A 72,089-nucleotide genomic window follows, 5' to 3' on the forward strand; every position below is an offset into this window, starting at 1 on the left:
TAAGAATCTTAAAACCTATGTATTGATATCTCTCTGGAAGTGAGTCAAGTGGGTGTAAAGCGGCAGAAACACAGCCGTGAAAAGCAGCTAAACCCCATTATAAAAATAAATTACTTTTAAAAACCCGTGAAACAAAGACAGTGAAAGAGAGAGAATTTCTTACAAAATTCGTTCAGGGGCTGTGATGCAACCTGGATTGACCATATCTAGACCCACAGCTGGATGAGACATAAGGGTGGACACTCTCGGGGCTGAGAGGTTTGGTGAGGTTGGGGGAGCAAACGCAGAGCCTTTAAAGTAATACTGCCTGTTACCCATCCCATGGGTCCCAAATCTCCAGGTTCAAGGGCATCTTCCTACCTCGAAAACATGCATGAGAAACCCAGAAGGTGGTACACCGTGTGATCGGGAAAGGTTTCTAAAACGCACCTCATTTCTCATCTCCTTGTGCTCGGGTTCGCCATTCCAGCCGCTTTACTAGCAATCTCCCTCCTTGGAGAATCATCACCTTTAACATCCCGTTCCGTACAGCTTGCAATTTGTCCTGAGGATGAACGGGAAGAGGGGGAGCCAATGAGAGACTAGCTCTAGGTGTTGGGACAGGCACAGGTGACTCTATTTTCCCATCAGGAAGAAGAATTAACCACAGGCTCAGCCTGCCGCCCGGAAGCAGAATAGGGCCTGAGGCAATCCTGCGCTTTTGTGGCCAGCTCCCAAAAAAGCGAGTTGAAAAATGGAGCTCAGGGGCACTGCAATTCACAAACCTGCAGAGTTATAAATGATAACTCTCGTCCACAAATATATTGAGGGAAGGCAACGAAGAGGATCTGAAAGCAAGGCAGAATTGCAGGAAACAGATTTCAGGAGGTCGATTCGAATCGCCTTTAAAGCACATGAAAAGCGGCAAAACGTCGACAATGATGCCCTTGGCCAAAAAGGGCGTATGCGTTTTTTCCTGAATATATTCAGGAAAAAACGCATACGCCCTTTTTGGCCAACCAAGCAACCTGGAAAGGCAAATCAGCGCTACAAAGAAGTCTCGCTTCCCATCGGTCAAAAGGGCCATGCGGAAAAAAGTGTCAAAACCAGAAATGCAGAATAGGCCATGGAGAAATGGGAGCCTTGCTACGCTGATGGGCGGGATGTAAATTGCCAACAGCCACTCTGGAGAAGTGTACGGTGTGTCCTGAAACATCGAAAAAACACAGCTTAGAGCGCATAGGGCACTTCCACTCATGGGCGTATAAATTGGGAAAACTAAAAATCAGCAAGACACAGGCACCCCAAAGTTTGGGGCTGCTCTGTTGACAAGAAGCTCCACTTCGTGACACCTTAAATATCCCAGGAAAGAGAAAAATGGATAAAGAAGTGGTGGTCCTTATGTACAATGGAATATCACTCAGCCATGAAATCAATGTCATAAGGCTAGTAGCAGCATGATGAGTGGCTTTAGCTTCGACGATTCTAAGTGAAATAAGTCACACAGAAAAACACACTTATTATAAGCTATCACTTATAGAGGGAATGTAAAAACCGCTACACTTGAACTGAATTACAAAACAGAACAGAGTCACACGTTTACAAAACACACTATGGCTGCTTAACGGGAAAGGTGGGGTGGGGTGATGCATAAAACAAGGGTTTCAAATGAGCTCAGATACCGTTCCATAAACCCAATATGTAATAGAAAGACCTACTCCTTGCTCAGTGAACTGGACTCAACACCCCCTATTCACCGCACAAGAATATATCTGACTAGTAAGAATCTTAAAACCTATGTATTGATATCTCTCTGGAAGTGAGTCAAGTGGGTGTAAAGCGGCAGAAACACAGCCGTGAAAAGCAGCTAAACCCCATTATAAAAATAAATTACTTTTAAAAACCCGTGAAACAAAGACAGTGAAAGAGAGAGAAATTCTTACAAAATTCGTTCAGGGGCTGTGATGCAACCTGGATTGACCATATCTAGACCCACAGCTGGAGGAGACATAAGGGTGGACATTCTCGGGGCTGAGAGGTTTGGTGAGGTTGCGGGAGCAAACGCAGAGCCTTTAAAGTAATACTGCCTGTTACCCATCCCATGGGTCCCAAATCTCCAGGTTCAAGGGCATCTTCCTACCTCGAAAACATGCATGAGAAACCCAGAAGGTGGTACACCGTGTGATCGGGAAAGGTTTCTAAAACGCACCTCATTTCTCATCTCCTTGTGCTCGGGTTCGCCATTCCAGCCGCTTTACTAGCAATCTCCCTCCTTGGAGAATCAGCACCTTTAACCTCCCGTTCCGTACAGCTTGCAATTTGTCCTGAGGATGAACGGGAAGAGGGGGAGCCAATGAGAGACTAGCTCTAGGTGTTGGGACAGGCACAGGTCACTCTATTTTCCCATCAGGAAGAAGAATTAACCACAGGCTCAGCCTGCCGCCCGGAAGCAGAATAGGGCCTGAGGCAATCCTGCGCTTTTGCGGCCAGCTCCCAAAAAAGCGAGTTGAAAAATGGAGCTCAGGGGCACTGCAATTCACAAACCTGCAGAGTTATAAATGATAACTCTCGTCCACAAATATATTGAGGGAAGGCAACGAAGAGGATCTGAAAGCAAGGCAGAATTGCAGGAAACAGATTTCAGGAGGTCGATTCGAATCGCCTTTAAAGCACATGAAAAGCGGCAAAACGTCGACAATGATGCCCTTGGCCAAAAAGGGCGTATGCGTTTTTTCCTGAATGTATTCAGTAAAAAACGCATACGCCCTTTTCGGCCAACCAAGCAACCTGGAAAGGCAAATCAGCGCTACAAAGAAGTCTCGCTTCCCATCGGTCAAAAGGGCCATGCGGAAAAAAGTGTCAAAACCAGAAATGCAGAACAGGCCATGGAGAAATGGGAGCCTTGCTACGCTGATGGGCGGGATGTAAATTGCCAACAGCCACTCTGGAGAAGTGTACGGTGTGTCCTGAAACGTCGAAAAAACACAGCTTAGAGCGCATAGGGCACTTCCACTCATGGGCGTATAAATTGGGAAAACTAAAAATCAGCAAGACACAGGCACCCCAAAGTTTGGGGCTGCTCTGTTGACAAAAACCTCCACTTCGTGACACCTTAAATATCCCAGGAAAGAGAAAAATGGATAAAGAAGTGGTGGTCCTTATGTACAATGGAATATCACTCAGCCATGAAATCAATGTCATAAGGCTAGTAGCAGCATGATGAGTGGCTTTAGCTACGACGATTCTATGTGAAATAAGTCATACAGAAAAACACACTTATTATAAGCTATCACTTATAGAGGGAATGTAAAAACCGCTACACTTGAACTGAATTACAAAACAGAACAGAGTCACACGTTTACAAAACACACTATGGCTGCTTAACGGGAAAGGTGGGGTGGGGTGATGCATAAAACAAGGGTTTCAAATGAGCTCAGATACCGTTCCATAAACCCAATATGTAATAGAAAGACCTACTCCTTGCTCAGTGAACTGGACTCAACACCCCCTATTCACCGCACAAGAATATATCTGACTAGTAAGAATCTTAAAACCTATGTATTGATATCTCTCTGGAAGTGAGTCAAGTGGCTGTAAAGCGGCAGAAACACAGCCGTGAAAAGCAGCTAAACCCCATTATAAAAATAAATTCCTTTTAAAAACCCGTGAAACAAAGACAGTGAAAGAGAGAGAAATTCTTACAAAATTCGTTCAGGGGCTGTGATGCAACCTGGATTGACCATATCTAGACCCACAGCTGGAGGAGACATAAGGGTGGACACTCTCGGGGCTGAGAGGTTTGGTGAGGTTGGGGGAGCAAACGCAGAGCCTTTAAAGTAATACTGCCTGTTACCCATCCCATGGGTCCCAAATCTCCAGGTTCAAGGGCATCTTCCTACCTCGAAAACATGCATGAGAAACCCAGAAGGTGGTACACCGTGTGATCGGGAAAGGTTTCTAAAACGCACCTCATTTCTCATCTCCTTGTGCTCGGGTTCGCCATTCCAGCCGCTTTACTAGCAATCTCCCTCCTTGGAGAATCAGCACCTTTAACCTCCCGTTCCGTACAGCTTGCAATTTGTCCTGAGGATGAACGGGAAGAGGGGGAGCCAATGAGAGACTAGCTCTAGGTGTTGGGACAGGCACAGGTCACTCTATTTTCCCATCAGGAGGAAGAATTAACCACAGGCTCAGCCTGCCGCCCGGAAGCAGAATAGGGCCTGAGGCAATCCTGTTCTTTTGTGGCCAGCTCCCAAAAAAGCGAGTTGAAAAATGGAGCTCAGGGGCACTGCAATTCACAAACCTGCAGAGTTATAAATGATAACTCTCGTCCACAAATATATTGAGGGAAGGCAACGAAGAGGATCTGAAAGCAAGGCAGAATTGCAGGAAACAGATTTCAGGAGGTCGATTCGAATCGCCTTTAAAGCACATGAAAAGCGGCAAAACGTCGACAATGATGCCCTTGGCCAAAAAGGGCGTATGCGTTTTTTCCTGAATATATTCAGGAAAAAACGCATACGCCCTTTTTGGCCAACCAAGCAACCTGGAAAGGCAAATCAGCGCTACAAAGAAGTCTCGCTTCCCATCGGTCAAAAGGGCCATGCGGAAAAAAGTGTCAAAACCAGAAATGCAGAACAGGCCATGGAGAAATGGGAGCCTTGCTACGCTGATGGGCGGGATGTAAATTGCCAACAGCCACTCTGGAGAAGTGTACGGTGTGTCCTGAAACATCGAAAAAACACAGCTTCGAGCGCATAGGGCACTTCCACTCATGGGCGTATAAATTGGGAAAACTAAAAACCAGCAAGACACAGGCACCCGAAAGTTTAGGGCTGCTCTGTTGACAAGAACCTCCACTTCATGACACCTTAAATATCCCAGGAAAGAGAAAAATGGATAAAGAAGTGGTGGTCCTTATGTACAATGGAATATCACTCAGCCATGAAATCAATGTCATAAGGCTAGTAGCAGCATGATGAGTGGCTTTAGCTACGACGATTCTAAGTGAAATAGTTCACACAGAAAAAGACACTTATCATAAGCTATCACTTATAGAGGGAATGTAAAAACCGCTACACTTGAACTGAATTACAAAACAGAACAGAGTCACACGTTTACAAAACAGAACAGAGTAACAAGTTTACAAAACACACTATGGCTGCTTAACGGGAAAGGTCGGGTGGGGTGATGCATAAAACAAGGGTTTCAAATGAGCTCAGATACCGTTCCATAAACCCAATATGTAATAGAAAGACCTACTCCTTGCTCAGTGAACTGGACTCAACACCCCCTATTCACCGCACAAGAATATATCTGACTAGTAAGAATCTTAAAACCTATGTATTGATATCTCTCTGGAAGTGAGTCAAGTGGGTGTAAAGCGGCAGAAACACAGCCGTGAAAAGCAGCTAAACCCCATTATAAAAATAAATTACTTTTAAAAACCCGTGAAACAAAGACAGTGAAAGAGAGAGAAATTCTTACAAAATTCGTTCAGGGGCTGTGATGCAACCTGGATTGACCATATCTAGACCCACAGCTGGAGGAGACATAAGGGTGGACACTCTCGGGGCTGAGAGGTTTGGTGAGGTTGGGGGAGCAAACGCAGAGCCTTTAAAGTAATACTGCCTGTTACCCATCCCATGGGTCCCAAATCTCCAGGTTCAAGGGCATCTTCCTACCTCGAAAACATGCATGAGAAACCCAGAAGGTGGTACACCGTGTGATCGGGAAAGGTTTCTAAAACGCACCTCATTTCTCATCTCCTTGTGCTCGGGTTCGCCATTCCAGCCGCTTTACTAGCAATCTCCCTCCTTGGAGAATCAGCACCTTTAACCTCCCGTTCAGTACAGCTTGCAATTTGTCCTGAGGATGAACGGGAAGAGGGGGAGCCAATGAGAGACTAGCTCTAGGTGTTGGGACAGGCACAGGTCACTCTATTTTCCCATCAGGAAGAAGAATTAACCACAGGCTCAGCCTGCCGCCCGGAAGCAGAATAGGGCCTGAGGCGATCCTGCGCTTTTGTGGCCAGCTCCCAAAAAAGCGAGTTGAAAAATGGAGCTCAGGGGCACTGCAATTCACAAACCTGCAGAGTTATAAATGATAACTCTCGTCCACAAATATATTGAGGGAAGGCAACGAAGAGGATCTGAAAGCAAGGCAGAATTGCAGGAAACAGATTTCAGGAGGTCGATTCGAATCGCCTTTAAAGCACATGAAAAGCGGCAAAACGTCGACAATGATGCCCTTGGCCAAAAAGGGCGTATGCGTTTTTTCCTGAATATATTCAGGAAAAAACGCATACGCCCTTTTTGGCCAACCAAGCAACCTGGAAAGGCAAATCAGCGCTACAAAGAAGTCTCGCTTCCCATCGGTCAAAAGGGCCATGCGGAAAAAAGTGTCAAAACCAGAAATGCAGAACAGGCCATGGAGAAATGGGAGCCTTGCTACGCTGATGGGCGGGATGTAAATTGCCAACAGCCACTCTGGAGAAGTGTACGGTGTGTCCTGAAACATCAAAAAAACACAGCTTAGAGCGCATAGGGCACTTCCACTCATGGGCGTATAAATTGGGAAAACTAAAAATCAGCAAGACACAGGCACCCCAAAGTTTGGGGCTGCTCTGTTGACAAGAAGCTCCACTTCGTGACACCTTAAATATCCCAGGAAAGAGAAAAATGGATAAAGAAGTGGTGGTCCTTATGTACAATGGAATATCACTCAGCCATGAAATCAATGTCATAAGGCTAGTAGCAGCATGATGAGTGGCTTTAGCTACGACGATTCTAACTGAAATAAGTCACACAGAAAAAGACACTTATCATAAGCTATCACTTATAGAGGGAATGTAAAAACCGCTACACTTGAACTGAATTACAAAACAGAACAGAGTCACACGTTTACAAAACACACTATGGCTGCTTAACGGGAAAGGTGGGGTGCGGTGATGCATAAAACAAGGGTTTCAAATGAGCTCAGATACCGTTCCATAAACCCAATATGTAATAGAAAGACCTACTCCTTGCTCAGTGAACTGGACTCAACACCCCCTATTCACCGCACAAGAATATATCTGACTAGTAAGAATCTTAAAACCTATGTATTGATATCTCTCTGGAAGTGAGTCAAGTGGGTGTAAAGCGGCAGAAACACAGCCGTGAAAAGCAGCTAAACCCCATTATAAAAATAAATTACTTTTAAAAACCCGTGAAACAAAGACAGTGAAAGAGAGAGAATTTCTTACAAAATTCGTTCAGGGGCTGTGATGCAACCTGGATTGACCATATCTAGACCCACAGCTGGATGAGACATAAGGGTGGACACTCTCGGGGCTGAGAGGTTTGGTGAGGTTGGGGGAGCAAACGCAGAGCCTTTAAAGTAATACTGCCTGTTACCCATCCCATGGGTCCCAAATCTCCAGGTTCAAGGGCATCTTCCTACCTCGAAAACATGCATGAGAAACCCAGAAGGTGGTACACCGTGTGATCGGGAAAGGTTTCTAAAACGCACCTCATTTCTCATCTCCTTGTGCTCGGGTTCGCCATTCCAGCCGCTTTACTAGCAATCTCCCTCCTTGGAGAATCATCACCTTTAACATCCCGTTCCGTACAGCTTGCAATTTGTTCTGAGGATGAACGGGAAGAGGGGGAGCCAATGAGAGACTAGCTCTAGGTGTTGGGACAGGCACAGGTGACTCTATTTTCCCATCAGGAAGAAGAATTAACCACAGGCTCAGCCTGCCGCCCGGAAGCAGAATAGGGCCTGAGGCAATCCTGCGCTTTTGTGGCCAGCTCCCAAAAAAGCGAGTTGAAAAATGGAGCTCAGGGGCACTGCAATTCACAAACCTGCAGAGTTATAAATGATAACTCTCGTCCACAAATATATTGAGGGAAGGCAACGAAGAGGATCTGAAAGCAAGGCAGAATTGCAGGAAACAGATTTCAGGAGGTCGATTCGAATCGCCTTTAAAGCACATGAAAAGCGGCAAAACGTCGACAATGATGCCCTTGGCCAAAAAGGGCGTATGCGTTTTTTCCTGAATATATTCAGGAAAAAACGCATACGCCCTTTTTGGCCAACCAAGCAACCTGGAAAGGCAAATCAGCGCTACAAAGAAGTCTCGCTTCCCATCGGTCAAAAGGGCCATGCGGAAAAAAGTGTCAAAACCAGAAATGCAGAATAGGCCATGGAGAAATGGGAGCCTTGCTACGCTGATGGGCGGGATGTAAATTGCCAACAGCCACTCTGGAGAAGTGTACGGTGTGTCCTGAAACATCGAAAAAACACAGCTTAGAGCGCATAGGGCACTTCCACTCATGGGCGTATAAATTGGGAAAACTAAAAATCAGCAAGACACAGGCACCCCAAAGTTTGGGGCTGCTCTGTTGACAAGAAGCTCCACTTCGTGACACCTTAAATATCCCAGGAAAGAGAAAAATGGATAAAGAAGTGGTGGTCCTTATGTACAATGGAATATCACTCAGCCATGAAATCAATGTCATAAGGCTAGTAGCAGCATGATGAGTGGCTTTAGCTTCGACGATTCTAAGTGAAATAAGTCACACAGAAAAACACACTTATTATAAGCTATCACTTATAGAGGGAATGTAAAAACCGCTACACTTGAACTGAATTACAAAACAGAACAGAGTCACACGTTTACAAAACACACTATGGCTGCTTAACGGGAAAGGTGGGGTGGGGTGATGCATAAAACAAGGGTTTCAAATGAGCTCAGATACCGTTCCATAAACCCAATATGTAATAGAAAGACCTACTCCTTGCTCAGTGAACTGGACTCAACACCCCCTATTCACCGCACAAGAATATATCTGACTAGTAAGAATCTTAAAACCTATGTATTGATATCTCTCTGGAAGTGAGTCAAGTGGGTGTAAAGCGGCAGAAACACAGCCGTGAAAAGCAGCTAAACCCCATTATAAAAATAAATTACTTTTAAAAACCCGTGAAACAAAGACAGTGAAAGAGAGAGAAATTCTTACAAAATTCGTTCAGGGGCTGTGATGCAACCTGGATTGACCATATCTAGACCCACAGCTGGAGGAGACATAAGGGTGGACATTCTCGGGGCTGAGAGGTTTGGTGAGGTTGCGGGAGCAAACGCAGAGCCTTTAAAGTAATACTGCCTGTTACCCATCCCATGGGTCCCAAATCTCCAGGTTCAAGGGCATCTTCCTACCTCGAAAACATGCATGAGAAACCCAGAAGGTGGTACACCGTGTGATCGGGAAAGGTTTCTAAAACGCACCTCATTTCTCATCTCCTTGTGCTCGGGTTCGCCATTCCAGCCGCTTTACTAGCAATCTCCCTCCTTGGAGAATCAGCACCTTTAACCTCCCGTTCCGTACAGCTTGCAATTTGTCCTGAGGATGAACGGGAAGAGGGGGAGCCAATGAGAGACTAGCTCTAGGTGTTGGGACAGGCACAGGTCACTCTATTTTCCCATCAGGAAGAAGAATTAACCACAGGCTCAGCCTGCCGCCCGGAAGCAGAATAGGGCCTGAGGCAATCCTGCGCTTTTGCGGCCAGCTCCCAAAAAAGCGAGTTGAAAAATGGAGCTCAGGGGCACTGCAATTCACAAACCTGCAGAGTTATAAATGATAACTCTCGTCCACAAATATATTGAGGGAAGGCAACGAAGAGGATCTGAAAGCAAGGCAGAATTGCAGGAAACAGATTTCAGGAGGTCGATTCGAATCGCCTTTAAAGCACATGAAAAGCGGCAAAACGTCGACAATGATGCCCTTGGCCAAAAAGGGCGTATGCGTTTTTTCCTGAATGTATTCAGTAAAAAACGCATACGCCCTTTTCGGCCAACCAAGCAACCTGGAAAGGCAAATCAGCGCTACAAAGAAGTCTCGCTTCCCATCGGTCAAAAGGGCCATGCGGAAAAAAGTGTCAAAACCAGAAATGCAGAACAGGCCATGGAGAAATGGGAGCCTTGCTACGCTGATGGGCGGGATGTAAATTGCCAACAGCCACTCTGGAGAAGTGTACGGTGTGTCCTGAAACGTCGAAAAAACACAGCTTAGAGCGCATAGGGCACTTCCACTCATGGGCGTATAAATTGGGAAAACTAAAAATCAGCAAGACACAGGCACCCCAAAGTTTGGGGCTGCTCTGTTGACAAAAACCTCCACTTCGTGACACCTTAAATATCCCAGGAAAGAGAAAAATGGATAAAGAAGTGGTGGTCCTTATGTACAATGGAATATCACTCAGCCATGAAATCAATGTCATAAGGCTAGTAGCAGCATGATGAGTGGCTTTAGCTACGACGATTCTATGTGAAATAAGTCATACAGAAAAACACACTTATTATAAGCTATCACTTATAGAGGGAATGTAAAAACCGCTACACTTGAACTGAATTACAAAACAGAACAGAGTCACACGTTTACAAAACACACTATGGCTGCTTAACGGGAAAGGTGGGGTGGGGTGATGCATAAAACAAGGGTTTCAAATGAGCTCAGATACCGTTCCATAAACCCAATATGTAATAGAAAGACCTACTCCTTGCTCAGTGAACTGGACTCAACACCCCCTATTCACCGCACAAGAATATATCTGACTAGTAAGAATCTTAAAACCTATGTATTGATATCTCTCTGGAAGTGAGTCAAGTGGCTGTAAAGCGGCAGAAACACAGCCGTGAAAAGCAGCTAAACCCCATTATAAAAATAAATTCCTTTTAAAAACCCGTGAAACAAAGACAGTGAAAGAGAGAGAAATTCTTACAAAATTCGTTCAGGGGCTGTGATGCAACCTGGATTGACCATATCTAGACCCACAGCTGGAGGAGACATAAGGGTGGACACTCTCGGGGCTGAGAGGTTTGGTGAGGTTGGGGGAGCAAACGCAGAGCCTTTAAAGTAATACTGCCTGTTACCCATCCCATGGGTCCCAAATCTCCAGGTTCAAGGGCATCTTCCTACCTCGAAAACATGCATGAGAAACCCAGAAGGTGGTACACCGTGTGATCGGGAAAGGTTTCTAAAACGCACCTCATTTCTCATCTCCTTGTGCTCGGGTTCGCCATTCCAGCCGCTTTACTAGCAATCTCCCTCCTTGGAGAATCAGCACCTTTAACCTCCCGTTCCGTACAGCTTGCAATTTGTCCTGAGGATGAACGGGAAGAGGGGGAGCCAATGAGAGACTAGCTCTAGGTGTTGGGACAGGCACAGGTCACTCTATTTTCCCATCAGGAGGAAGAATTAACCACAGGCTCAGCCTGCCGCCCGGAAGCAGAATAGGGCCTGAGGCAATCCTGTTCTTTTGTGGCCAGCTCCCAAAAAAGCGAGTTGAAAAATGGAGCTCAGGGGCACTGCAATTCACAAACCTGCAGAGTTATAAATGATAACTCTCGTCCACAAATATATTGAGGGAAGGCAACGAAGAGGATCTGAAAGCAAGGCAGAATTGCAGGAAACAGATTTCAGGAGGTCGATTCGAATCGCCTTTAAAGCACATGAAAAGCGGCAAAACGTCGACAATGATGCCCTTGGCCAAAAAGGGCGTATGCGTTTTTTCCTGAATATATTCAGGAAAAAACGCATACGCCCTTTTTGGCCAACCAAGCAACCTGGAAAGGCAAATCAGCGCTACAAAGAAGTCTCGCTTCCCATCGGTCAAAAGGGCCATGCGGAAAAAAGTGTCAAAACCAGAAATGCAGAACAGGCCATGGAGAAATGGGAGCCTTGCTACGCTGATGGGCGGGATGTAAATTGCCAACAGCCACTCTGGAGAAGTGTACGGTGTGTCCTGAAACATCGAAAAAACACAGCTTCGAGCGCATAGGGCACTTCCACTCATGGGCGTATAAATTGGGAAAACTAAAAACCAGCAAGACACAGGCACCCGAAAGTTTAGGGCTGCTCTGTTGACAAGAACCTCCACTTCATGACACCTTAAATATCCCAGGAAAGAGAAAAATGGATAAAGAAGTGGTGGTCCTTATGTACAATGGAATATCACTCAGCCATGAAATCAATGTCATAAGGCTAGTAGCAGCATGATGAGTGGCTTTAGCTACGACGATTCTAAGTGAAATAGTTCACACAGAAAAAGACACTTATCATAAGCTATCACTTATAGAGGGAATGTAAAAACCGCTACACTTGAACTGAATTACAAAACAGAACAGAGTCACACGTTTACAAAACAGAACAGAGTAACAAGTTTACAAAACACACTATGGCTGCTTAACGGGAAAGGTCGGGTGGGGTGATGCATAAAACAAGGGTTTCAAATGAGCTCAGATACCGTTCCATAAACCCAATATGTAATAGAAAGACCTACTCCTTGCTCAGTGAACTGGACTCAACACCCCCTATTCACCGCACAAGAATATATCTGACTAGTAAGAATCTTAAAACCTATGTATTGATATCTCTCTGGAAGTGAGTCAAGTGGGTGTAAAGCGGCAGAAACACAGCCGTGAAAAGCAGCTAAACCCCATTATAAAAATAAATTACTTTTAAAAACCCGTGAAACAAAGACAGTGAAAGAGAGAGAAATTCTTACAAAATTCGTTCAGGGGCTGTGATGCAACCTGGATTGACCATATCTAGACCCACAGCTGGAGGAGACATAAGGGTGGACACTCTCGGGGCTGAGAGGTTTGGTGAGGTTGGGGGAGCAAACGCAGAGCCTTTAAAGTAATACTGCCTGTTACCCATCCCATGGGTCCCAAATCTCCAGGTTCAAGGGCATCTTCCTACCTCGAAAACATGCATGAGAAACCCAGAAGGTGGTACACCGTGTGATCGGGAAAGGTTTCTAAAACGCACCTCATTTCTCATCTCCTTGTGCTCGGGTTCGCCATTCCAGCCGCTTTACTAGCAATCTCCCTCCTTGGAGAATCAGCACCTTTAACCTCCCGTTCAGTACAGCTTGCAATTTGTCCTGAGGATGAACGGGAAGAGGGGGAGCCAATGAGAGACTAGCTCTAGGTGTTGGGACAGGCACAGGTCACTCTATTTTCCCATCAGGAAGAAGAATTAACCACAGGCTCAGCCTGCCGCCCGGAAGCAGAATAGGGCCTGAGGCGATCCTGCGCTTTTGTGGCCAGCTCCCAAAAAAGCGAGTTGAAAAATGGAGCTCAGGGGCACTGCAATTCACAAACCTGCAGAGTTATAAATGATAACTCTCGTCCACAAATATATTGAGGGAAGGCAACGAAGAGGATCTGAAAGCAAGGCAGAATTGCAGGAAACAGATTTCAGGAGGTCGATTCGAATCGCCTTTAAAGCACATGAAAAGCGGCAAAACGTCGACAATGATGCCCTTGGCCAAAAAGGGCGTATGCGTTTTTTCCTGAATATATTCAGGAAAAAACGCATACGCCCTTTTTGGCCAACCAAGCAACCTGGAAAGGCAAATCAGCGCTACAAAGAAGTCTCGCTTCCCATCGGTCAAAAGGGCCATGCGGAAAAAAGTGTCAAAACCAGAAATGCAGAACAGGCCATGGAGAAATGGGAGCCTTGCTACGCTGATGGGCGGGATGTAAATTGCCAACAGCCACTCTGGAGAAGTGTACGGTGTGTCCTGAAACATCAAAAAAACACAGCTTAGAGCGCATAGGGCACTTCCACTCATGGGCGTATAAATTGGGAAAACTAAAAATCAGCAAGACACAGGCACCCCAAAGTTTGGGGCTGCTCTGTTGACAAGAAGCTCCACTTCGTGACACCTTAAATATCCCAGGAAAGAGAAAAATGGATAAAGAAGTGGTGGTCCTTATGTACAATGGAATATCACTCAGCCATGAAATCAATGTCATAAGGCTAGTAGCAGCATGATGAGTGGCTTTAGCTACGACGATTCTAACTGAAATAAGTCACACAGAAAAAGACACTTATCATAAGCTATCACTTATAGAGGGAATGTAAAAACCGCTACACTTGAACTGAATTACAAAACAGAACAGAGTCACACGTTTACAAAACACACTATGGCTGCTTAACGGGAAAGGTGGGGTGCGGTGATGCATAAAACAAGGGTTTCAAATGAGCTCAGATACCGTTCCATAAACCCAATATGTAATAGAAAGACCTACTCCTTGCTCAGTGAACTGGACTCAACACCCCCTATTCACCGCACAAGAATATATCTGACTAGTAAGAATCTTAAAACCTATGTATTGATATCTCTCTGGAAGTGAGTCAAGTGGGTGTAAAGCGGCAGAAACACAGCCGTGAAAAGCAGCTAAACCCCATTATAAAAATAAATTACTTTTAAAAACCCGTGAAACAAAGACAGTGAAAGAGAGAGAATTTCTTACAAAATTCGTTCAGGGGCTGTGATGCAACCTGGATTGACCATATCTAGACCCACAGCTGGATGAGACATAAGGGTGGACACTCTCGGGGCTGAGAGGTTTGGTGAGGTTGGGGGAGCAAACGCAGAGCCTTTAAAGTAATACTGCCTGTTACCCATCCCATGGGTCCCAAATCTCCAGGTTCAAGGGCATCTTCCTACCTCGAAAACATGCATGAGAAACCCAGAAGGTGGTACACCGTGTGATCGGGAAAGGTTTCTAAAACGCACCTCATTTCTCATCTCCTTGTGCTCGGGTTCGCCATTCCAGCCGCTTTACTAGCAATCTCCCTCCTTGGAGAATCAGCACCTTTAACCTCCCGTTCCGTACAGCTTGCAATTTGTCCTGAGGATGAACGGGAAGAGGGGGAGCCAATGAGAGACTAGCTCTAGGTGTTGGGACAGGCACAGGTCACTCTATTTTCCCATCAGGAAGAAGAATTAACCACAGGCTCAGCCTGCCGCCCGGAAGCAGAATAGGGCCTGAGGCAATCCTGCGCTTTTGCGGCCAGCTCCCAAAAAAGCGAGTTGAAAAATGGAGCTCAGGGGCACTGCAATTCACAGACCTGCAGAGTTATAAATGATAACTCTCGTCCACAAATATATTGAGGGAAGGCAACGAAGAGGATCTGAAAGCAAGGCAGAATTGCAGGAAACAGATTTCAGGAGGTCGATTCGAATCGCCTTTAAAGCACATGAAAAGCGGCAAAACGTCGACAATGATGCCCTTGGCCAAAAAGGGCGTATGCGTTTTTTCCTGAATATATTCAGGAAAAAACGCATACGCCCTTTTTGGCCAACCAAGCAACCTGGAAAGGCAAATCAGCGCTACAAAGAAGTCTCGCTTCCCATCGGTCAAAAGGGCCATGCGGAAAAAAGTGTCAAAACCAGAAATGCAGAACAGGCCATGGAGAAATGGGAGCCTTGCTACGCTGATGGGCGGGATGTAAATTGCCAACAGCCACTCTGGAGAAGTGTACGGTGTGTCCTGAAACATCGAAAAAACACAGCTTAGAGCGCATAGGGCACTTCCACTCATGGGCGTATAAATTGGGAAAACTAAAAATCAGCAAGACACAGGCACCCCAAAGTTTGGGGCTGCTCTGTTGACAAAAACCTCCACTTCGTGACACCTTAAATATCCCAGGAAAGAGAAAAATGGATAAAGAAGTGGTGGTCCTTATGTACAATGGAATATCACTCAGCCATGAAATCAATGTCATAAGGCTAGTAGCAGCATGATGAGTGGCTTTAGCTACGACGATTCTATGTGAAATAAGTCATACAGAAAAACACACTTATTATAAGCTATCACTTATAGAGGGAATGTAAAAACCGCTACACTTGAACTGAATTACAAAACAGAACAGAGTCACACGTTTACAAAACACACTATGGCTGCTTAACGGGAAAGGTGGGGTGGGGTGATGCATAAAACAAGGGTTTCAAATGAGCTCAGATACCGTTCCATAAACCCAATATGTAATAGAAAGACCTACTCCTTGCTCAGTGAACTGGACTCAACACCCCCTATTCACCGCACAAGAATATATCTGACTAGTAAGAATCTTAAAACCTATGTATTGATATCTCTCTGGAAGTGAGTCAAGTGGGTGTAAAGCGGCAGAAACACAGCCGTGAAAAGCAGCTAAACCCCATTATAAAAATAAATTCCTTTTAAAAACCCGTGAAACAAAGACAGTGAAAGAGAGAGAAATTCTTACAAAATTCGTTCAGGGGCTGTGATGCAACCTGGATTGACCATATCTAGACCCACAGCTGGAGGAGACATAAGGGTGGACACTCTCGGGGCTGAGAGGTTTGGTGAGGTTGGGGGAGCAAACGCAGAGCCTTTAAAGTAATACTGCCTGTTACCCATCCCATGGGTCCCAAATCTCCAGGTTCAAGGGCATCTTCCTACCTCGAAAACATGCATGAGAAACCCAGAAGGTGGTACACCGTGTGATCGGGAAAGGTTTCTAAAACGCACCTCATTTCTCATCTCCTTGTGCTCGGGTTCGCCATTCCAGCCGCTTTACTAGCAATCTCCCTCCTTGGAGAATCAGCACCTTTAACCTCCCGTTCCGTACAGCTTGCAATTTGTCCTGAGGATGAACGGGAAGAGGGGGAGCCAATGAGAGACTAGCTCTAGGTGTTGGGACAGGCACAGGTCACTCTATTTTCCCATCAGGAGGAAGAATTAACCACAGGCTCAGCCTGCCGCCCGGAAGCAGAATAGGGCCTGAGGCAATCCTGTTCTTTTGTGGCCAGCTCCCAAAAAAGCGAGTTGAAAAATGGAGCTCAGGGGCACTGCAATTCACAAACCTGCAGAGTTATAAATGATAACTCTCGTCCACAAATATAATGAGGGAAGGCAACGAAGAGGATCTGAAAGCAAGGCAGAATTGCAGGAAACAGATTTCAGGAGGTCGATTCGAATCGCCTTTAAAGCACATGAAAAGCGGCAAAACGTCGACAATGATGCCCTTGGCCAAAAAGGGCGTATGCGTTTTTTCCTGAATATATTCAGGAAAAAACGCATACGCCCTTTTTGGCCAACCAAGCAACCTGGAAAGGCAAATCAGCGCTACAAAGAAGTCTCGCTTCCCATCGGTCAAAAGGGCCATGCGGAAAAAAGTGTCAAAACCAGAAATGCAGAACAGGCCATGGAGAAATGGGAGCCTTGCTACGCTGATGGGCGGGATGTAAATTGCCAACAGCCACTCTGGAGAAGTGTACGGTGTGTCCTGAAACATCGAAAAAACACAGCTTCGAGCGCATAGAGCACTTCCACTCATGGGCGTATAAATTGGGAAAACTAAAAACCAGCAAGACACAGGCACCCGAAAGTTTAGGGCTGCTCTGTTGACAAGAACCTCCACTTCATGACACCTTAAATATCCCAGGAAAGAGAAAAATGGATAAAGAAGTGGTGGTCCTTATGTACAATGGAATATCACTCAGCCATGAAATCAATGTCATAAGGCTAGTAGCAGCATGATGAGTGGCTTTAGCTACGACGATTCTAAGTGAAATAGTTCACACAGAAAAAGACACTTATCATAAGCTATCACTTATAGAGGGAATGTAAAAACCGCTACACTTGAACTGAATTACAAAACAGAACAGAGTCACACGTTTACAAAACAGAACAGAGTAACAAGTTTACAAAACACACTATGGCTGCTTAACGGGAAAGGTCGGGTGGGGTGATGCATAAAACAAGGGTTTCAAATGAGCTCAGATACCGTTCCATAAACCCAATATGTAATAGAAAGACCTACTCCTTGCTCAGTGAACTGGACTCAACACCCCCTATTCACCGCACAAGAATATATCTGACTAGTAAGAATCTTAAAACCTATGTATTGATATCTCTCTGGAAGTGAGTCAAGTGGGTGTAAAGCGGCAGAAACACAGCCGTGAAAAGCAGCTAAACCCCATTATAAAAATAAATTACTTTTAAAAACCCGTGAAACAAAGACAGTGAAAGAGAGAGAAATTCTTACAAAATTCGTTCAGGGGCTGTGATGCAACCTGGATTGACCATATCTAGACCCACAGCTGGAGGAGACATAAGGGTGGACACTCTCGGGGCTGAGAGGTTTGGTGAGGTTGGGGGAGCAAACGCAGAGCCTTTAAAGTAATACTGCCTGTTACCCATCCCATGGGTCCCAAATCTCCAGGTTCAAGGGCATCTTCCTACCTCGAAAACATGCATGAGAAACCCAGAAGGTGGTACACCGTGTGATCGGGAAAGGTTTCTAAAACGCACCTCATTTCTCATCTCCTTGTGCTCGGGTTCGCCATTCCAGCCGCTTTACTAGCAATCTCCCTCCTTGGAGAATCAGCACCTTTAACCTCCCGTTCAGTACAGCTTGCAATTTGTCCTGAGGATGAACGGGAAGAGGGGGAGCCAATGAGAGACTAGCTCTAGGTGTTGGGACAGGCACAGGTCACTCTATTTTCCCATCAGGAAGAAGAATTAACCACAGGCTCAGCCTGCCGCCCGGAACCAGAATAGGGCCTGAGGCGATCCTGCGCTTTTGTGGCCAGCTCCCAAAAAAGCGAGTTGAAAAATGGAGCTCAGGGGCACTGCAATTCACAAACCTGCAGAGTTATAAATGATAACTCTCGTCCACAAATATATTGAGGGAAGGCAACGAAGAGGATCTGAAAGCAAGGCAGAATTGCAGGAAACAGATTTCAGGAGGTCGATTCGAATCGCCTTTAAAGCACATGAAAAGCGGCAAAACGTCGACAATGATGCCCTTGGCCAAAAAGGGCGTATGCGTTTTTTCCTGAATATATTCAGGAAAAAACGCATACGCCCTTTTTGGCCAACCAAGCAACCTGGAAAGGCAAATCAGCGCTACAAAGAAGTCTCGCTTCCCATCGGTCAAAAGGGCCATGCGGAAAAAAGTGTCAAAACCAGAAATGCAGAACAGGCCATGGAGAAATGGGAGCCTTGCTACGCTGATGGGCGGGATGTAAATTGCCAACAGCCACTCTGGAGAAGTGTACGGTGTGTCCTGAAACATCAAAAAAACACAGCTTAGAGCGCATAGGGCACTTCCACTCATGGGCGTATAAATTGGGAAAACTAAAAATCAGCAAGACACAGGCACCCCAAAGTTTGGGGCTGCTCTGTTGACAAGAAGCTCCACTTCGTGACACCTTAAATATCCCAGGAAAGAGAAAAATGGATAAAGAAGTGGTGGTCCTTATGTACAATGGAATATCACTCAGCCATGAAATCAATGTCATAAGGCTAGTAGCAGCATGATGAGTGGCTTTAGCTACGACGATTCTAACTGAAATAAGTCACACAGAAAAAGACACTTATCATAAGCTATCACTTATAGAGGGAATGTAAAAACCGCTACACTTGAACTGAATTACAAAACAGAACAGAGTCACACGTTTACAAAACACACTATGGCTGCTTAACGGGAAAGGTGGGGTGCGGTGATGCATAAAACAAGGGTTTCAAATGAGCTCAGATACCGTTCCATAAACCCAATATGTAATAGAAAGACCTACTCCTTGCTCAGTGAACTGGACTCAACACCCCCTATTCACCGCACAAGAATATATCTGACTAGTAAGAATCTTAAAACCTATGTATTGATATCTCTCTGGAAGTGAGTCAAGTGGGTGTAAAGCGGCAGAAACACAGCCGTGAAAAGCAGCTAAACCCCATTATAAAAATAAATTACTTTTAAAAACCCGTGAAACAAAGACAGTGAAAGAGAGAGAATTTCTTACAAAATTCGTTCAGGGGCTGTGATGCAACCTGGATTGACCATATCTAGACCCACAGCTGGATGAGACATAAGGGTGGACACTCTCGGGGCTGAGAGGTTTGGTGAGGTTGGGGGAGCAAACGCAGAGCCTTTAAAGTAATACTGCCTGTTACCCATCCCATGGGTCCCAAATCTCCAGGTTCAAGGGCATCTTCCTACCTCGAAAACATGCATGAGAAACCCAGAAGGTGGTACACCGTGTGATCGGGAAAGGTTTCTAAAACGCACCTCATTTCTCATCTCCTTGTGCTCGGGTTCGCCATTCCAGCCGCTTTACTAGCAATCTCCCTCCTTGGAGAATCAGCACCTTTAACCTCCCGTTCCGTACAGCTTGCAATTTGTCCTGAGGATGAACGGGAAGAGGGGGAGCCAATGAGAGACTAGCTCTAGGTGTTGGGACAGGCACAGGTCACTCTATTTTCCCATCAGGAAGAAGAATTAACCACAGGCTCAGCCTGCCGCCCGGAAGCAGAATAGGGCCTGAGGCAATCCTGCGCTTTTGCGGCCAGCTCCCAAAAAAGCGAGTTGAAAAATGGAGCTCAGGGGCACTGCAATTCACAGACCTGCAGAGTTATAAATGATAACTCTCGTCCACAAATATATTGAGGGAAGGCAACGAAGAGGATCTGAAAGCAAGGCAGAATTGCAGGAAACAGATTTCAGGAGGTCGATTCGAATCGCCTTTAAAGCACATGAAAAGCGGCAAAACGTCGACAATGATGCCCTTGGCCAAAAAGGGCGTATGCGTTTTTTCCTGAATATATTCAGGAAAAAACGCATACGCCCTTTTTGGCCAACCAAGCAACCTGGAAAGGCAAATCAGCGCTACAAAGAAGTCTCGCTTCCCATCGGTCAAAAGGGCCATGCGGAAAAAAGTGTCAAAACCAGAAATGCAGAACAGGCCATGGAGAAATGGGAGCCTTGCTACGCTGATGGGCGGGATGTAAATTGCCAACAGCCACTCTGGAGAAGTGTACGGTGTGTCCTGAAACATCGAAAAAACACAGCTTAGAGCGCATAGGGCACTTCCACTCATGGGCGTATAAATTGGGAAAACTAAAAATCAGCAAGACACAGGCACCCGAAAGTTTAGGGCTGCTCTGTTGACAAGAACCTCCACTTCATGACACCTTAAATATCCCAGGAAAGAGAAAAATGGATAAAGAAGTGGTGGTCCTTATGTACAATGGAATATCACTCAGCCATGAAATCAATGTCATAAGGCTAGTAGCAGCATGATGAGTGGCTTTAGCTACGACGATTCTAAGTGAAATAAGTCACACAGAAAAAGACACTTATCATAAGCTATCACTTATAGAGGGAATGTAAAAACCGCTACACTTGAACTGAATTACAAAACAGAACAGAGTCACACGTTTACAAAACACACTATGGCTGCTTAACGGGAAAGGTGGGGTGGGGTGATGCATAAAACAAGGGTTTCAAATGAGCTCAGATACCGTTCCATAAACCCAATATGTAATAGAAAGACCTACTCCTTGCTCAGTGAACTGGACTCAACACCCCCTATTCACCGCACAAGAATATATCTGACTAGTAAGAATCTTAAAACCTATGTATTGATATCTCTCTGGAAGTGAGTCAAGTGGCTGTAAAGCGGCAGAAACACAGCCGTGAAAAGCAGCTAAACCCCATTATAAAAATAAATTCCTTTTAAAAACCCGTGAAACAAAGACAGTGAAAGAGAGAGAATTTCTTACAAAATTCATTCAGGGGCTGTGATGCAACCTGGATTGACCATATCTAGACCCACAGCTGGATGAGACATAAGGGTGGACACTCTCGGGGCTGAGAGGTTTGGTGAGGTTGGGGGAGCAAACGCAGAGCCTTTAAAGTAATACTGCCTGTTACCCATCCCATGGGTCCCAAATCTCCAGGTTCAAGGGCATCTTCCTACCTCGAAAACATGCATGAGAAACCCAGAAGGTGGTACACCGTGTGATCGGGAAAGGTTTCTAAAACGCACCTCATTTCTCATCTCCTTGTGCTCGGGTTCGCCATTCCAGCCGCTTTACTAGCAATCTCCCTCCTTGGAGAATCAGCACCTTTAACCTCCCGTTCCGTACAGCTTGCAATTTGTCCTGAGGATGAACGGGAAGAGGGGGAGCCAATGAGAGACTAGCTCTAGGTGTTGGGACAGGCACAGGTCACTCTATTTTCCCATCAGGAAGAAGAATTAACCACAGGCTCAGCCTGCCGCCCGGAAGCAGAATAGGGCCTGAGGCAATCCTGCGCTTTTGCGGCCAGCTCCCAAAAAAGCGAGTTGAAAAATGGAGCTCAGGGGCACTGCAATTCACAAACCTGCAGAGTTATAAATGATAACTCTCGTCCACAAATATATTGAGGGAAGGCAACGAAGAGGATCTGAAAGCAAGGCAGAATTGCAGGAAACAGATTTCAGGAGGTCGATTCGAATCGCCTTTAAAGCACATGAAAAGCGGCAAAACGTCGACAATGATGCCCTTGGCCAAAAAGGGCGTATGCGTTTTTTCCTGAATATATTCAGGAAAAAACGCATACGCCCTTTTTGGCCAACCAAGCAACCTGGAAAGGCAAATCAGCGCTACAAAGAAGTCTCGCTTCCCATCGGTCAAAAGGGCCATGCGGAAAAAAGTGTCAAAACCAGAAATGCAGAACAGGCCATGGAGAAATGGGAGCCTTGCTACGCTGATGGGCGGGATGTAAATTGCCAACAGCCACTCTGGAGAAGTGTACGGTGTGTCCTGAAACATCGAAAAAACACAGCTTAGAGCGCATAGGGCACTTCCACTCATGGGCGTATAAATTGGGAAAACTAAAAATCAGCAAGACACAGGCACCCCAAAGTTTGGGGCTGCTCTGATGACAAGAAGCTCCACTTCGTAACACCTTAAATATCCCAGGAAAGAGAAAAATGGATAAAGAAGTGGTGGTCCTTATGTACAATGGAATATCACTCAGCCATGAAATCAATGTCATAAGGCTAGTAGCAGCATGATGAGTGGCTTTAGCTTCGACGATTCTAAGTGAAATAAGTCACACAGAAAAACACACTTATTATAAGCTATCACTTATAGAGGGAATGTAAAAACCGCTACACTTGAACTGAATTACAAAACAGAACAGAGTCACACGTTTACAAAACACACTATGGCTGCTTAACGGGAAAGGGGGGGTGGGGTGATGCATAAAACAAGGGTTTCAAATGAGCTCAGATACCGTTCCATAAACCCAATATGTAATAGAAAGACCTACTCCTTGCTCAGTGAACTGGACTCAACACCCCCTATTCACCGCACAAGAATATATCTGACTAGTAAGAATCTTAAAACCTATGTATTGATATCTCTCTGGAAGTGAGTCAAGTGGGTGTAAAGCGGCAGAAACACAGCCGTGAAAAGCAGCTAAACCCCATTATAAAAATAAATTACTTTTAAAAACCCGTGAAACAAAGACAGTGAAAGAGAGAGAAATTCTTACAAAATTCGTTCAGGGGCTGTGATGCAACCTGGATTGACCATATCTAGACCCACAGCTGGAGGAGACATAAGGGTGGACATTCTCGGGGCTGAGAGGTTTGGTGAGGTTGGGGGAGCAAACGCAGAGCCTTTAAAGTAATACTGCCTGTTACCCATCCCATGGGTCCCAAATCTCCAGGTTCAAGGGCATCTTCCTACCTCGAAAACAGGCATGAGAAACCCAGAAGGTGGTACACCGTGTGATCGGGAAAGGTTTCTAAAACGCACCTCATTTCTCATCTCCTTGTGCTCGGGTTCGCCATTCCAGCCGCTTTACTAGCAATCTCCCTCCTTGGAGAATCAGCACCTTTAACCTCCCGTTCCGTACAGCTTGCAATTTGTCCTGAGGATGAACGGGAAGAGGGGGAGCCAATGAGAGACTAGCTCTAGGTGTTGGGACAGGCACAGGTCACTCTATTTTCCCATCAGGAAGAAGAATTAACCACAGGCTCAGCCTGCCGCCCGGAACCAGAATAGGGCCTGAGGCAATCCTGCGCTTTTGCGGCCAGCTCCCAAAAAAGCGAGTTGAAAAATGGAGCTCAGGGGCACTGCAATTCACAAACCTGCAGAGTTATAAATGATAACTCTCGTCCACAAATATATTGAGGGAAGGCAACGAAGAGGATCTGAAAGCAAGGCAGAATTGCAGGAAACAGATTTCAGGAGGTCGATTCGAATCGCCTTTAAAGCACATGAAAAGCGGCAAAACGTCGACAATGATGCCCTTGGCCAAAAAGGGCGTATGCGTTTTTTCCTGAATATATTCAGGAAAAAACGCATACGCCCTTTTTGGCCAACCAAGCAACCTGGAAAGGCAAATCAGCGCTACAAAGAAGTCTCGCTTCCCATCGGTCAAAAGGGCCATGCGGAAAAAAGTGTCAAAACCAGAAATGCAGAATAGGCCATGGAGAAATGGGAGCCTTGCTACGCTGATGGGCGGGATGTAAATTGCCAACAGCCACTCTGGAGAAGTGTACGGTGTGTCCTGAAACATCGAAAAAACACAGCTTAGAGCGCATAGGGCACTTCCACTCATGGGCGTATAAATTGGGAAAACTAAAAATCAGCAAGACACAGGCACCCGAAAGTTTAGGGCTGCTCTGTTGACAAGAACCTCCACTTCATGACACCTTAAATATCCCAGGAAAGAGAAAAATGGATAAAGAAGTGGTGGTCCTTATGTACAATGGAATATCACTCAGCCATGAAATCAATGTCATAAGGCTAGTAGCAGCATGATGAGTGGCTTTAGCTACGACGATTCTAAGTGAAATAAGTCACACAGAAAAAGACACTTATCATAAGCTATCACTTATAGAGGGAATGTAAAAACCGCTACACTTGAACTGAATTACAAAACAGAACAGAGTCACACGTTTACAAAACACACTATGGCTGCTTAACGGGAAAGGTGGGGTGGGGTGATGCATAAAACAAGGGTTTCAAATGAGCTCAGATACCGTTCCATAAACCCAATATGTAATAGAAAGACCTACTCCTTGCTCAGTGAACTGGACTCAACACCCCCTATTCACCGCACAAGAATATATCTGACTAGTAAGAATCTTAAAACCTATGTATTGATATCTCTCTGGAAGTGAGTCAAGTGGCTGTAAAGCCGCATAAACACAGCCGTGAAAAACAGCTAAACCCCATTATAAAAATAAATTACTTTTAAAAACCCGTGAAACAAAGACAGTGAAAGAGAGAGAATTTCTTACAAAATTCGTTCAGGGGCTGTGATGCAACCTGGATTGACCATATCTAGACCCACAGCTGGAGGAGACATAAGGGTGGACACTCTCGGGGCTGAGAGGTTTGGTGAGGTTGGGGGAGCAAACGCAGAGCCTTTAAAGTAATACTGCCTGTTACCCATCCCATGGGTCCCAAATCTCCAGGTTCAAGGGCATCTTCCTACCTCGAAAACATGCATGAGAAACCCAGAAGGTGGTACACCGTGTGATCGGGAAAGGTTTCTAAAACGCACCTCATTTCTCATCTCCTTGTGCTCGGGTTCGCCATTCCAGCCGCTTTACTAGCAATCTCCCTCCTTGGAGAATCAGCACCTTTAACCTCCCGTTCCGTACAGCTTGCAATTTGTCCTGAGGATGAACGGGAAGAGGGGGAGCCAATGAGAGACTAGCTCTAGGTGTTGGGACAGGCACAGGTCACTCTATTTTCCCATCAGGAAGAAGAATTAACCACAGGCTCAGCCTGCCGCCCGGAACCAGAATAGGGCCTGAGGCAATCCTGCGCTTTTGCGGCCAGCTCCCAAAAAAGCGAGTTGAAAAATGGAGCTCAGGGGCACTGCAATTCACAAACCTGCAGAGTTATAAATGATAACTCTCGTCCACAAATATATTGAGGGAAGGCAACGAAGAGGATCTGAAAGCAAGGCAGAATTGCAGGAAACAGATTTCAGGAGGTCGATTCGAATCGCCTTTAAAGCACATGAAAAGCGGCAAAACGTCGACAATGATGCCCTTGGCCAAAAAGGGCGTATGCGTTTTTTCCTGAATGTATTCAGTAAAAAACGCATACGCCCTTTTCGGCCAACCAAGCAACCTGGAAAGGCAAATCAGCGCTACAAAGAAGTCTCGCTTCCCATCGGTCAAAAGGGCCATGCGGAAAAAACTGTCAAAACCAGAAATGCAGAACAGGCCATGGAGAAATGGGAGCCTTGCTACGCTGATGGGCGGGATGTAAATTGCCAACAGCCACTCTGGAGAAGTGTACGGTGTGTCCTGAAACATCAAAAAAACACAGCTTAGAGCGCATAGGGCACTTCCACTCATGGGCGTATAAATTGGGAAAACTAAAAATCAGCAAGACACAGGCACCCCAAAGTTTGGGGCTGCTCTGTTGACAAGAAGCTCCACTTCGTGACACCTTAAATATCCCAGGAAAGAGAAAAATGGATAAAGAAGTGGTGGTCCTTATGTACAATGGAATATCACTCAGCCATGAAATCAATGTCATAAGGCTAGTAGCAGCATGATGAGTGGCTTTAGCTTCGACGATTCTAAGTGAAATAAGTCACACAGAAAAACACACTTATTATAAGCTATCACTTATAGAGGGAATGTAAAAACCGCTACACTTGAACTGAATTACAAAACAGAACAGAGTCACACGTTTACAAAACACACTATGGCTGCTTAACGGGAAAGGTGGGGTGGGGTGATGCATAAAACAAGGGTTTCAAATGAGCTCAGATACCGTTCCATAAACCCAATATGTAATAGAAAGACCTACTCCTTGCTCAGTGAACTGGACTCAACACCCCCTATTCACCGCACAAGAATATATCTGACTAGTAAGAATCTTAAAACCTATGTATTGATATCTCTCTGGAAGTGAGTCAAGTGGGTGTAAAGCGGCAGAAACACAGCCGTGAAAAGCAGCTAAACCCCATTATAAAAATAAATTACTTTTAAAAACCCGTGAAACAAAGACAGTGAAAGAGAGAGAAATTCTTACAAAATTCGTTCAGGGGCTGTGATGCAACCTGGATTGACCATATCTAGACCCACAGCTGGAGGAGACATAAGGGTGGACATTCTCGGGGCTGAGAGGTTTGGTGAGGTTGGGGGAGCAAACGCAGAGCCTTTAAAGTAATACTGCCTGTTACCCATCCCATGGGTCCCAAATCTCCAGGTTCAAGGGCATCTTCCTACCTCGAAAACATGCATGAGAAACCCAGAAGGTGGTACACCGTGTGATCGGGAAAGGTTTCTAAAACGCACCTCATTTCTCATCTCCTTGTGCTCGGGTTCGCCATTCCAGCCGCTTTACTAGCAATCTCCCTCCTTGGAGAATCAGCACCTTTAACCTCCCGTTCCGTACAGCTTGCAATTTGTCCTGAGGATGAACGGGAAGAGGGGGAGCCAATGAGAGACTAGCTCTAGGTGTTGGGACAGGCACAGGTCACTCTATTTTCCCATCAGGAAGAAGAATTAACCACAGGCTCAGCCTGCCGCCCGGAAGCAGAATAGGGCCTGAGGCAATCCTGTTCTTTTGTGGCCAGCTCCCAAAAAAGCGAGTTGAAAAATGGAGCTCAGGGGCACTGCAATTCACAAACCTGCAGAGTTATAAATGATAACTCTCGTCCACAAATATATTGAGGGAAGGCAACGAAGAGGATCTGAAAGCAAGGCAGAATTGCAGGAAACAGATTTCAGGAGGTCGATTCGAATCGCCTTTAAAGCACATGAAAAGCGGCAAAACGTCGACAATGATGCCCTTGGCCAAAAAGGGCGTATGCGTTTTTTCCTGAATATATTCAGGAAAAAACGCATACGCCCTTTTTGGCCAACCAAGCAACCTGGAAAGGCAAATCAGCGCTACAAAGAAGTCTCGCTTCCCATCGGTCAAAAGGGCCATGCGGAAAAAAGTGTCAAAACCAGAAATGCAGAATAGGCCATGGAGAAATGGGAGCCTTGCTACGCTGATGGGCGGGATGTAAATTGCCAACAGCCACTCTGGAGAAGTGTACGGTGTGTCCTGAAACATCGAAAAAACACAGCTTAGAGCGCATAGGGCACTTCCACTCATGGGCGTATAAATTGGGAAAACTAAAAATCAGCAAGACACAGGCACCCGAAAGTTTAGGGCTGCTCTGTTGACAAGAACCTCCACTTCATGACACCTTAAATATCCCAGGAAAGAGAAAAATGGATAAAGAAGTGGTGGTCCTTATGTACAATGGAATATCACTCAGCCATGAAATCAATGTCATAAGGCTAGTAGCAGCATGATGAGTGGCTTTAGCTACGACGATTCTAAGTGAAATAAGTCACACAGAAAAAGACACTTATCATAAGCTATCACTTATAGAGGGAATGTAAAAACCGCTACACTTGAACTGAATTACAAAACAGAACAGAGTCACACGTTTACAAAACACACTATGGCTGCTTAACGGGAAAGGTGGGGTGGGGTGATGCATAAAACAAGGGTTTCAAATGAGCTCAGATACCGTTCCATAAACCCAATATGTAATAGAAAGACCTACTCCTTGCTCAGTGAACTGGACTCAACACCCCCTATTCACCGCACAAGAATATATCTGACTAGTAAGAATCTTAAAACCTATGTATTGATATCTCTCTGGAAGTGAGTCAAGTGGCTGTAAAGCCGCATAAACACAGCCGTGAAAAACAGCTAAACCCCATTATAAAAATAAATTCCTTTTAAAAACCCGTGAAACAAAGACAGTGAAAGAGAGAGAATTTCTTACAAAATTCGTTCAGGGGCTGTGATGCAACCTGGATTGACCATATCTAGACCCACAGCTGGATGAGACATAAGGGTGGACACTCTCGGGGCTGAGAGGTTTGGTGAGGTTGGGGGAGCAAACGCAGAGCCTTTAAAGTAATACTGCCTGTTACCCATCCCATGGGTCCCAAATCTCCAGGTTCAAGGGCATCTTCCTACCTCGAAAACATGCATGAGAAACCCAGAAGGTGGTACACCGTGTGATCGGGAAAGGTTTCTAAAACGCACCTCATTTCTCATCTCCTTGTGCTCGGGTTCGCCATTCCAGCCGCTTTACTAGCAATCTCCCTCCTTGGAGAATCAGCACCTTTAACCTCCCGTTCCGTACAGCTTGCAATTTGTCCTGAGGATGAACGGGAAGAGGGGGAGCCAATGAGAGACTAGCTCTAGGTGTTGGGACAGGCACAGGTCACTCTATTTTCCCATCAGGAAGAAGAATTAACCACAGGCTCAGCCTGCCGCCCGGAAGCAGAATAGGGCCTGAGGCAATCCTGCGCTTTTGCGGCCAGCTCCCAAAAAGGCGAGTTGAAAAATGGAGCTCAGGGGCACTGCAATTCACAAACCTGCAGAGTTATAAATGATAACTCTCGTCCACAAATATATTGAGGGAAGGCAACGAAGAGGATCTGAAAGCAAGGCAGAATTGCAGGAAACAGATTTCAGGAGGTCGATTCGAATCGCCTTTAAAGCACATGAAAAGCGGCAAAACGTCGACAATGATGCCCTTGGCCAAAAAGGGCGTATGCGTTTTTTCCTGAATATATTCAGGAAAAAACGCATACGCCCTTTTTGGCCAACCAAGCAACCTGGAAAGGCAAATCAGCGCTACAAAGAAGTCTCGCTTCCCATCGGTCAAAAGGGCCATGCGGAAAAAAGTGTCAAAACCAGAAATGCAGAATAGGCCATGGAGAAATGGGAGCCTTGCTACGCTGATGGGCGGGATGTAAATTGCCAACAGCCACTCTGGAGAAGTGTACGGTGTGTCCTGAAACATCGAAAAAACACAGCTTAGAGCGCATAGGGCACTTCCACTCATGGGCGTATAAATTGGGAAAACTAAAAATCAGCAAGACACAGGCACCCCAAAGTTTAGGGCTGCTCTGTTGACAAGAACCTCCACTTCATGACACCTTAAATATCCCAGGAAAGAGAAAAATGGATAAAGAAGTGGTGGTCCTTATGTACAATGGAATATCACTCAGCCATGAAATCAATGTCATAAGGCTAGTAGCAGCATGATGAGTGGCTTTAGCTACGACGATTCTAAGTGAAATAAGTCACACAGAAAAAGACACTTATCATAAGCTATCACTTATAGAGGGAATGTAAAAACCGCTACACTTGAACTGAATTACAAAACAGAACAGAGTCACACGTTTACAAAACACACTATGGCTGCTTAACGGGAAAGGTGGGGTGGGGTGATGCATAAAACAAGGGTTTCAAATGAGCTCAGATACCGTTCCATAAACCCAATATGTAATAGAAAGACCTACTCCTTGCTCAGTGAACTGGACTCAACACGCCCTATTCACCGCACAAGAATATATCTGACTAGTAAGAATCTTAAAACCTATGTATTGATATCTCTCTGGAACTGAGTCAAGTGGCTGTAAAGCCGCATAAACACAGCCGTGAAAAACAGCTAAACCCCATTATAAAAATAAATTACTTTTAAAAACCCGTGAAACAAAGACAGTGAAAGAGAGAGAATTTCTTACAAAATTCGTTCAGGGGCTGTGATGCAACCTGGATTGACCATATCTAGACCCACAGCTGGATGAGACATAAGGGTGGACACTCTCGGGGCTGAGAGGTTTGGTGAGGTTGGGGGAGCAAACGCAGAGCCTTTAAAGTAATACTGCCTGTTACCCATCCCATGGGTCCCAAATCTCCAGGTTCAAGGGCATCTTCCTACCTCGAAAACATGCATGAGAAACCCAGAAGGTGGTACACCGTGTGATCGGGAAAGGTTTCTAAAACGCACCTCATTTCTCATCTCCTTGTGCTCGGGTTCGCCATTCCAGCCGCTTTACTAGCAATCTCCCTCCTTGGAGAATCAGCACCTTTAACCTCCCGTTCCGTACAGCTTGCAATTTGTCCTGAGGATGAACGGGAAGAGGGGGAGCCAATGAGAGACTAGCTCTAGGTGTTGGGACAGGCACAGGTCACTCTATTTTCCCATCAGGAAGAAGAATTAACCACAGGCTCAGCCTGCCGCCCGGAAGCAGAATAGGGCCTGAGGCAATCCTGTTCTTTTGTGGCCAGCTCCCAAAAAAGCGAGTTGAAAAATGGAGCTCAGGGGCACTGCAATTCACAAACCTGCAGAGTTATAAATGATAACTCTCGTCCACAAATATATTGAGGGAAGGCAACGAAGAGGATCTGAAAGCAAGGCAGAATTGCAGGAAACAGATTTCAGGAGGTCGATTCGAATCGCCTTTAAAGCACATGAAAAGCGGCAAAACGTCGACAATGATGCCCTTGGCCAAAAAGGGCGTATGCGTTTTTTCCTGAATATATTCAGGAAAAAACGCATACGCCCTTTTTGGCCAACCAAGCAACCTGGAAAGGCAAATCAGCGCTACAAAGAAGTCTCGCTTCCCATCGGTCAAAAGGGCCATGCGGAAAAAAGTGTCAAAACCAGAAATGCAGAATAGGCCATGGAGAAATGGGAGCCTTGCTACGCTGATGGGCGGGATGTAAATTGCCAACAGCCACTCTGGAGAAGTGTACGGTGTGTCCTGAAACATCGAAAAAACACAGCTTAGAGCGCATAGGGCACTTCCACTCATGGGCGTATAAATTGGGAAAACTAAAAATCAGCAAGACACAGGCACCCGAAAGTTTAGGGCTGCTCTGTTGACAAGAACCTCCACTTCATGACACCTTAAATATCCCAGGAAAGAGAAAAATGGATAAAGAAGTGGTGGTCCTTATGTACAATGGAATATCACTCAGCCATGAAATCAATGTCATAAGGCTAGTAGCAGCATGATGAGTGGCTTTAGCTACGACGATTCTAAGTGAAATAAGTCACACAGAAAAAGACACTTATCATAAGCTATCACTTATAGAGGGAATGTAAAAACCGCTACACTTGAACTGAATTACAAAACAGAACAGAGTCACACGTTTACAAAACACACTATGGCTGCTTAACGGGAAAGGTGGGGTGGGGTGATGCATAAAACAAGGGTTTCAAATGAGCTCAGATACCGTTCCATAAACCCAATATGTAATAGAAAGACCTACTCCTTGCTCAGTGAACTGGACTCAACACCCCCTATTCACCGCACAAGAATATATCTGACTAGTAAGAATCTTAAAACCTATGTATTGATATCTCTCTGGAAGTGAGTCAAGTGGCTGTAAAGCCGCATAAACACAGCCGTGAAAAACAGCTAAACCCCATTATAAAAATAAATTACTTTTAAAAACCCGTGAAACAAAGACAGTGAAAGAGAGAGAATTTCTTACAAAATTCGTTCAGGGGCTGTGATGCAACCTGGATTGACCATATCTAGACCCACAGCTGGATGAGACATAAGGGTGGACACTCTCGGGGCTGAGAGGTTTGGTGAGGTTGGGGGAGCAAACGCAGAGCCTTTAAAGTAATACTGCCTGTTACCCATCCCATGGGTCCCAAATCTCCAGGTTCAAGGGCATCTTCCTACCTCGAAAACATGCATGAGAAACCCAGAAGGTGGTACACCGTGTGATCGGGAAAGGTTTCTAAAACGCACCTCATTTCTCATCTCCTTGTGCTCGGGTTCGCCATTCCAGCCGCTTTACTAGCAATCTCCCTCCTTGGAGAATCAGCACCTTTAACCTCCCGTTCCGTACAGCTTGCAATTTGTCCTGAGGATGAACGGGAAGAGGGGGAGCCAATGAGAGACTAGCTCTAGGTGTTGGGACAGGCACAGGTCACTCTATTTTCCCATCAGGAAGAAGAATTAACCACAGGCTCAGCCTGCCGCCCGGAAGCAGAATAGGGCCTGAGGCAATCCTGCGCTTTTGCGGCCAGCTCCCAAAAAGGCGAGTTGAAAAATGGAGCTCAGGGGCACTGCAATTCACAAACCTGCAGAGTTATAAATGATAACTCTCGTCCACAAATATATTGAGGGAAGGCAACGAAGAGGATCTGAAAGCAAGGCAGAATTGCAGGAAACAGATTTCAGGAGGTCGATTCGAATCGCCTTTAAAGCACATGAAAAGCGGCAAAACGTCGACAATGATGCCCTTGGCCAAAAAGGGCGTATGCGTTTTTTCCTGAATATATTCAGGAAAAAACGCATACGCCCTTTTTGGCCAACCAAGCAACCTGGAAAGGCAAATCAGCGCTACAAAGAAGTCTCGCTTCCCATCGGTCAAAAGGGCCATGCGGAAAAAAGTGTCAAAACCAGAAATGCAGAATAGGCCATGGAGAAATGGGAGCCTTGCTACGCTGATGGGCGGGATGTAAATTGCCAACAGCCACTCTGGAGAAGTGTACGGTGTGTCCTGAAACATCGAAAAAACACAGCTTAGAGCGCATAGGGCACTTCCACTCATGGGCGTATAAATTGGGAAAACTAAAAATCAGCAAGACACAGGCACCCGAAAGTTTAGGGCTGCTCTGTTGACAAGAACCTCCACTTCATGACACCTTAAATATCCCAGGAAAGAGAAAAATGGATAAAGAAGTGGTGGTCCTTATGTACAATGGAATATCACTCAGCCATGAAATCAATGTCATAAGGCTAGTAGCAGCATGATGAGTGGCTTTAGCTACGACGATTCTAAGTGAAATAAGTCACACAGAAAAAGACACTTATCATAAGCTATCACTTATAGAGGGAATGTAAAAACCGCTACACTTGAACTGAATTACAAAACAGAACAGAGTCACACGTTTACAAAACACACTATGGCTGCTTAACGGGAAAGGTGGGGTGGGGTGATGCATAAAACAAGGGTTTCAAATGAGCTCAGATACCGTTCCATAAACCCAATATGTAATAGAAAGACCTACTCCTTGCTCAGTGAACTGGACTCAACACGCCCTATTCACCGCACAAGAATATATCTGACTAGTAAGAATCTTAAAACCTATGTATTGATATCTCTCTGGAACTGAGTCAAGTGGCTGTAAAGCCGCATAAACACAGCCGTGAAAAACAGCTAAACCCCATTATAAAAATAAATTACTTTTAAAAACCCGTGAAACAAAGACAGTGAAAGAGAGAGAATTTCTTACAAAATTCGTTCAGGGGCTGTGATGCAACCTGGATTGACCATATCTAGACCCACAGCTGGATGAGACATAAGGGTGGACACTCTCGGGGCTGAGAGGTTTGGTGAGGTTGGGGGAGCAAACGCAGAGCCTTTAAAGTAATACTGCCTGTTACCCATCCCATGGGTCCCAAATCTCCAGGTTCAAGGGCATCTTCCTACCTCGAAAACATGCATGAGAAACCCAGAAGGTGGTACACCGTGTGATCGGGAAAGGTTTCTAAAACGCACCTCATTTCTCATCTCCTTGTGCTCGGGTTCGCCATTCCAGCCGCTTTACTAGCAATCTCCCTCCTTGGAGAATCAGCACCTTTAACCTCCCGTTCCGTACAGCTTGCAATTTGTCCTGAGGATGAACGGGAAGAGGGGGAGCCAATGAGAGACTAGCTCTAGGTGTTGGGACAGGCACAGGTCACTCTATTTTCCCATCAGGAAGAAGAATTAACCACAGGCTCAGCCTGCCGCCCGGAAGCAGAATAGGGCCTGAGGCAATCCTGCGCTTTTGCGGCCAGCTCCCAAAAAGGCGAGTTGAAAAATGGAGCTCAGGGGCACTGCAATTCACAAACCTGCAGAGTTATAAATGATAACTCTCGTCCACAAATATATTGAGGGAAGGCAACGAAGAGGATCTGAAAGCAAGGCAGAATTGCAGGAAACAGATTTCAGGAGGTCGATTCGAATCGCCTTTAAAGCACATGAAAAGCGGCAAAACGTCGACAATGATGCCCTTGGCCAAAAAGGGCGTATGCGTTTTTTCCTGAATATATTCAGGAAAAAACGCATACGCCCTTTTTGGCCAACCAAGCAACCTGGAAAGGCAAATCAGCGCTACAAAGAAGTCTCGCTTCCCATCGGTCAAAAGGGCCATGCGGAAAAAAGTGTCAAAACCAGAAATGCAGAATAGGCCATGGAGAAATGGGAGCCTTGCTACGCTGATGGGCGGGATGTAAATTGCCAACAGCCACTCTGGAGAAGTGTACGGTGTGTCCTGAAACATCGAAAAAACACAGCTTAGAGCGCATAGGGCACTTCCACTCATGGGCGTATAAATTGGGAAAACTAAAAATCAGCAAGACACAGGCACCCCAAAGTTTAGGGCTGCTCTGTTGACAAGAACCTCCACTTCATGACACCTTAAATATCCCAGGAAAGAGAAAAATGGATAAAGAAGTGGTGGTCCTTATGTACAATGGAATATCACTCAGCCATGAAATCAATGTCATAAGGCTAGTAGCAGCATGATGAGTGGCTTTAGCTACGACGATTCTAAGTGAAATAAGTCACACAGAAAAAGACACTTATCATAAGCTATCACTTATAGAGGGAATGTAAAAACCGCTACACTTGAACTGAATTACAAAACAGAACAGAGTCACACGTTTACAAAACACACTATGGCTGCTTAACGGGAAAGGTGGGGTGGGGTGATGCATAAAACAAGGGTTTCAAATGAGCTCAGATACCGTTCCATAAACCCAATATGTAATAGAAAGACCTACTCCTTGCTCAGTGAACTGGACTCAACACGCCCTATTCACCGCACAAGAATATATCTGACTAGTAAGAATCTTAAAACCTATGTATTGATATCTCTCTGGAACTGAGTCAAGTGGCTGTAAAGCCGCATAAACACAGCCGTGAAAAACAGCTAAACCCCATTATAAAAATAAATTACTTTTAAAAACCCGTGAAACAAAGACAGTGAAAGAGAGAGAATTTCTTACAAAATTCGTTCAGGGGCTGTGATGCAACCTGGATTGACCATATCTAGACCCACAGCTGGATGAGACATAAGGGTGGACACTCTCGGGGCTGAGAGGTTTGGTGAGGTTGGGGGAGCAAACGCAGAGCCTTTAAAGTAATACTGCCTGTTACCCATCCCATGGGTCCCAAATCTCCAGGTTCAAGGGCATCTTCCTACCTCGAAAACATGCATGAGAAACCCAGAAGGTGGTACACCGTGTGATCGGGAAAGGTTTCTAAAACGCACCTCATTTCTCATCTCCTTGTGCTCGGGTTCGCCATTCCAGCCGCTTTACTAGCAATCTCCCTCCTTGGAGAATCAGCACCTTTAACCTCCCGTTCCGTACAGCTTGCAATTTGTCCTGAGGATGAACGGGAAGAGGGGGAGCCAATGAGAGACTAGCTCTAGGTGTTGGGACAGGCACAGGTCACTCTATTTTCCCATCAGGAAGAAGAATTAACCACAGGCTCAGCCTGCCGCCCGGAAGCAGAATAGGGCCTGAGGCAATCCTGTTCTTTTGTGGCCAGCTCCCAAAAAAGCGAGTTGAAAAATGGAGCTCAGGGGCACTGCAATTCACAAACCTGCAGAGTTATAAATGATAACTCTCGTCCACAAATATATTGAGGGAAGGCAACGAAGAGGATCTGAAAGCAAGGCAGAATTGCAGGAAACAGATTTCAGGAGGTCGATTCGAATCGCCTTTAAAGCACATGAAAAGCGGCAAAACGTCGACAATGATGCCCTTGGCCAAAAAGGGCGTATGCGTTTTTTCCTGAATGTATTCAGTAAAAAACGCATACGCCCTTTTTGGCCAACCAAGCAACCTGGAAAGGCAAATCAGCGCTACAAAGAAGTCTCGCTTCCCATCGGTCAAAAGGGCCATGCGGAAAAAACTGTCAAAACCAGAAATGCAGAACAGGCCATGGAGAAATGGGAGCCTTGCTACGCTGATGGGCGGGATGTAAATTGCCAACAGCCACTCTGGAGAAGTGTACGGTGTGTCCTGAAACATCAAAAAAACACAGCTTAGAGCGCATAGGGCACTTCCACTCATGGGCGTATAAATTGGGAAAACTAAAAATCAGCAAGACACAGGCACCCCAAAGTTTGGGGCTGCTCTGTTGACAAGAAGCTCCACTTCGTGACACCTTAAATATCCCAGGAAAGAGAAAAATGGATAAAGAAGTGGTGGTCCTTATGTACAATGGAATATCACTCAGCCATGAAATCAATGTCATAAGGCTAGTAGCAGCATGATGAGTGGCTTTAGCTTCGACGATTCTAAGTGAAATAAGTCACACAGAAAAACACACTTATTATAAGCTATCACTTATAGAGGGAATGTAAAAACCGCTACACTTGAACTGAATTACAAAACAGAACAGAGTCACACGTTTACAAAACACACTATGGCTGCTTAACGGGAAAGGTGGGGTGGGGTGATGCATAAAACAAGGGTTTCAAATGAGCTCAGATACCGTTCCATAAACCCAATATGTAATAGAAAGACCTACTCCTTGCTCAGTGAACTGGACTCAACACCCCCTATTCACCGCACAAGAATATATCTGACTAGTAAGAATCTTAAAACCTATGTATTGATATCTCTCTGGAAGTGAGTCAAGTGGGTGTAAAGCGGCAGAAACACAGCCGTGAAAAGCAGCTAAACCCCATTATAAAAATAAATTACTTTTAAAAACCCGTGAAACAAAGACAGTGAAGAGAGAGAGAAATTCTTACAAAATTCGTTCAGGGGCTGTGATGCAACCTGGATTGACCATATCTAGACCCACAGCTGGAGGAGACATAAGGGTGGACATTCTCGGGGCTGAGAGGTTTGGTGAGGTTGGGGGAGCAAACGCAGAGCCTTTAAAGTAATACTGCCTGTTACCCATCCCATGGGTCCCAAATCTCCAGGTTCAAGGGCATCTTCCTACCTCGAAAACATGCATGAGAAACCCAGAAGGTGGTACACCGTGTGATCGGGAAAGGTTTCTAAAACGCACCTCATTTCTCATCTCCTTGTGCTCGGGTTCGCCATTCCAGCCGCTTTACTAGCAATCTCCCTCCTTGGAGAATCAGCACCTTTAACCTCCCGTTCCGTACAGCTTGCAATTTGTCCTGAGGATGAACGGGAAGAGGGGGAGCCAATGAGAGACTAGCTCTAGGTGTTGGGACAGGCACAGGTCACTCTATTTTCCCATCAGGAAGGAAGAATTAACCACAGGCTCAGCCTGCCGCCCGGGAAGCAGAATAGGGCCTGAGGCAATCCTGTTCTTTTGTGGCCAGCTCCCAAAAAAGCGAGTTGAAAAATGGAGCTCAGGGGCACTGCAATTCACAAACCTGCAGAGTTATACATGATAACTCTCGTCCACAAATATATTGAGGGAAGGCAACGAAGAGGATCTGAAAGCAAGGCAGAATTGCAGGAAACAGATTTCAGGAGGTCGATTCGAATCGCCTTTAAAGCACATGAAAAGCGGCAAAACGTCGACAATGATGCCCTTGGCCAAAAAGGGCGTATGCGTTTTTTCCTGAATATATTCAGGAAAAAACGCATACGCCCTTTTTGGCCAACCAAGCAACCTGGAAAGGCAAATCAGCGCTACAAAGAAGTCTCGCTTCCATCGGTCAAAAGGGCCATTGCGGAAAAAAGTGTCAAAACCAGAAATGCAGAATAGGCCATGTGAGAAATGGGAGCCTTGCTACGCTGATGGGCGGGATGTAAATTGCCAACAGCCACTCTGGAGAAGTGTACGGTGTGTCCTGAAACATCGAAAAAACACAGCTTAGAGCGCATAGGGCACTTCCACTCATGGGCGTATAAATTGGGGAAAACTAAAAATCAGCAAGACACAGGCACCCGAAAGTTTAGGGCTGCTCTGTTGACAAGAACCTCCACTTCATGACACCTTAAATATCCCAGGAAAGAGAAAAATGGATAAAGAAGTGGTGGTCCTTATGTACAATGGAATATCACTCAGCCATGAAATCAATGTCATAAGGCTAGTAGCAGCATGATGAGTGGCTTTAGCTACGACGATTCTAAGTGAAATAAGTCACACAGAAAAAGACACTTATCATAAGCTATCACTTATAGAGGGAATGTAAAAACCGCTACACTTGAACTGAATTACAAAACAGAACAGAGTCACACGTTTACAAAACACACTATGGCTGCTTAACGGAAAGGTGGGGTGGGGGTGATGCATAAAACAAGGGTTTCAAATGAGCTCAGATACCGTTCCATAAACCCAATATGTAATAGAAAGACCTACTCCTTGCTCAGTGAACTGGACTCAACACCCCCTATTCACCGCACAAGAATATATCTGACTAGTAAGAATCTTAAAACCTATGTATTGATATCTCTCTGGAAGTGAGTCAAGTGGCTGTAAAGCCGCATAAACACAGCCGTGAAAAACAGCTAAACCCCATTATAAAAATAAATTCCTTTTAAAAACCCGTGAAACAAAGACAGTGAAAGAGAGAGAATTTCTTACAAAATTCGTTCACAGGGGCTGTGATGCAACCTGGATTTGACCATATCTAGACCCACAGCTGGATGAGACATAAGGGTGGACACTCTCGGGGCTGAGAGGTTTGGTGAGGTTGGGGGAGCAAACGCAGAGCCTTTAAAGTAATACTGCCTGTTACCCATCCCATGGGTCCCAAATCTCCAGGTTCAAGGGCATCTTCCTACCTCGAAAACATGCATGAGAAACCCAGAAGGTGGTACACCGTGTGATCGGGAAAGGTTTCTAAAACGCACCTCATTTCTCATCTCCTTGTGCTCGGGTTCGCCATTCCAGCCGCTTTACTAGCAATCTCCCTCCTTGGAGAATCATCACCTTTAACATCCCGTTCCGTACAGCTTGCAATTTGTCCTGAGGATGAACGGGAAGAGGGGGAGCCAATGAGAGACTAGCTCTAGGTGTTGGGACAGGCACAGGTCACTCTATTTTCCCATCAGGAAGAAGAATTAACCACAGGCTCAGCCTGCCGCCCGGAAGCAGAATAGGGCCTGAGGCAATCCTGTTCTTTTGTGGCCAGCTCCCAAAAAAGCGAGTTGAAAAATGGAGCTCAGGGGCACTGCAATTCACAAACCTGCAGAGTTATAAATGATAACTCTCGTCCACAAATATATTGAGGGAAGGCAACGAAGAGGATCTGAAAGCAAGGCAGAATTGCAGGAAACAGATTTCAGGAGGTCGATTCGAATCGGCCTTTTAAAGCACATGAAAAGCGGCAAAACGTCGACAATGATGCCCTTGGCCAAAAAGGGCGTATGCGTTTTTTCCTGAATGTATTCAGTAAAAAACGCATACGCCCTTTTTGGCCAACCAAGCAACCTGGAAAGGCAAATCAGCGCTACAAAGAAATCTCGCTTCCCATCGGTCAAAAGGGCCATGCGGAAAAAACTGTCAAAACCAGAAATGCAGAACAGGCCATGGAGAAATGGGAGCCTTGCTACGCTGATGGGCGGGATGTAAATTGCCAACAGCCCACTCTGGAGAAGTGTACGGTGTGTCCTGAAACATCAAAAAACACAGCTTAGAGCGCATAGGGCACTTCCACTCATGGGCGTATAAATTGGGAAAACTAAAAATCAGCAAGACACAGGCACCCCAAAGTTTGGGGCTGCTCTGTTGACAAGAAGCTCCACTTCGTGACACCTTAAATATCCCAGGAAAGAGAAAAATGGATAAAGAAGTGGTGGTCCTTATGTACAATGGAATATCACTCAGCCATGAAATCAATGTCATAAGGCTAGTAGCAGCATGATGAGTGGCTTTAGCTTCGACGATTCTAAGTGAAATAAGTCACACAGAAAAACACACTTATTATAAGCTATCACTTATAGAGGGAATGTAAAAACCGCTACACTTGAACTGAATTACAAAACAGAACAGAGTCACACGTTTACAAAACACACTATGGCTGCTTAACGGAAAGGTGGGGTGGGGTGATGCATAAAACAAGGGTTTCAAATGAGCTCAGATACCGTTCCATAAACCCAATATGTAATAGAAAGACCTACTCCTTGCTCAGTGAACTGGACTCAACACCCCCTATTCACCGCACAAGAATATATCTGACTAGTAAGAATCTTAAAACCTATGTATTGATATCTCTCTGGAAGTGAGTCAAGTGGGTGTAAAGCGGCAGAAACACAGCCGTGAAAAGCAGCTAAACCCCATTATAAAAATAAATTACTTTTAAAAACCCGTGAAACAAAGACAGTGAAAGAGAGAGAAATTCTTACAAAATTCGTTCAGGGGCTGTGATGCAACCTGGATTGACCATATCTAGACCCACAGCTGGAGGAGACATAAGGGTGGACATTCTCGGGGCTGAGAGGTTTGGTGAGGTTGGGGGAGCAAACGCAGAGCCTTTAAAGTAATACTGCCTGTTACCCATCCCATGGGTCCCAAATCTCCAGGTTCAAGGGCATCTTCCTACCCTCGAAAACATGCATGAGAAACCCAGAAGGTGGTACACCGTGTGATCGGGAAAGGTTTCTAAAACGCACCTCATTTCTCATCTCCTTGTGCTCGGGTTCGCCATTCCAGCCGCTTTACTAGCAATCTCCCTCCTTGGAGATCAGCACCTTTAACCCTCCCGTTCCGTACAGCTTGCAATTTGTCCTGAGGATGAACGGGAAGAGGGGGAGCCAATGAGAGACTAGCTCTAGGTGTTGGGACAGGCACAGGTCACTCTATTTTCCCATCAGGAAGAAGAATTAACCACAGGCTCAGCCTGCCGCCCGAAGCAGAATAGGGCCTGAGGCAATCCTGTTCTTTTGTGGCCAGCTCCCAAAAAAGCGAGTTGAAAAATGGAGCTCAGGGGCACTGCAATTCACAAACCTGCAGAGTTATAAATGATAACTCTCGTCCACAAATATATTGAGGGAAGGCAACGAAGAGGATCTGAAAGCAAGGCAGAATTGCAGGAAACAGATTTCAGGAGGTCGATTCGAATCGCCTTTAAAGCACATGAAAAGCGGCAAAACGTCGACAATGATGCCCTTGGCCAAAAAGGGCGTATGCGTTTTTTCCTGAATATATTCAGGAAAAAACGCATACGCCCTTTTTGGCCAACCAAGCAACCTGGAAAGGCAAATCAGCGCTACAAAGAAGTCTCGCTTCCCATCGGTCAAAAGGGCCATGCGGAAAAAAGTGTCAAAACCAGAAATGCAGAATAGGCCCATGGAGAAATGGGAGCCTTGCTACGCTGATGGGCGGGATGTAAATTGCCAACAGCCACTCTGGAGAAGTGTACGGTGTGTCCTGAAACATCGAAAAAACACAGCTTAGAGCGCATAGGGCACTTCCACTCATGGGCGTATAAATTGGGAAAACTAAAAATCAGCAAGGACACAGGCACCCGAAAGTTTAGGGCTGCTCTGTTGACAAGAACCTCCACTTCATGACACCTTAAATATCCCAGGAAAGAGAAAAATGGATAAAGAAGTGGTGGTCCTTATGTACAATGGGAATATCACTCAGCCATGAAATCAATGTCATAAGGCTAGTAGCAGCATGATGAGTGGCTTTAGCTACGACGATTCTAAGTGAAATAAGTCACACAGAAAAAGACACTTATCATAAGCTATCACTTATAGAGGGAATGTAAAAACCGCTACACTTGAACTGAATTACAAAACAGAACAGAGTCACACGTTTACAAAACACACTATGGCTGCTTAACGGGAAAGGTGGGGTGGGGTGATGCATAAAACAAGGGTTTCAAATGAGCTCAGATACCGTTCCATAAACCCAATATGTAATAGGAAAGACCTACTCCTTGCTCAGTGAACTGGACTCAAACACCCCCTATTCACCGCACAAGAATATATCTGACTAGTAAGAATCTTAAAACCTATGTATTGATATCTCTCTGGAAGTGAGTCAAGTGAGCTGTAAAGCCGCATAAACACAGCCGTGAAAAACAGCTAAACCCCATTATAAAAATAATTCCTTTAAAAACCCGTGAAACAAAGACAGTGAAAGAGAGAGAATTTCTTACAAAATTCGTTCAGGGGCTGTGATGCAACCTGGATTGACCATATCTAGACCCACAGCTGGATGAGACATAAGGGTGGACACTCTCGGGGCTGAGAGGTTTGGTGAGGTTGGGGGAGCAAACGCAGAGCCTTTAAAGTAATACTGCCTGTTACCCATCCCATGGGTCCCAAATCTCCAGGTTCAAGGGCATCTTCCTACCTCGAAAACATGCATGAGAAACCCAGAAGGTGGTACACCGTGTGATCGGGAAAGGTTTCTAAAACGCACCTCATTTCTCATCTCCTTGTGCTCGGGTTTCGCCATTCCAGCCGCTTTACTAGCAATCTCCCTCCTTGGAGAATCAGCACCTTTAACCTCCCGTTCCGTACAGCTTGCAATTTGTCCTGAGGATGAACGGGAAGAGGGGGAGCCAATGAGAGACTAGCTCTAGGTGTTGGGACAGGCACAGGTCACTCTATTTTCCCATCAGGAAGAAGAATTAACCACAGGCTCAGCCTGCCGCCCGGAAGCAGAATAGGGCCTGAGGCAATCCTGCGCTTTTGCGGCCAGCTCCCAAAAAGGCGAGTTGAAAAATGGAGCTCAGGGGCACTGCAATTCACAAACCTGCAGAGTTATAAATGATAACTCTCGTCCACAAATATATTGAGGGAAGGCAACGAAGAGGATCTGAAAGCAAGGCAGAATTGCAGGAAACAGATTTCAGGAGGTCGATTCGAATCGCCTTTAAAGCACATGAAAAGCGGCAAAACGTCGACAATGATGCCCTTGGCCAAAAAGGGCGTATGCGTTTTTTCCTGAATATATTCAGGAAAAAACGCATACGCCCTTTTTGGCCAACCAAGCAACCTGGAAAGGCAAATCAGCGCTACAAAGAAGTCTCGCTTCCCATCGGTCAAAAGGGCCATGCGGAAAAAAGTGTCAAAACCAGAAATGCAGAATAGGCCATGGAGAAATGGGGAGCCTTGCTACGCTGATGGGCGGGATGTAAATTGCCAACAGCCACTCTGGAGAAGTGTACGGTGTGTCCTGAAACATCGAAAAAACACAGCTTAGAGCGCATAGGGCACTTCCACTCATGGGCGTATAAATTGGGAAAACTAAAAATCAGCAAGACACAGGCACCCGAAAGTTTAGGGCTGCTCTGTTGACAAGAACCTCCACTTCATGACACCTTAAATATCCCAGGAAAGAGAAAAATGGATAAAGAAGTGGTGGTCCTTATGTACAATGGAATATCACTCAGCCATGAAATCAATGTCATAAGGCTAGTAGCAGCATGATGGAGTGGCTTTAGCTACGACGATTCTAAGTGAAATAAGTCACACAGAAAAAGACACTTATCATAAGCTATCACTTATAGAGGGAATGTAAAAACCGCTACACTTGAACTGAATTACAAAACAGAACAGAGTCACACGTTTACAAACACACTATGGCTGCTTAACGGGAAAGGTGGGGTGGGGTGAAAAACAAGGGTTTCAAATGAGCTCAGATACTGTTCCATAAACCCAATATGTAATAGAAAGACCTACTCCTTGCTCAGTGAACTGGACTCAACACGCCCTATTCACCGCACAAGAATATATCTGACTAGTAAGAATCTTAAAACCTATGTATTGATATCTCTCTGGAACTGAGTCAAGTGGCTGTAAAGCCGCATAAACACAGCCGTGAAAAACAGCTAAACCCCATTATAAAAATAAATTACTTTTAAAAACCCGTGAAACAAAGACAGTGAAAGAGAGAGAATTTCTTACAAAATTCGTTCAGGGGCTGTGATGCAACCTGGATTGACCATATCTAGACCCACAGCTGGATGAGACATAAGGGTGGACACTCTCGGGGCTGAGAGGTTTGGTGAGGTTGGGGGAGCAAACGCAGAGCCTTTAAAGTAATACTGCCTGTTACCCATCCCATGGGTCCCAAATCTCCAGGTTCAAGGGCATCTTCCTACCTCGAAAACATGCATGAGAAACCCAGAAGGTGGTACACCGTGTGATCGGGAAAGGTTTCTAAAACGCACCTCATTTCTCATCTCCTTGTGCTCGGGTTCGCCATTCCAGCCGCTTTACTAGCAATCTCCCTCCTTGGAGAATCAGCACCTTTAACCTCCCGTTCCGTACAGCTTGCAATTTGTCCTGAGGATGAACGGGAAGAGGGGGAGCCAATGAGAGACTAGCTCTAGGTGTTGGGACAGGCACAGGTCACTCTATTTTCCCATCAGGAAGAAGAATTAACCACAGGCTCAGCCTGCCGCCCGGAAGCAGAATAGGGCCTGAGGCAATCCTGCGCTTTTGCGGCCAGCTCCCAAAAAGGCGAGTTGAAAAATGGAGCTCAGGGGCACTGCAATTCACAAACCTGCAGAGTTATAAATGATAACTCTCGTCCACAAATATATTGAGGGAAGGCAACGAAGAGGATCTGAAAGCAAGGCAGAATTGCAGGAAACAGATTTCAGGAGGTCGATTCGAATCGCCTTTAAAGCACATGAAAAGCGGCAAAACGTCGACAATGATGCCCTTGGCCAAAAAGGGCGTATGCGTTTTTTCCTGAATATATTCAGGAAAAAACGCATACGCCCTTTTTGGCCAACCAAGCAACCTGGAAAGGCAAATCAGCGCTACAAAGAAGTCTCGCTTCCCATCGGTCAAAAGGGCCATGCGGAAAAAAGTGTCAAAACCAGAAATGCAGAATAGGCCATGGAGAAATGGGAGCCTTGCTACGCTGATGGGCGGGATGTAAATTGCCAACAGCCACTCTGGAGAAGTGTACGGTGTGTCCTGAAACATCGAAAAAACACAGCTTAGAGCGCATAGGGCACTTCCACTCATGGGCGTATAAATTGGGAAAACTAAAAATCAGCAAGACACAGGCACCCCAAAGTTTAGGGCTGCTCTGTTGACAAGAACCTCCACTTCATGACACCTTAAATATCCCAGGAAAGAGAAAAATGGATAAAGAAGTGGTGGTCCTTATGTACAATGGAATATCACTCAGCCATGAAATCAATGTCATAAGGCTAGTAGCAGCATGATGAGTGGCTTTAGCTACGACGATTCTAAGTGAAATAAGTCACACAGAAAAAGACACTTATCATAAGCTATCACTTATAGAGGGAATGTAAAAACCGCTACACTTGAACTGAATTACAAAACAGAACAGAGTCACACGTTTACAAAACACACTATGGCTGCTTAACGGGAAAGGTGGGGTGGGGTGATGCATAAAACAAGGGTTTCAAATGAGCTCAGATACCATTCCATAAACCCAATATGTAATAGAAAGACCTACTCCTTGCTCAGTGAACTGGACTCAACACGCCCTATTCACCGCACAAGAATATATCTGACTAGTAAGAATCTTAAAACCTATGTATTGATATCTCTCTGGAACTGAGTCAAGTGGCTGTAAAGCCGCATAAACACAGCCGTGAAAAACAGCTAAACCCCATTATAAAAATAAATTACTTTTAAAAACCCGTGAAACAAAGACAGTGAAAGAGAGAGAATTTCTTACAAAATTCGTTCAGGGGCTGTGATGCAACCTGGATTGACCATATCTAGACCCACAGCTGGATGAGACATAAGGGTGGACACTCTCGGGGCTGAGAGGTTTGGTGAGGTTGGGGGAGCAAACGCAGAGCCTTTAAAGTAATACTGCCTGTTACCCATCCCATGGGTCCCAAATCTCCAGGTTCAAGGGCATCTTCCTACCTCGAAAACATGCATGAGAAACCCAGAAGGTGGTACACCGTGTGATCGGGAAAGGTTTCTAAAACGCACCTCATTTCTCATCTCCTTGTGCTCGGGTTCGCCATTCCAGCCGCTTTACTAGCAATCTCCCTCCTTGGAGAATCAGCACCTTTAACCTCCCGTTCCGTACAGCTTGCAATTTGTCCTGAGGATGAACGGGAAGAGGGGGAGCCAATGAGAGACTAGCTCTAGGTGTTGGGACAGGCACAGGTCACTCTATTTTCCCATCAGGAAGAAGAATTAACCACAGGCTCAGCCTGCCGCCCGGAAGCAGAATAGGGCCTGAGGCAATCCTGTTCTTTTGTGGCCAGCTCCCAAAAAAGCGAGTTGAAAAATGGAGCTCAGGGGCACTGCAATTCACAAACCTGCAGAGTTATAAATGATAACTCTCGTCCACAAATATATTGAGGGAAGGCAACGAAGAGGATCTGAAAGCAAGGCAGAATTGCAGGAAACAGATTTCAGGAGGTCGATTCGAATCGCCTTTAAAGCACATGAAAAGCGGCAAAACGTCGACAATGATGCCCTTGGCCAAAAAGGGCGTATGCGTTTTTTCCTGAATGTATTCAGTAAAAAACGCATACGCCCTTTTTGGCCAACCAAGCAACCTGGAAAGGCAAATCAGCGCTACAAAGAAGTCTCGCTTCCCATCGGTCAAAAGGGCCATGCGGAAAAAACTGTCAAAACCAGAAATGCAGAACAGGCCATGGAGAAATGGGAGCCTTGCTACGCTGATGGGCGGGATGTAAATTGCCAACAGCCACTCTGGAGAAGTGTACGGTGTGTCCTGAAACATCAAAAAAACACAGCTTAGAGCGCATAGGGCACTTCCACTCATGGGCGTATAAATTGGGAAAACTAAAAATCAGCAAGACACAGGCACCCCAAAGTTTGGGGCTGCTCTGTTGACAAGAAGCTCCACTTCGTGACACCTTAAATATCCCAGGAAAGAGAAAAATGGATAAAGAAGTGGTGGTCCTTATGTACAATGGAATATCACTCAGCCATGAAATCAATGTCATAAGGCTAGTAGCAGCATGATGAGTGGCTTTAGCTTCGACGATTCTAAGTGAAATAAGTCACACAGAAAAACACACTTATTATAAGCTATCACTTATAGAGGGAATGTAAAAACCGCTACACTTGAACTGAATTACAAAACAGAACAGAGTCACACGTTTACAAAACACACTATGGCTGCTTAACGGGAAAGGTGGGGTGGGGTGATGCATAAAACAAGGGTTTCAAATGAGCTCAGATACCGTTCCATAAACCCAATATGTAATAGAAAGACCTACTCCTTGCTCAGTGAACTGGACTCAACACCCCCTATTCACCGCACAAGAATATATCTGACTAGTAAGAATCTTAAAACCTATGTATTGATATCTCTCTGGAAGTGAGTCAAGTGGGTGTAAAGCGGCAGAAACACAGCCGTGAAAAGCAGCTAAACCCCATTATAAAAATAAATTACTTTTAAAAACCCGTGAAACAAAGACAGTGAAAGAGAGAGAAATTCTTACAAAATTCGTTCAGGGGCTGTGATGCAACCTGGATTGACCATATCTAGACCCACAGCTGGAGGAGACATAAGGGTGGACATTCTCGGGGCTGAGAGGTTTGGTGAGGTTGGGGGAGCAAACGCAGAGCCTTTAAAGTAATACTGCCTGTTACCCATCCCATGGGTCCCAAATCTCCAGGTTCAAGGGCATCTTCCTACCTCGAAAACATGCATGAGAAACCCAGAAGGTGGTACACCGTGTGATCGGGAAAGGTTTCTAAAACGCACCTCATTTCTCATCTCCTTGTGCTCGGGTTCGCCATTCCAGCCGCTTTACTAGCAATCTCCCTCCTTGGAGAATCAGCACCTTTAACCTCCCGTTCCGTACAGCTTGCAATTTGTCCTGAGGATGAACGGGAAGAGGGGGAGCCAATGAGAGACTAGCTCTAGGTGTTGGGACAGGCACAGGTCACTCTATTTTCCCATCAGGAAGAAGAATTAACCACAGGCTCAGCCTGCCGCCCGGAAGCAGAATAGGGCCTGAGGCAATCCTGTTCTTTTGTGGCCAGCTCCCAAAAAAGCGAGTTGAAAAATGGAGCTCAGGGGCACTGCAATTCACAAACCTGCAGAGTTATAAATGATAACTCTCGTCCACAAATATATTGAGGGAAGGCAACGAAGAGGATCTGAAAGCAAGGCAGAATTGCAGGAAACAGATTTCAGGAGGTCGATTCGAATCGCCTTTAAAGCACATGAAAAGCGGCAAAACGTCGACAATGATGCCCTTGGCCAAAAAGGGCGTATGCGTTTTTTCCTGAATATATTCAGGAAAAAACGCATACGCCCTTTTTGGCCAACCAAGCAACCTGGAAAGGCAAATCAGCGCTACAAAGAAGTCTCGCTTCCCATCGGTCAAAAGGGCCATGCGGAAAAAAGTGTCAAAACCAGAAATGCAGAATAGGCCATGGAGAAATGGGAGCCTTGCTACGCTGATGGGCGGGATGTAAATTGCCAACAGCCACTCTGGAGAAGTGTACGGTGTGTCCTGAAACATCGAAAAAACACAGCTTAGAGCGCATAGGGCACTTCCACTCATGGGCGTATAAATTGGGAAAACTAAAAATCAGCAAGACACAGGCACCCGAAAGTTTAGGGCTGCTCTGTTGACAAGAACCTCCACTTCATGACACCTTAAATATCCCAGGAAAGAGAAAAATGGATAAAGAAGTGGTGGTCCTTATGTACAATGGAATATCACTCAGCCATGAAATCAATGTCATAAGGCTAGTAGCAGCATGATGAGTGGCTTTAGCTACGACGATTCTAAGTGAAATAAGTCACACAGAAAAAGACACTTATCATAAGCTATCACTTATAGAGGGAATGTAAAAACCGCTACACTTGAACTGAATTACAAAACAGAACAGAGTCACACGTTTACAAAACACACTATGGCTGCTTAACGGGAAAGGTGGGGTGGGGTGATGCATAAAACAAGGGTTTCAAATGAGCTCAGATACCGTTCCATAAACCCAATATGTAATAGAAAGACCTACTCCTTGCTCAGTGAACTGGACTCAACACCCCCTATTCACCGCACAAGAATATATCTGACTAGTAAGAATCTTAAAACCTATGTATTGATATCTCTCTGGAAGTGAGTCAAGTGGCTGTAAAGCCGCATAAACACAGCCGTGAAAAACAGCTAAACCCCATTATAAAAATAAATTCCTTTTAAAAACCCGTGAAACAAAGACAGTGAAAGAGAGAGAATTTCTTACAAAATTCGTTCAGGGGCTGTGATGCAACCTGGATTGACCATATCTAGACCCACAGCTGGATGAGACATAAGGGTGGACACTCTCGGGGCTGAGAGGTTTGGTGAGGTTGGGGGAGCAAACGCAGAGCCTTTAAAGTAATACTGCCTGTTACCCATCCCATGGGTCCCAAATCTCCAGGTTCAAGGGCATCTTCCTACCTCGAAAACATGCATGAGAAACCCAGAAGGTGGTACACCGTGTGATCGGGAAAGGTTTCTAAAACGCACCTCATTTCTCATCTCCTTGTGCTCGGGTTCGCCATTCCAGCCGCTTTACTAGCAATCTCCCTCCTTGGAGAATCAGCACCTTTAACCTCCCGTTCCGTACAGCTTGCAATTTGTCCTGAGGATGAACGGGAAGAGGGGGAGCCAATGAGAGACTAGCTCTAGGTGTTGGGACAGGCACAGGTCACTCTATTTTCCCATCAGGAAGAAGAATTAACCACAGGCTCAGCCTGCCGCCCGGAAGCAGAATAGGGCCTGAGGCAATCCTGTTCTTTTGTGGCCAGCTCCCAAAAAAGCGAGTTGAAAAATGGAGCTCAGGGGCACTGCAATTCACAAACCTGCAGAGTTATAAATGATAACTCTCGTCCACAAATATATTGAGGGAAGGCAACGAAGAGGATCTGAAAGCAAGGCAGAATTGCAGGAAACAGATTTCAGGAGGTCGATTCGAATCGCCTTTAAAGCACATGAAAAGCGGCAAAACGTCGACAATGATGCCCTTGGCCAAAAAGGGCGTATGCGTTTTTTCCTGAATGTATTCAGTAAAAAACGCATACGCCCTTTTTGGCCAACCAAGCAACCTGGAAAGGCAAATCAGCGCTACAAAGAAGTCTCGCTTCCCATCGGTCAAAAGGGCCATGCGGAAAAAACTGTCAAAACCAGAAATGCAGAACAGGCCATGGAGAAATGGGAGCCTTGCTACGCTGATGGGCGGGATGTAAATTGCCAACAGCCACTCTGGAGAAGTGTACGGTGTGTCCTGAAACATCAAAAAAACACAGCTTAGAGCGCATAGGGCACTTCCACTCATGGGCGTATAAATTGGGAAAACTAAAAATCAGCAAGACACAGGCACCCCAAAGTTTGGGGCTGCTCTGTTGACAAGAAGCTCCACTTCGTGACACCTTAAATATCCCAGGAAAGAGAAAAATGGATAAAGAAGTGGTGGTCCTTATGTACAATGGAATATCACTCAGCCATGAAATCAATGTCATAAGGCTAGTAGCAGCATGATGAGTGGCTTTAGCTTCGACGATTCTAAGTGAAATAAGTCACACAGAAAAACACACTTATTATAAGCTATCACTTATAGAGGGAATGTAAAAACCGCTACACTTGAACTGAATTACAAAACAGAACAGAGTCACACGTTTACAAAACACACTATGGCTGCTTAACGGGAAAGGTGGGGTGGGGTGATGCATAAAACAAGGGTTTCAAATGAGCTCAGATACCGTTCCATAAACCCAATATGTAATAGAAAGACCTACTCCTTGCTCAGTGAACTGGACTCAACACCCCCTATTCACCGCACAAGAATATATCTGACTAGTAAGAATCTTAAAACCTATGTATTGATATCTCTCTGGAAGTGAGTCAAGTGGGTGTAAAGCGGCAGAAACACAGCCGTGAAAAGCAGCTAAACCCCATTATAAAAATAAATTACTTTTAAAAACCCGTGAAACAAAGACAGTGAAAGAGAGAGAAATTCTTACAAAATTCGTTCAGGGGCTGTGATGCAACCTGGATTGACCATATCTAGACCCACAGCTGGAGGAGACATAAGGGTGGACATTCTCGGGGCTGAGAGGTTTGGTGAGGTTGGGGGAGCAAACGCAGAGCCTTTAAAGTAATACTGCCTGTTACCCATCCCATGGGTCCCAAATCTCCAGGTTCAAGGGCATCTTCCTACCTCGAAAACATGCATGAGAAACCCAGAAGGTGGTACACCGTGTGATCGGGAAAGGTTTCTAAAACGCACCTCATTTCTCATCTCCTTGTGCTCGGGTTCGCCATTCCAGCCGCTTTACTAGCAATCTCCCTCCTTGGAGAATCAGCACCTTTAACCTCCCGTTCCGTACAGCTTGCAATTTGTCCTGAGGATGAACGGGAAGAGGGGGAGCCAATGAGAGACTAGCTCTAGGTGTTGGGACAGGCACAGGTCACTCTATTTTCCCATCAGGAAGAAGAATTAACCACAGGCTCAGCCTGCCGCCCGGAAGCAGAATAGGGCCTGAGGCAATCCTGTTCTTTTGTGGCCAGCTCCCAAAAAAGCGAGTTGAAAAATGGAGCTCAGGGGCACTGCAATTCACAAACCTGCAGAGTTATAAATGATAACTCTCGTCCACAAATATATTGAGGGAAGGCAACGAAGAGGATCTGAAAGCAAGGCAGAATTGCAGGAAACAGATTTCAGGAGGTCGATTCGAATCGCCTTTAAAGCACATGAAAAGCGGCAAAACGTCGACAATGATGCCCTTGGCCAAAAAGGGCGTATGCGTTTTTTCCTGAATATATTCAGGAAAAAACGCATACGCCCTTTTTGGCCAACCAAGCAACCTGGAAAGGCAAATCAGCGCTACAAAGAAGTCTCGCTTCCCATCGGTCAAAAGGGCCATGCGGAAAAAAGTGTCAAAACCAGAAATGCAGAATAGGCCATGGAGAAATGGGAGCCTTGCTACGCTGATGGGCGGGATGTAAATTGCCAACAGCCACTCTGGAGAAGTGTACGGTGTGTCCTGAAACATCGAAAAAACACAGCTTAGAGCGCATAGGGCACTTCCACTCATGGGCGTATAAATTGGGAAAACTAAAAATCAGCAAGACACAGGCACCCGAAAGTTTAGGGCTGCTCTGTTGACAAGAACCTCCACTTCATGACACCTTAAATATCCCAGGAAAGAGAAAAATGGATAAAGAAGTGGTGGTCCTTATGTACAATGGAATATCACTCAGCCATGAAATCAATGTCATAAGGCTAGTAGCAGCATGATGAGTGGCTTTAGCTACGACGATTCTAAGTGAAATAAGTCACACAGAAAAAGACACTTATCATAAGCTATCACTTATAGAGGGAATGTAAAAACCGCTACACTTGAACTGAATTACAAAACAGAACAGAGTCACACGTTTACAAAACACACTATGGCTGCTTAACGGGAAAGGTGGGGTGGGGTGATGCATAAAACAAGGGTTTCAAATGAGCTCAGATACCGTTCCATAAACCCAATATGTAATAGAAAGACCTACTCCTTGCTCAGTGAACTGGACTCAACACCCCCTATTCACCGCACAAGAATATATCTGACTAGTAAGAATCTTAAAACCTATGTATTGATATCTCTCTGGAAGTGAGTCAAGTGGCTGTAAAGCCGCATAAACACAGCCGTGAAAAACAGCTAAACCCCATTATAAAAATAAATTCCTTTTAAAAACCCGTGAAACAAAGACAGTGAAAGAGAGAGAATTTCTTACAAAATTCGTTCAGGGGCTGTGATGCAACCTGGATTGACCATATCTAGACCCACAGCTGGATGAGACATAAGGGTGGACACTCTCGGGGCTGAGAGGTTTGGTGAGGTTGGGGGAGCAAACGCAGAGCCTTTAAAGTAATACTGCCTGTTACCCATCCCATGGGTCCCAAATCTCCAGGTTCAAGGGCATCTTCCTACCTCGAAAACATGCATGAGAAACCCAGAAGGTGGTACACCGTGTGATCGGGAAAGGTTTCTAAAACGCACCTCATTTCTCATCTCCTTGTGCTCGGGTTCGCCATTCCAGCCGCTTTACTAGCAATCTCCCTCCTTGGAGAATCATCACCTTTAACATCCCGTTCCGTACAGCTTGCAATTTGTCCTGAGGATGAACGGGAAGAGGGGGAGCCAATGAGAGACTAGCTCTAGGTGTTGGGACAGGCACAGGTCACTCTATTTTCCCATCAGGAAGAAGAATTAACCACAGGCTCAGCCTGCCGCCCGGAAGCAGAATAGGGCCTGAGGCAATCCTGCGCTTTTGCGGCCAGCTCCCAAAAAAGCGAGTTGAAAAATGGAGCTCAGGGGCACTGCAATTCACAAACCTGCAGAGTTATAAATGATAACTCTCGTCCACAAATATATTGAGGGAAGGCAACGAAGAGGATCTGAAAGCAAGGCAGAATTGCAGGAAACAGATTTCAGGAGGTCGATTCGAATCGCCTTTAAAGCACATGAAAAGCGGCAAAACGTCGACAATGATGCCCTTGGCCAAAAAGGGCGTATGCGTTTTTTCCTGAATATATTCAGGAAAAAACGCATACGCCCTTTTTGGCCAACCAAGCAACCTGGAAAGGCAAATCAGCGCTACAAAGAAGTCTCGCTTCCCATCGGTCAAAAGGGCCATGCGGAAAAAAGTGTCAAAACCAGAAATGCAGAATAGGCCATGGAGAAATGGGAGCCTTGCTACGCTGATGGGCGGGATGTAAATTGCCAACAGCCACTCTGGAGAAGTGTACGGTGTGTCCTGAAACATCGAAAAAACACAGCTTAGAGCGCATAGGGCACTTCCACTCATGGGCGTATAAATTGGGAAAACTAAAAATCAGCAAGACACAGGCACCCGAAAGTTTAGGGCTGCTCTGTTGACAAGAACCTCCACTTCATGACACCTTAAATATCCCAGGAAAGAGAAAAATGGATAAAGAAGTGGTGGTCCTTATGTACAATGGAATATCACTCAGCCATGAAATCAATGTCATAAGGCTAGTAGCAGCATGATGAGTGGCTTTAGCTACGACGATTCTAAGTGAAATAAGTCACACAGAAAAAGACACTTATCATAAGCTATCACTTATAGAGGGAATGTAAAAACCGCTACACTTGAACTGAATTACAAAACAGAACAGAGTCACACGTTTACAAAACACACTATGGCTGCTTAACGGGAAAGGTGGGGTGGGGTGATGCATAAAACAAGGGTTTCAAATGAGCTCAGATACCGTTCCATAAACCCAATATGTAATAGAAAGACCTACTCCTTGCTCAGTGAACTGGACTCAACACGCCCTATTCACCGCACAAGAATATATCTGACTAGTAAGAATCTTAAAACCTATGTATTGATATCTCTCTGGAACTGAGTCAAGTGGCTGTAAAGCCGCATAAACACAGCCGTGAAAAACAGCTAAACCCCATTATAAAAATAAATTACTTTTAAAAACCCGTGAAACAAAGACAGTGAAAGAGAGAGAATTTCTTACAAAATTCGTTCAGGGGCTGTGATGCAACCTGGATTGACCATATCTAGACCCACAGCTGGATGAGACATAAGGGTGGACACTCTCGGGGCTGAGAGGTTTGGTGAGGTTGGGGGAGCAAACGCAGAGCCTTTAAAGTAATACTGCCTGTTACCCATCCCATGGGTCCCAAATCTCCAGGTTCAAGGGCATCTTCCTACCTCGAAAACATGCATGAGAAACCCAGAAGGTGGTACACCGTGTGATCGGGAAAGGTTTCTAAAACGCACCTCATTTCTCATCTCCTTGTGCTCGGGTTCGCCATTCCAGCCGCTTTACTAGCAATCTCCCTCCTTGGAGAATCATCACCTTTAACATCCCGTTCCGTACAGCTTGCAATTTGTCCTGAGGATGAACGGGAAGAGGGGGAGCCAATGAGAGACTAGCTCTAGGTGTTGGGACAGGCACAGGTCACTCTATTTTCCCATCAGGAAGAAGAATTAACCACAGGCTCAGCCTGCCGCCCGGAAGCAGAATAGGGCCTGAGGCAATCCTGCGCTTTTGCGGCCAGCTCCCAAAAAAGCGAGTTGAAAAATGGAGCTCAGGGGCACTGCAATTCACAAACCTGCAGAGTTATAAATGATAACTCTTGTCCACAAATATATTGAGGGAAGGCAACGAAGAGGATCTGAAAGCAAGGCAGAATTGCAGGAAACAGATTTCAGGAGGTCGATTCGAATCGCCTTTAAAGCACATGAAAAGCGGCAAAACGTCGACAATGATGCCCTTGGCCAAAAAGGGCGTATGCGTTTTTTCCTGAATGTATTCAGTAAAAAACGCATACGCCCTTTTCGGCCAACCAAGCAACCTGGAAAGGCAAATCAGCGCTACAAAGAAGTCTCGCTTCCCATCGGTCAAAAGGGCCATGCGGAAAAAACTGTCAAAACCAGAAATGCAGAACAGGCCATGGAGAAATGGGAGCCTTGCTACGCTGATGGGCGGGATGTAAATTGCCAACAGCCACTCTGGAGAAGTGTACGGTGTGTCCTGAAACATCAAAAAAACACAGCTTAGAGCGCATAGGGCACTTCCACTCATGGGCGTATAAATTGGGAAAACTAAAAATCAGCAAGACACAGGCACCCCAAAGTTTGGGGCTGCTCTGTTGACAAGAAGCTCCACTTCGTGACACCTTAAATATCCCAGGAAAGAGAAAAATGGATAAAGAAGTGGTGGTCCTTATGTACAATGGAATATCACTCAGCCATGAAATCAATGTCATAAGGCTAGTAGCAGCATGATGAGTGGCTTTAGCTTCGACGATTCTAAGTGAAATAAGTCACACAGAAAAACACACTTATTATAAGCTATCACTTATAGAGGGAATGTAAAAACCGCTACACTTGAACTGAATTACAAAACAGAACAGAGTCACACGTTTACAAAACACACTATGGCTGCTTAACGGGAAAGGTGGGGTGGGGTGATGCATAAAACAAGGGTTTCAAATGAGCTCAGATACCGTTCCATAAACCCAATATGTAATAGAAAGACCTACTCCTTGCTCAGTGAACTGGACTCAACACCCCCTATTCACCGCACAAGAATATATCTGACTAGTAAGAATCTTAAAACCTATGTATTGATATCTCTCTGGAAGTGAGTCAAGTGGCTGTAAAGCCGCATAAACACAGCCGTGAAAAACAGCTAAACCCCATTATAAAAATAAATTCCTTTTAAAAACCCGTGAAACAAAGACAGTGAAAGAGAGAGAATTTCTTACAAAATTCGTTCAGGGGCTGTGATGCAACCTGGATTGACCATATCTAGACCCACAGCTGGATGAGACATAAGGGTGGACACTCTCGGGGCTGAGAGGTTTGGTGAGGTTGGGGGAGCAAACGCAGAGCCTTTAAAGTAATACTGCCTGTTACCCATCCCATGGGTCCCAAATCTCCAGGTTCAAGGGCATCTTCCTACCTCGAAAACATGCATGAGAAACCCAGAAGGTGGTACACCGTGTGATCGGGAAAGGTTTCTAAAACGCACCTCATTTCTCATCTCCTTGTGCTCGGGTTCGCCATTCCAGCCGCTTTACTAGCAATCTCCCTCCTTGGAGAATCAGCACCTTTAACCTCCCGTTCCGTACAGCTTGCAATTTGTCCTGAGGATGAACGGGAAGAGGGGGAGCCAATGAGAGACTAGCTCTAGGTGTTGGGACAGGCACAGGTCACTCTATTTTCCCATCAGGAAGAAGAATTAACCACAGGCTCAGCCTGCCGCCCGGAACCAGAATAGGGCCTGAGGCAATCCTGCGCTTTTGCGGCCAGCTCCCAAAAAGGCGAGTTGAAAAATGGAGCTCAGGGGCACTGCAATTCACAAACCTGCAGAGTTATAAATGATAACTCTCGTCCACAAATATATTGAGGGAAGGCAACGAAGAGGATCTGAAAGCAAGGCAGAATTGCAGGAAACAGATTTCAGGAGGTCGATTCGAATCGCCTTTAAAGCACATGAAAAGCGGCAAAACGTCGACAATGATGCCCTTGGCCAAAAAGGGCGTATGCGTTTTTTCCTGAATATATTCAGGAAAAAACGCATACGCCCTTTTTGGCCAACCAAGCAACCTGGAAAGGCAAATCAGCGCTACAAAGAAGTCTCGCTTCCCATCGGTCAAAAGGGCCATGCGGAAAAAAGTGTCAAAACCAGAAATGCAGAACAGGCCATGGAGAAATGGGAGCCTTGCTACGCTGATGGGCGGGATGTAAATTGCCAACAGCCACTCTGGAGAAGTGTACGGTGTGTCCTGAAACATCGAAAAAACACAGCTTAGAGCGCATAGGGCACTTCCACTCATGGGCGTATAAATTGGGAAAACTAAAAATCAGCAAGACACAGGCACCCCAAAGTTTGGGGCTGCTCTGTTGACAAGAAGCTCCACTTCGTGACACCTTAAATATCCCAGGAAAGAGAAAAATGGATAAAGAAGTGGTGGTCCTTATGTACAATGGAATATCACTCAGCCATGAAATCAATGTCATAAGGCTAGTAGCAGCATGATGAGTGGCTTTAGCTTCGACGATTCTAAGTGAAATAAGTCACACAGAAACACACACTTATTATAAGCTATCACTTATAGAGGGAATGTAAAAACCGCTACACTTGAACTGAATTACAAAACAGAACAGAGTCACACGTTTACAAAACACACTATGGCTGCTTAACGGGAAAGGTGGGGTGGGGTGATGCATAAAACAAGGGTTTCAAATGAGCTCAGATACCGTTCCATAAACCCAATATGTAATAGAAAGACCTACTCCTTGCTCAGTGAACTGGACTCAACACCCCCTATTCACCGCACAAGAATATATCTGACTAGTAAGAATCTTAAAACCTATGTATTGATATCTCTCTGGAAGTGAGTCAAGTGGCTGTAAAGCCGCATAAACACAGCCGTGAAAAACAGCTAAACCCCATTATAAAAATAAATTCCTTTTAAAAACCCGTGAAACAAAGACAGTGAAAGAGAGAGAATTTCTTACAAAATTCGTTCAGGGGCTGTGATGCAACCTGGATTGACCATATCTAGACCCACAGCTGGATGAGACATAAGGGTGGACACTCTCGGGGCTGAGAGGTTTGGTGAGGTTGGGGGAGCAAACGCAGAGCCTTTAAAGTAATACTGCCTGTTACCCATCCCATGGGTCCCAAATCTCCAGGTTCAAGGGCATCTTCCTACCTCGAAAACATGCATGAGAAACCCAGAAGGTGGTACACCGTGTGATCGGGAAAGGTTTCTAAAACGCACCTCATTTCTCATCTCCTTGTGCTCGGGTTCGCCATTCCAGCCGCTTTACTAGCAATCTCCCTCCTTGGAGAATCATCACCTTTAACATCCCGTTCCGTACAGCTTGCAATTTGTCCTGAGGATGAACGGGAAGAGGGGGAGCCAATGAGAGACTAGCTCTAGGTGTTGGGACAGGCACAGGTCACTCTATTTTCCCATCAGGAAGAAGAATTAACCACAGGCTCAGCCTGCCGCCCGGAAGCAGAATAGGGCCTGAGGCAATCCTGCGCTTTTGCGGCCAGCTCCCAAAAAAGCGAGTTGAAAAATGGAGCTCAGGGGCACTGCAATTCACAAACCTGCAGAGTTATAAATGATAACTCTCGTCCACAAATATATTGAGGGAAGGCAACGAAGAGGATCTGAAAGCAAGGCAGAATTGCAGGAAACAGATTTCAGGAGGTCGATTCGAATCGCCTTTAAAGCACATGAAAAGCGGCAAAACGTCGACAATGATGCCCTTGGCCAAAAAGGGCGTATGCGTTTTTTCCTGAATATATTCAGGAAAAAACGCATACGCCCTTTTTGGCCAACCAAGCAACCTGGAAAGGCAAATCAGCGCTACAAAGAAGTCTCGCTTCCCATCGGTCAAAAGGGCCATGCGGAAAAAAGTGTCAAAACCAGAAATGCAGAATAGGCCATGGAGAAATGGGAGCCTTGCTACGCTGATGGGCGGGATGTAAATTGCCAACAGCCACTCTGGAGAAGTGTACGGTGTGTCCTGAAACATCGAAAAAACACAGCTTAGAGCGCATAGGGCACTTCCACTCATGGGCGTATAAATTGGGAAAACTAAAAATCAGCAAGACACAGGCACCCGAAAGTTTAGGGCTGCTCTGTTGACAAGAACCTCCACTTCATGACACCTTAAATATCCCAGGAAAGAGAAAAATGGATAAAGAAGTGGTGGTCCTTATGTACAATGGAATATCACTCAGCCATGAAATCAATGTCATAAGGCTAGTAGCAGCATGATGAGTGGCTTTAGCTACGACGATTCTAAGTGAAATAAGTCACACAGAAAAAGACACTTATCATAAGCTATCACTTATAGAGGGAATGTAAAAACCGCTACACTTGAACTGAATTACAAAACAGAACAGAGTCACACGTTTACAAAACACACTATGGCTGCTTAACGGGAAAGGTGGGGTGGGGTGATGCATAAAACAAGGGTTTCAAATGAGCTCAGATACCGTTCCATAAACCCAATATGTAATAGAAAGACCTACTCCTTGCTCAGTGAACTGGACTCAACACCCCCTATTCACCGCACAAGAATATATCTGACTAGTAAGAATCTTAAAACCTATGTATTGATATCTCTCTGGAAGTGAGTCAAGTGGCTGTAAAGCCGCATAAACACAGCCGTGAAAAACAGCTAAACCCCATTATAAAAATAAATTCCTTTTAAAAACCCGTGAAACAAAGACAGTGAAAGAGAGAGAATTTCTTACAAAATTCGTTCAGGGGCTGTGATGCAACCTGGATTGACCATATCTAGACCCACAGCTGGATGAGACATAAGGGTGGACACTCTCGGGGCTGAGAGGTTTGGTGAGGTTGGGGGAGCAAACGCAGAGCCTTTAAAGTAATACTGCCTGTTACCCATCCCATGGGTCCCAAATCTCCAGGTTCAAGGGCATCTTCCTACCTCGAAAACATGCATGAGAAACCCAGAAGGTGGTACACCGTGTGATCGGGAAAGGTTTCTAAAACGCACCTCATTTCTCATCTCCTTGTGCTCGGGTTCGCCATTCCAGCCGCTTTACTAGCAATCTCCCTCCTTGGAGAATCAGCACCTTTAACCTCCCGTTCCGTACAGCTTGCAATTTGTCCTGAGGATGAACGGGAAGAGGGGGAGCCAATGAGAGACTAGCTCTAGGTGTTGGGACAGGCACAGGTCACTCTATTTTCCCATCAGGAAGAAGAATTAACCACAGGCTCAGCCTGCCGCCCGGAAGCAGAATAGGGCCTGAGGCAATCCTGCGCTTTTGCGGCCAGCTCCCAAAAAGGCGAGTTGAAAAATGGAGCTCAGGGGCACTGCAATTCACAAACCTGCAGAGTTATAAATGATAACTCTCGTCCACAAATATATTGAGGGAAGGCAACGAAGAGGATCTGAAAGCAAGGCAGAATTGCAGGAAACAGATTTCAGGAGGTCGATTCGAATCGCCTTTAAAGCACATGAAAAGCGGCAAAACGTCGACAATGATGCCCTTGGCCAAAAAGGGCGTATGCGTTTTTTCCTGAATATATTCAGGAAAAAACGCATACGCCCTTTTTGGCCAACCAAGCAACCTGGAAAGGCAAATCAGCGCTACAAAGAAGTCTCGCTTCCCATCGGTCAAAAGGGCCATGCGGAAAAAAGTGTCAAAACCAGAAATGCAGAATAGGCCATGGAGAAATGGGAGCCTTGCTACGCTGATGGGCGGGATGTAAATTGCCAACAGCCACTCTGGAGAAGTGTACGGTGTGTCCTGAAACATCGAAAAAACACAGCTTAGAGCGCATAGGGCACTTCCACTCATGGGCGTATAAATTGGGAAAACTAAAAATCAGCAAGACACAGGCACCCGAAAGTTTAGGGCTGCTCTGTTGACAAGAACCTCCACTTCATGACACCTTAAATATCCCAGGAAAGAGAAAAATGGATAAAGAAGTGGTGGTCCTTATGTACAATGGAATATCACTCAGCCATGAAATCAATGTCATAAGGCTAGTAGCAGCATGATGAGTGGCTTTAGCTACGACGATTCTAAGTGAAATAAGTCACACAGAAAAAGACACTTATCATAAGCTATCACTTATAGAGGGAATGTAAAAACCGCTACACTTGAACTGAATTACAAAACAGAACAGAGTCACACGTTTACAAAACACACTATGGCTGCTTAACGGGAAAGGTGGGGTGGGGTGATGCATAAAACAAGGGTTTCAAATGAGCTCAGATACCGTTCCATAAACCCAATATGTAATAGAAAGACCTACTCCTTGCTCAGTGAACTGGACTCAACACGCCCTATTCACCGCACAAGAATATATCTGACTAGTAAGAATCTTAAAACCTATGTATTGATATCTCTCTGGAACTGAGTCAAGTGGCTGTAAAGCCGCATAAACACAGCCGTGAAAAACAGCTAAACCCCATTATAAAAATAAATTACTTTTAAAAACCCGTGAAACAAAGACAGTGAAAGAGAGAGAATTTCTTACAAAATTCGTTCAGGGGCTGTGATGCAACCTGGATTGACCATATCTAGACCCACAGCTGGATGAGACATAAGGGTGGACACTCTCGGGGCTGAGAGGTTTGGTGAGGTTGGGGGAGCAAACGCAGAGCCTTTAAAGTAATACTGCCTGTTACCCATCCCATGGGTCCCAAATCTCCAGGTTCAAGGGCATCTTCCTACCTCGAAAACATGCATGAGAAACCCAGAAGGTGGTACACCGTGTGATCGGGAAAGGTTTCTAAAACGCACCTCATTTCTCATCTCCTTGTGCTCGGGTTCGCCATTCCAGCCGCTTTACTAGCAATCTCCCTCCTTGGAGAATCATCACCTTTAACATCCCGTTCCGTACAGCTTGCAATTTGTCCTGAGGATGAACGGGAAGAGGGGGAGCCAATGAGAGACTAGCTCTAGGTGTTGGGACAGGCACAGGTCACTCTATTTTCCCATCAGGAAGAAGAATTAACCACAGGCTCAGCCTGCCGCCCGGAAGCAGAATAGGGCCTGAGGCAATCCTGCGCTTTTGCGGCCAGCTCCCAAAAAAGCGAGTTGAAAAATGGAGCTCAGGGGCACTGCAATTCACAAACCTGCAGAGTTATAAATGATAACTCTTGTCCACAAATATATTGAGGGAAGGCAACGAAGAGGATCTGAAAGCAAGGCAGAATTGCAGGAAACAGATTTCAGGAGGTCGATTCGAATCGCCTTTAAAGCACATGAAAAGCGGCAAAACGTCGACAATGATGCCCTTGGCCAAAAAGGGCGTATGCGTTTTTTCCTGAATGTATTCAGTAAAAAACGCATACGCCCTTTTCGGCCAACCAAGCAACCTGGAAAGGCAAATCAGCGCTACAAAGAAGTCTCGCTTCCCATCGGTCAAAAGGGCCATGCGGAAAAAACTGTCAAAACCAGAAATGCAGAACAGGCCATGGAGAAATGGGAGCCTTGCTACGCTGATGGGCGGGATGTAAATTGCCAACAGCCACTCTGGAGAAGTGTACGGTGTGTCCTGAAACATCAAAAAAACACAGCTTAGAGCGCATAGGGCACTTCCACTCATGGGCGTATAAATTGGGAAAACTAAAAATCAGCAAGACACAGGCACCCCAAAGTTTGGGGCTGCTCTGTTGACAAGAAGCTCCACTTCGTGACACCTTAAATATCCCAGGAAAGAGAAAAATGGATAAAGAAGTGGTGGTCCTTATGTACAATGGAATATCACTCAGCCATGAAATCAATGTCATAAGGCTAGTAGCAGCATGATGAGTGGCTTTAGCTTCGACGATTCTAAGTGAAATAAGTCACACAGAAAAACACACTTATTATAAGCTATCACTTATAGAGGGAATGTAAAAACCGCTACACTTGAACTGAATTACAAAACAGAACAGAGTCACACGTTTACAAAACACACTATGGCTGCTTAACGGGAAAGGTGGGGTGGGGTGATGCATAAAACAAGGGTTTCAAATGAGCTCAGATACCGTTCCATAAACCCAATATGTAATAGAAAGACCTACTCCTTGCTCAGTGAACTGGACTCAACACCCCCTATTCACCGCACAAGAATATATCTGACTAGTAAGAATCTTAAAACCTATGTATTGATATCTCTCTGGAAGTGAGTCAAGTGGCTGTAAAGCCGCATAAACACAGCCGTGAAAAACAGCTAAACCCCATTATAAAAATAAATTCCTTTTAAAAACCCGTGAAACAAAGACAGTGAAAGAGAGAGAATTTCTTACAAAATTCGTTCAGGGGCTGTGATGCAACCTGGATTGACCATATCTAGACCCACAGCTGGATGAGACATAAGGGTGGACACTCTCGGGGCTGAGAGGTTTGGTGAGGTTGGGGGAGCAAACGCAGAGCCTTTAAAGTAATACTGCCTGTTACCCATCCCATGGGTCCCAAATCTCCAGGTTCAAGGGCATCTTCCTACCTCGAAAACATGCATGAGAAACCCAGAAGGTGGTACACCGTGTGATCGGGAAAGGTTTCTAAAACGCACCTCATTTCTCATCTCCTTGTGCTCGGGTTCGCCATTCCAGCCGCTTTACTAGCAATCTCCCTCCTTGGAGAATCAGCACCTTTAACCTCCCGTTCCGTACAGCTTGCAATTTGTCCTGAGGATGAACGGGAAGAGGGGGAGCCAATGAGAGACTAGCTCTAGGTGTTGGGACAGGCACAGGTCACTCTATTTTCCCATCAGGAAGAAGAATTAACCACAGGCTCAGCCTGCCGCCCGGAACCAGAATAGGGCCTGAGGCAATCCTGCGCTTTTGCGGCCAGCTCCCAAAAAGGCGAGTTGAAAAATGGAGCTCAGGGGCACTGCAATTCACAAACCTGCAGAGTTATAAATGATAACTCTCGTCCACAAATATATTGAGGGAAGGCAACGAAGAGGATCTGAAAGCAAGGCAGAATTGCAGGAAACAGATTTCAGGAGGTCGATTCGAATCGCCTTTAAAGCACATGAAAAGCGGCAAAACGTCGACAATGATGCCCTTGGCCAAAAAGGGCGTATGCGTTTTTTCCTGAATATATTCAGGAAAAAACGCATACGCCCTTTTTGGCCAACCAAGCAACCTGGAAAGGCAAATCAGCGCTACAAAGAAGTCTCGCTTCCCATCGGTCAAAAGGGCCATGCGGAAAAAAGTGTCAAAACCAGAAATGCAGAACAGGCCATGGAGAAATGGGAGCCTTGCTACGCTGATGGGAGGGATGTAAATTGCCAACAGCCACTCTGGAGAAGTGTACGGTGTGTCCTGAAACATCGAAAAAACACAGCTTAGAGCGCATAGGGCACTTCCACTCATGGGCGTATAAATTGGGAAAACTAAAAATCAGCAAGACACAGGCACCCCAAAGTTTGGGGCTGCTCTGTTGACAAGAAGCTCCACTTCGTGACACCTTAAATATCCCAGGAAAGAGAAAAATGGATAAAGAAGTGGTGGTCCTTATGTACAATGGAATATCACTCAGCCATGAAATCAATGTCATAAGGCTAGTAGCAGCATGATGAGTGGCTTTAGCTTCGACGATTCTAAGTGAAATAAGTCACACAGAAACACACACTTATTATAAGCTATCACTTATAGAGGGAATGTAAAAACCGCTACACTTGAACTGAATTACAAAACAGAACAGAGTCACACGTTTACAAAACACACTATGGCTGCTTAACGGGAAAGGTGGGGTGGGGTGATGCATAAAACAAGGGTTTCAAATGAGCTCAGATACCGTTCCATAAACCCAATATGTAATAGAAAGACCTACTCCTTGCTCAGTGAACTGGACTCAACACCCCCTATTCACCGCACAAGAATATATCTGACTAGTAAGAATCTTAAAACCTATGTATTGATATCTCTCTGGAAGTGAGTCAAGTGGCTGTAAAGCGGCAGAAACACAGCCGTGAAAAGCAGCTAAACCCCATTATAAAAATAAATTCCTTTTAAAAACCCGTGAAACAAAGACAGTGAAAGAGAGAGAAATTCTTACAAAATTCGTTCAGGGGCTGTGATGCAACCTGGATTGACCATATCTAGACCCACAGCTGGAGGAGACATAAGGGTGGACATTCTCGGGGCTGAGAGGTTTGGTGAGGTTGGGGGAGCAAACGCAGAGCCTTTAAAGTAATACTGCCTGTTACCCATCCCATGGGTCCCAAATCTCCAGGTTCAAGGGCATCTTCCTACCTCGAAAACATGCATGAGAAACCCAGAAGGTGGTACACCGTGTGATCGGGAAAGGTTTCTAAAACGCACCTCATTTCTCATCTCCTTGTGCTCGGGTTCGCCATTCCAGCCGCTTTACTAGCAATCTCCCTCCTTGGAGAATCAGCACCTTTAACCTCCCGTTCCCTACAGCTTGCAATTTGTCCTGAGGATGAACGGGAAGAGGGGGAGCCAATGAGAGACTAGCTCTAGGTGTTGGGACAGGCACAGGTCACTCTATTTTCCCATCAGGAAGAAGAATTAACCACAGGCTCAGCCTGCCGCCCGGAAGCAGAATAGGGCCTGAGGCAATCCTGTTCTTTTGTGGCCAGCTCCCAAAAAAGCGAGTTGAAAAATGGAGCTCAGGGGCACTGCAATTCACAAACCTGCAGAGTTATAAATGATAACTCTCGTCCACAAATATATTGAGGGAAGGCAACGAAGAGGATCTGAAAGCAAGGCAGAATTGCAGGAAACAGATTTCAGGAGGTCGATTCGAATCGCCTTTAAAGCACATGAAAAGCGGCAAAACGTCGACAATGATGCCCTTGGCCAAAAAGGGCGTATGCGTTTTTTCCTGAATATATTCAGGAAAAAACGCATACGCCCTTTTTGGCCAACCAAGCAACCTGGAAAGGCAAATCAGCGCTACAAAGAAGTCTCGCTTCCCATCGGTCAAAAGGGCCATGCGGAAAAAAGTGTCAAAACCAGAAATGCAGAACAGGCCATGGAGAAATGGGAGCCTTGCTACGCTGATGGGCGGGATGTAAATTGCCAACAGCCACTCTGGAGAAGTGTACGGTGTGTCCTGAAACATCGAAAAAACACAGCTTAGAGCGCATAGGGCACTTCCACTCATGGGCGTATAAATTGGGAAAACTAAAAATCAGCAAGACACAGGCACCCCAAAGTTTGGGGCTGCTCTGTTGACAAGAAGCTCCACTTCGTGACACCTTAAATATCCCAGGAAAGAGAAAAATGGATAAAGAAGTGGTGGTCCTTATGTACAATGGAATATCACTCAGCCATGAAATCAATGTCATAAGGCTAGTAGCAGCATGATGAGTGGCTTTAGCTTCGACGATTCTAAGTGAAATAAGTCACACAGAAACACACACTTATTATAAGCTATCACTTATAGAGGGAATGTAAAAACCGCTACACTTGAACTGAATTACAAAACAGAACAGAGTCACACGTTTACAAAACACACTATGGCTGCTTAACGGGAAAGGTGGGGTGGGGTGATGCATAAAACAAGGGTTTCAAATGAGCTCAGATACCGTTCCATAAACCCAATATGTAATAGAAAGACCTACTCCTTGCTCAGTGAACTGGACTCAACACCCCCTATTCACCGCACAAGAATATATCTGACTAGTAAGAATCTTAAAACCTATGTATTGATATCTCTCTGGAAGTGAGTCAAGTGGGTGTAAAGCGGCAGAAACACAGCCGTGAAAAGCAGCTAAACCCCATTATAAAAATAAATTACTTTTAAAAACCCGTGAAACAAAGACAGTGAAAGAGAGAGAAATTCTTACAAAATTCGTTCAGGGGCTGTGATGCAACCTGGATTGACCATATCTAGACCCACAGCTGGAGGAGACATAAGGGTGGACACTCTCGGGGCTGAGAGGTTTGGTGAGGTTGGGGGAGCAAACGCAGAGCCTTTAAAGTAATACTGCCTGTTACCCATCCCATGGGTCCCAAATCTCCAGGTTCAAGGGCATCTTCCTACCTCGAAAACATGCATGAGAAACCCAGAAGGTGGTACACCGTGTGATCGGGAAAGGTTTCTAAAACGCACCTCATTTCTCATCTCCTTGTGCTCGGGTTCGCCATTCCAGCCGCTTTACTAGCAATCTCCCTCCTTGGAGAATCAGCACCTTTAACCTCCCGTTCCGTACAGCTTGCAATTTGTCCTGAGGATGAACGGGAAGAGGGGGAGCCAATGAGAGACTAGCTCTAGGTGTTGGGACAGGCACAGGTCACTCTATTTTCCCATCAGGAAGAAGAATTAACCACAGGCTCAGCCTGCCGCCCGGAAGCAGAATAGGGCCTGAGGCAATCCTGCGCTTTTGCGGCCAGCTCCCAAAAAGGCGAGTTGAAAAATGGAGCTCAGGGGCACTGCAATTCACAAACCTGCAGAGTTATAAATGATAACTCTCGTCCACAAATATATTGAGGGAAGGCAACGAAGAGGATCTGAAAGCAAGGCAGAATTGCAGGAAACAGATTTCAGGAGGTCGATTCGAATCGCCTTTAAAGCACATGAAAAGCGGCAAAACGTCGACAATGATGCCCTTGGCCAAAAAGGGCGTATGCGTTTTTTCCTGAATATATTCAGGAAAAAACGCATACGCCCTTTTTGGCCAACCAAGCAACCTGGAAAGGCAAATCAGCGCTACAAAGAAGTCTCGCTTCCCATCGGTCAAAAGGGCCATGCGGAAAAAAGTGTCAAAACCAGAAATGCAGAACAGGCCATGGAGAAATGGGAGCCTTGCTACGCTGATGGGCGGGATGTAAATTGCCAACAGCCACTCTGGAGAAGTGTACGGTGTGTCCTGAAACATCGAAAAAACACAGCTTAGAGCGCATAGGGCACTTCCACTCATGGGCGTATAAATTGGGAAAACTAAAAATCAGCAAGACACAGGCACCCCAAAGTTTGGGGCTGCTCTGTTGACAAGAAGCTCCACTTCGTGACACCTTAAATATCCCAGGAAAGAGAAAAATGGATAAAGAAGTGGTGGTCCTTATGTACAATGGAATATCACTCAGCCATGAAATCAATGTCATAAGGCTAGTAGCAGCATGATGAGTGGCTTTAGCTTCGACGATTCTAAGTGAAATAAGTCACACAGAAACACACACTTATCATAAGCTATCACTTATAGAGGGAATGTAAAAACCGCTACACTTGAACTGAATTACAAAACAGAACAGAGTCACACGTTTACAAAACACACTATGGCTGCTTAACGGGAAAGGTGGGGTGGGGTGATGCATAAAACAAGGGTTTCAAATGAGCTCAGATACCGTTCCATAAACCCAATATGTAATAGAAAGACCTACTCCTTGCTCAGTGAACTGGACTCAACACCCCCTATTCACCGCACAAGAATATATCTGACTAGTAAGAATCTTAAAACCTATGTATTGATATCTCTCTGGAAGTGAGTCAAGTGGCTGTAAAGCGGCAGAAACACAGCCGTGAAAAGCAGCTAAACCCCATTATAAAAATAAATTCCTTTTAAAAACCCGTGAAACAAAGACAGTGAAAGAGAGAGAAATTCTTACAAAATTCGTTCAGGGGCTGTGATGCAACCTGGATTGACCATATCTAGACCCACAGCTGGAGGAGACATAAGGGTGGACACTCTCGGGGCTGAGAGGTTTGGTGAGGTTGGGGGAGCAAACGCAGAGCCTTTAAAGTAATACTGCCTGTTACCCATCCCATGGGTCCCAAATCTCCAGGTTCAAGGGCATCTTCCTACCTCGAAAACATGCATGAGAAACCCAGAAGGTGGTACACCGTGTGATCGGGAAAGGTTTCTAAAACGCACCTCATTTCTCATCTCCTTGTGCTCGGGTTCGCCATTCCAGCCGCTTTACTAGCAATCTCCCTCCTTGGAGAATCAGCACCTTTAACCTCCCGTTCCGTACAGCTTGCAATTTGTCCTGAGGATGAACGGGAAGAGGGGGAGCCAATGAGAGACTAGCTCTAGGTGTTGGGACAGGCACAGGTCACTCTATTTTCCCATCAGGAAGAAGAATTAACCACAGGCTCAGCCTGCCGCCCGGAACCAGAATAGGGCCTGAGGCAATCCTGCGCTTTTGCGGCCAGCTCCCAAAAAAGCGAGTTGAAAAATGGAGCTCAGGGGCACTGCAATTCACAAACCTGCAGAGTTATAAATGATAACTCTCGTCCACAAATATATTGAGGGAAGGCAACGAAGAGGATCTGAAAGCAAGGCAGAATTGCAGGAAACAGATTTCAGGAGGTCGATTCGAATCGCCTTTAAAGCACATGAAAAGCGGCAAAACCTAGACAATGATGCCCTTGGCCAAAAAGGGCGTATGCGTTTTTTCCTGAATATATTCGGGAAAAAACGCATACGCCCTTTTTGGCCAACCAAGCAACCTGGAAAGGCAAATCAGCGCTACAAAGAAGTCTCGCTTCCCATCGGTCAAAAGGGCCATGCGGAAAAAAGTGTCAAAACCAGAAATGCAGAACAGGCCATGGAGAAATGGGAGCCTTGCTACGCTGATGGGCGGGATGTAAATTGCCAACAGCCACTCTGGAGAAGTGTACGGTGTGTCCTGAAACATCGAAAAAACACAGCTTAGAGCGCATAGGGCACTTCCACTCATGGGCGTATAAATTGGGAAAACTAAAAATCAGCAAGACACAGGCACCCGAAAGTTTAGGGCTGCTCTGTTGACAAGAACCTCCACTTCATGACACCTTAAATATCCCAGGAAAGAGAAAAATGGATAAAGAAGTGGTGGTCCTTATGTACAATGGAATATCACTCAGCCATGAAATCAATGTCATAAGGCTAGTAGCAGCATGATGAGTGGCTTTAGCTACGACGATTCTAAGTGAAATAAGTCACACAGAAAAAGACACTTATCATAAGCTATCACTTATAGAGGGAATGTAAAAACCGCTACACTTGAACTGAATTACAAAACAGAACAGAGTCACACGTTTACAAAACACACTATGGCTGCTTAACGGGAAAGGGGGGGTGGGGTGATGCATAAAACAAGGGTTTCAAATGAGCTCAGATACCGTTCCATAAACCCAATATGTAATAGAAAGACCTACTCCTTGCTCAGTGAACTGGACTCAACACCCCCTATTCACCGCACAAGAATATATCTGACTAGTAAGAATCTTAAAACCTATGTATTGATATCTCTCTGGAAGTGAGTCAAGTGGGTGTAAAGCGGCAGAAACACAGCCGTGAAAAGCAGCTAAACCCCATTATAAAAATAAATTACTTTTAAAAACCCGTGAAACAAAGACAGTGAAAGAGAGAGAAATTCTTACAAAATTCGTTCAGGGGCTGTGATGCAACCTGGATTGACCATATCTAGACCCACAGCTGGAGGAGACATAAGGGTGGACATTCTCGGGGCTGAGAGGTTTGGTGAGGTTGGGGGAGCAAACGCAGAGCCTTTAAAGTAATACTGCCTGTTACCCATCCCATGGGTCCCAAATCTCCAGGTTCAAGGGCATCTTCCTACCTCGAAAACAGGCATGAGAAACCCAGAAGGTGGTACACCGTGTGATCGGGAAAGGTTTCTAAAACGCACCTCATTTCTCATCTCCTTGTGCTCGGGTTCGCCATTCCAGCCGCTTTACTAGCAATCTCCCTCCTTGGAGAATCAGCACCTTTAACCTCCCGTTCCGTACAGCTTGCAATTTGTCCTGAGGATGAACGGGAAGAGGGGGAGCCAATGAGAGACTAGCTCTAGGTGTTGGGACAGGCACAGGTCACTCTATTTTCCCATCAGGAAGAAGAATTAACCACAGGCTCAGCCTGCCGCCCGGAACCAGAATAGGGCCTGAGGCAATCCTGCGCTTTTGCGGCCAGCTCCCAAAAAAGCGAGTTGAAAAATGGAGCTCAGGGGCACTGCAATTCACAAACCTGCAGAGTTATAAATGATAACTCTCGTCCACAAATATATTGAGGGAAGGCAACGAAGAGGATCTGAAAGCAAGGCAGAATTGCAGGAAACAGATTTCAGGAGGTCGATTCGAATCGCCTTTAAAGCACATGAAAAGCGGCAAAACGTCGACAATGATGCCCTTGGCCAAAAAGGGCGTATGCGTTTTTTCCTGAATATATTCAGGAAAAAACGCATACGCCCTTTTTGGCCAACCAAGCAACCTGGAAAGGCAAATCAGCGCTACAAAGAAGTCTCGCTTCCCATCGGTCAAAAGGGCCATGCGGAAAAAAGTGTCAAAACCAGAAATGCAGAATAGGCCATGGAGAAATGGGAGCCTTGCTACGCTGATGGGCGGGATGTAAATTGCCAACAGCCACTCTGGAGAAGTGTACGGTGTGTCCTGAAACATCGAAAAAACACAGCTTAGAGCGCATAGGGCACTTCCACTCATGGGCGTATAAATTGGGAAAACTAAAAATCAGCAAGACACAGGCACCCGAAAGTTTAGGGCTACTCTGTTGACAAGAACCTCCACTTCATGACACCTTAAATATCCCAGGAAAGAGAAAAATGGATAAAGAAGTGGTGGTCCTTATGTACAATGGAATATCACTCAGCCATGAAATCAATGTCATAAGGCTAGTAGCAGCATGATGAGTGGCTTTAGCTACGACGATTCTAAGTGAAATAAGTCACACAGAAAAAGACACTTATCATAAGCTATCACTTATAGAGGGAATGTAAAAACCGCTACACTTGAACTGAATTACAAAACAGAACAGAGTCACACGTTTACAAAACACACTATGGCTGCTTAACGGGAAAGGTGGGGTGGGGTGATGCATAAAACAAGGG

The sequence above is a fragment of the Balaenoptera ricei genome, chromosome 13 (assembly GCF_028023285.1).
Source record: "Balaenoptera ricei isolate mBalRic1 chromosome 13, mBalRic1.hap2, whole genome shotgun sequence".
In the NCBI taxonomy this organism is placed as follows: Eukaryota; Metazoa; Chordata; class Mammalia; order Artiodactyla; family Balaenopteridae; genus Balaenoptera; species Balaenoptera ricei.